Source organism: Medicago truncatula, chromosome 1, assembly GCF_003473485.1.
Source record: "Medicago truncatula cultivar Jemalong A17 chromosome 1, MtrunA17r5.0-ANR, whole genome shotgun sequence".
Taxonomy (NCBI): domain Eukaryota; kingdom Viridiplantae; phylum Streptophyta; class Magnoliopsida; order Fabales; family Fabaceae; genus Medicago; species Medicago truncatula.
This window is the reverse complement of record NC_053042.1, coordinates 45,237,416-45,289,997: the sequence shown is the minus strand read 5'-3', so window position 1 is coordinate 45,289,997 and position 52,582 is coordinate 45,237,416. Positions and strand designations below refer to the sequence as shown.

The following is a 52,582-nucleotide window of genomic DNA, read 5'->3' as shown; positions in this document are numbered from 1 at the left end:
ACAACTGATATTTTGCTTCTAGTTTCAAATCCATGCCATGAATGCATCGAACCGCGGAACCATTAACACCAAACTTCATCTTCTACCACCCGTTGATGCAGTTTGTGACCTTCCTTTAACGTCAGTGTCCTGCTCACATGAGAAAAACAGTTACTCCTAAACTGTATGGCTTTTTCAATCAGAAAAATAGAAAGGAAACTATACAAGAATAAACTCGACCGTTCAATTTATTATGATAAATAAAGACAAGTGAAAACTAAGGGCAGGGAGGATAACCCTCTTAAAAATCTAATAAAAGCAGGCATATCATTGTTCCTAATTAATTAAGATACACCAAACTAGTTTCATTCTTCCCATTTTGTTTCATTCTTTTATATTCATTTTCATCCATCTAACTAGTTTAAATTTGTGCATTGGAAGATCCATCAACAATTTAAACACAAGTACGCACATGTGTGTGCGCGCACACATGCACAATTGTACCTGTGGTATGTGCAAATAAATGTAGTTCTTTGCAGTAGTTGGATTGTGAGTTTCTGCACCTTTGCTCCAATCATAACAAACCTGTAGACAATGTGTAAAAGTTGTTTCAGAGTCAAATTATGGTAACTTAATTGAAGGCACATATCAACAGGTCCATATATAAAATAGCAAGCAAATTATTTTTATTGTTTTTAAAACATCTATTTGATATGCATAAAATTGACAGTTTAACCCTCAAGGCTCAAATATCTAATCCAAGCGACAAATTATATATAATTAACTGTCTAAACATGATGTTTCTGCGAAATTATGAAGGGTTTGAAATTACTTGGATGATCCGACTATAAAGCTAGAAACTGTGAACCCAGCAATACATATGATTTCTCTTTACTTGGTTATTTGATTATAGTAAATGAAGAAACAAAAATATAACAAAAAACTACATACAATACAAAGTAAATAACTACGGATTTTAAAACAGCAATATGAAGCATACCGCGTAAGCATATATGGAACCGTCATTATTGAATGTACCGCAAGGTATGGGTTGACTACACCTCTGCATATTCTGCAAAACACATTATAAAATGAAATAGCAGTAAATAACTTCAGAAAGATAAGCAAAGGTGAAAAGAAGACATCGATAAGAAAAGCATATAATGAACCTTGAGTCTCTGTTTACTGTTCTTATCCCAGAAATGAAAAGCACCATCAGATCCAGCAGTTGCAAAAGTGTGATGTACCTGAAGACAAAGACATGATCGATAAGATCTTCTAGAAAAGAATATTGAATCCACAACTTTCCAAATAAAAAATTTAACTAATTAATGTTGATATTTTACAGGATGAAAATTTAACGAGTTGACTGAATATATGTCATTATTTTCTCTGTGGCATCTAAAAGTAAAATTCTTGTCTTGTAATGCATCATCAAGATGGTGTACTCCAACCCTTCCTTCTATTGAGCCGACCTACAGAAAAAACAATATTTTAATGGCATAATATAAAAGCAACACACGAAACTGTTTAAATTAAAATGACGGTGTTTGAGTTTGAGTTTGAGTTTGTAATGTACAAAACAAATACAGCAAAGGATATTCAAGTTTCACTCCTGTATGGCTCTAACTCGACAAATAATGTCATCATTTAATAGTATCAGTGCAAAAGTCTTCTAGCAAATAATGCATTGATAACCCAATTCTCTAAATACTGCACTACAATGAGCTAATTAGAGTCTTCACATACAAGCTCCAATCCAAGTGTAGAATTGACCCACATCAGTACAGTGATGGAATTAAATAAAATAAAACAAAACTGTATTTGAATGTAAGTGAGGAGTGAATACATACCAAAAAACCTTGTTGATCAGGAAAAGCAGCGACACATCTTGTCTGATATTTCAGAGGTGATATTATTCTTTTGTACTCATTCTGTTGAAAATTCCACAAAAGTTACAAGAAAAACAAACAATAAAAAATCGACATTTATTGAAATCAATAACTACTCACGTAGAGAAAAAGCAGATTTCACATGATGTTGAAAAATTATAAGCAACTAATTGGAAACCGACCTATTCCGTACAAAGCTATAAGCAACAGCATTATGAAAATTTATAAGACCTGAGGATTCTGCAAGTTGAAGACAATAAGATTCCTATCAGCAGTTCCTACAACCATGAGAGGATGTCTCACATCCATTGTACAGCAGAGATCAGGGAGTTGCTGAGTATGCACTGGATTTTGCTGCCTAGTATCCCAATACCTAACAAACATAAAATAAGACCCAATACTCTTTAGACGTACGTACGGTAACTGAATGAAAAGAATGAATATGCATGCTTAATGGTTTTGTCCCAGCTTCCTGTGGCCAAAACATTCATCTCTGGTATCCATGCAATCTCTTTGATGGGACCATCATGCACGGCAACAGTCGTCGGTTGCCCTCCAGATAAAAGTGGCCACATCTTGACCTGCTTGTCACAACTTCCGGTAAAAACAGTTGTTCCATCATCCTTCCAAGCAGAGCACAAAACCTACAACCAATGCCACATTGAATTAAGTACAACAATAACAACAATGTAGATACATTGAATTACTTGTGATTATAGAAAAGCATGCATGCATGCATTAATAGTACGTACTTACAGGTTGATCATGAGAAATAGAAGCTTTGGGAGTACTACTAAGAGTATTTCCATTCTTTGAAACCTCCCAACACAGAACCTGTTAAGAAGAAATAATGATGAATGATGAATGCAAGAAACAGAAAAGATACAACTAGAATGAGAAACTGACCTGGTTGTCCCAAGAAGTAGCAATGAGGAAATTGGCTTTGGGACTGAAAGAAAGACTGGAAACAGAATCAGAAGGTGGTGAAGTAACCTCATGGGATTTGTTAGGATTGGTATTCGTGGCTCCGAAACTCGACATTGTTCTTCACTTCTTGATCAATGCAGAGAAAGAGAGAGGTTAGGGTTTGAATTGAATTGAAGTGAAGAAAGAAAGAAAGAGGTTTGTGAGAGTATTTATAGCTACGCCATATTACCAACTCTGCCTACGTTTTACGCACTTTTCACGACCGAGCTTTTACGCGGACAACCAACTCTGCCTAACTTTTAAGCACCAATTTTTTTTTCTTTCTAACAAAACTATTTTATTCAAACCCTATAGATATTACTAAATTACAACTTCTTTTTTTTTTTTTTTTTTTTTCCATTATTTGTGATTTATATATTGATAGAACTAGAAGTTAAACTTTATTTTTATTTCTAATTTTTTTTTAGTATTATCTATAATTAATTATTAATGTATTTGTAAAAATATCAATGATTTATAAATAAAATAAAAAACATGTAAAACTAATAATTAATTGGAAAAATTAATAATTGCATTGTATGAAAAATTAAAATATTTTCTTAATCAAATCAATTATGCACTACTATTTATATCTTCAAATTTAAAGCAAATGTTATGGTTGATATTTTTTTTCAAGCAAATGCAATGCAGATGGCTGAGGGACCCGGATCCTCTACTGTCACATGCGGGTCTTGTGCAATCTAGACCGTTTATTTCAATCAACTACGTTAACTGATGGATGGTTCAAATTACAAGCAGGACGCAAGACATGAGAGACGGACATGAGATGATTTGCTTTCGATAACCGAGGCATATGCAAAACCTTAAATATATAAACTAAAATCCAAGAGGTTATAAAATATTAGGGGCATAAACCTAACTCACAATTTACAATTTTTTTGATTGAAATTATGTTCGGATACCAAAATGTAACATCCTAAATAATTTTCTAGAATATTACATGAGATGTTATAGAACGACAATGGATATGTTTTACTAAATTGGTAAATCCACATTATTCAGTCGTCACTTAACATCAAAATATATAGTTGTCTTAATTAAATAAGTTCAAGATACATAAACCAGAATAAACTAAGGTTCATCATCACATATAACTAATACACGTACTAAGAATAAGAACATGATATAATACAATGGGACCTATGTGGTAACTTAACCAATCAACATGAAATTTTATAGGACATCATATATCAATGATAATCATCAACATAGGCTGCCTTCACTTTTCCTTTGGTTACATGCTTAACTTAAATAAACATTAAACTAACAGGGTGAGATCATGTCTCAGTGAGTTCATTAACTAAAACCTAAACAGTCTATTCTTGACTATTAGCTTCATTATTTTTACGTTATTTGGTTAAATATCAATGCAACGATAAATATCAGAATGTATTATCTTATCAATTTTAAACTTTTAATTTGCTCTCATTTTTTTTTTTTTTAAACTTTTAATTTCTCTGAGTGGAGTATTCTTAAGAATATCCGTCTACCGAGAAGAATCAAAACTCTTCCCATCGGGTGGAATCGAATTTTTTTGATGTATTATGCTCGCAAATTATTACTATCACTTTTCTTGATATATGATGTCTTGATTGATCACAATCACTTTTCATCGATTAAGTTCTTAAATATGATGATATAACAATAACAATGTAAGTAAATATTTATACAAGTCGTAGCAAATATTAATTTTACTACCTTGCCTTATTTCCAAGTTCTTAATCTTAGCATAATAATATTACCCTTACTATAGAAGTCAAATATTTAGCTAGTTAAAGTAATTCTTAGGATTAATACTTTAATCCATTCAAGGGTCAGGACTTCCAATAAGACCTCATAATATCTAACGTTTTTATTTTAGATAGACGAAATGACAAAACCATTATAAACTCACACACATAAAATGAAGGTACCGGGATTCGAACCCCGATCATGACGTCCAACCTAACAATTTCGGCATTTTACCAGTTGAGCTAGGACTTATGAACAATATCTAGCGTTTCTAAACGTCCCATTGTATGGTTCATAGGTATGTATCTATACATAAAGTATTGAATTAGAAGCATCACGACACTTATTCTACTCCTAACTTCAAACATGTTTTAAGGTACCAATACTGAGCCAGATTAAGGCAATTAAGTATAGCTTTCATGGAACCAAAAATCATTCGAAGTTATTTTATCTTCATAGTTCCATCATTGGTGCTTTCATTAGGTCTGATAGTGTCAACAAGTTAGTTTATAGCCTTTTTTTTTTTTTTAAATAAGTTAACTTATAGTTTTTTTTTAATAAATATGTTAGTTTATAACTTATAGTTTATAAGATTGTGTTTGATAACCGTTATTTCATCACAAACTTATAACATATTTCAGTTTAAAACATATTTTTCAAATGTTATTTGAACAACGTTCGAGTTTATAATTTATCATTTTTCCCTTCTATTTTTACCCTTGTTATTTTATTTAAAACCATTTTTATCCTTTAAAATTTATTATAATTCAAAATCAAATATGTATGTTTTAAATGCATACACATGATACATTCATTTTTGTTTTACAATAAAAGATCAATATTTATTCCTACATTTTAAATTTGTATTTTTATGATTGAAACAATTTTTTTCTTATAATAGTGACCAGACATAGTACGCTGCTACTAATGTTTCGAAAAAATTGTTTTTTACGGAACAAAAACTTGTTTATTGTAGTTCACTTTTATTGTTACATTTAATATTTTTCATCTTTTTGTTTTTTGAAGTTTAATTTTATTTTTTTATATTAAGTATAAACACTGAAGTGAATATAAATATAAAATAAAATTTTAGCAATAAAAAATTATTTCTTATCAATAATATCTAAAAGATAAATTAAATTAATAAGTTTTAATTAGTAAATTATAAATACTAATTGATATAAATTTTGTCATTAAAAAACGATATAAATTTTATTACAAAATAAAAATTAAGAATGTCCTTTTATATAATTTTACATTTATCAGATAGTTGAATCGTTAATTTTACCAAACACTTCAAAGCTTGTCAGTTATATACTATCAACCATTAACTATTTTATTTTGAAATAGTAAATTTTTATGGAAAATTATGCATTCAATGCATGGGAAATTGAAATGTTAAACTTTTTTAAGGAATAATTTTTTAATTGGGAAACCTTAAAAAGTGTTCTTAAGGCACTTGTTAACAAGACCCTTTTATTTGTAGCAAACAAGAGTCGTTGTATTCTAAGGGTGAAGGATAAATTAATTAAGCCTCTCACCCCGTATACTATTAATGATATATCTCACTGTGTACCATTAATGATATACCATTAGATCTATTAAAAGTAGTTTGAGAGTTCAGATTTATTGAAAACAAAAGAGTAACACCTACTCCCTCCGTCTCAAAATATAAGCAAAATTCACTTTTTAGGTTCATTCGTTTAATGATGTATGTGGTTCATAATATGGACCACATACATAATTAAATGAATGAACATAAAAAGGTGAATTTTGCTTATATTTTGAAACGGAGGGAGTATGCGTTGCAACACCCCTTTCCTTTTCCCCCAACAAAACTGTCTCTATAATAAGTAAGTTATGTGTAGGGTTAGCTAAGAAACACACAACTATTTACTTAAACGCAGCTATTGCCATTAAACTAACCCAAGACAATCAATATGAAAAAGTCTCCACATCTCACTTTTGGAGAACTATGAAATTTGGTTGTAAAATCTGCAAAAGTGAAAGAAAGGAATGTTGTTAATTACAAGAGGAGGATGTAAAATTGATATTTAAAAACAACGCAGCTTAAGGAAAGTTATCGGGACAACTAACAAGTACTTCCTAGGAAATGAAATAAAAGCAAGTAGTTGAAAAATTGGTGTATGACTAAAAATTTAGTCCACATACATCAACTTTTCAACTACCTATTTTGCTTATAAAGTGATCCGGAGTAGTATATATTATAGACCAATACTTAGCATCTAGATCATTAATCCATGATCACCAGAATGATTTACGGTAATCCATTGGCTTAGATAAAAAAGAAGCTATAAGCAAGAAGATTTTAGCAGCATCATTGGTTGTTTAAAGAACAATGGCACTGTTTATGTCAAATATTCAAACACAATAATCTTCAAATAGGTTCACGGTTGTTAAAAATGGCTAAAAGATTACTTACAATTTCTTTTATGTGTTCCCTTTCTTTTTCCAAAGATTGGCTTGCAAGATAAGTTCCTTAATTAGTGTTACTGATTACCTTCCAACCTGCAAGATAAATTCAATTATTTCTCGCATTCCGAATAGCCCAAATCGTAGCCTGCCAAATAAGCCAAAAAAACTTCCGTACTTTGGCATTCATCGCTCCACTACTCCAACAATCCAAATGCACAAACAAATTTGGAGGAGTAATAGATGAGAATTCTAACCATCTCATCACCAAAAACTAAACTCCTCTCGAAACTTCACAAAACAAAAAGAGATGATTCGTGGTGCATCGCACAACGGACAAGAAACAATCTCTCCTGGTGGGACAATGTTACGGCTAGTCAGATTAACTCGTGACGGAATTCGATCAAGGAGGAGTTTCCAAGAGAACGTCATGACCCTTGAAGGAGTTGCACCTTTCCACAAATAACCAAAAACCTTCTTCTCTATATCACTCCACCTTTGCTCCCCAAAAATCAATTTTTAAAGGATTCCTCTTCCCACACATCATTCTCCCCCGACCTCCACAACCAATCATCATCAACTTTCAAACTATGAAAGCCATATAGTGTCTCCTTCAATGTCGTCAACAATTCCTCTTCTCAAACAAACAAATTCAAAAACCCACAACCCATCTTTCCACAACAACATATCCCGCACACTTGCATTTTGATTATTTGTGATAGCAAAAAGTCTAGGGAATTTATCCCTCAACACTTCGTTGCCCCTTCGGCAATATTCTTTGCACCAAATAGTTAAAACTTAAAGCAGAGACCCGGCAACCAGCACCACCTATCCCCAAGTCAAATCCAAACTTTGCAGCAAACAGTTTGGTGTCGATCTAGCAACCAACCAATCTGTAAAATCTTCGACTGTAAACAATTAATCCGAACAAAACACCTCTTTCGTGGCCATTACCTTGAGGTTTTAAATAAACACTATACAACCAACTCACTCCATTTGCCACTCAATAAATATGACAGAATACAAATTAGTCACATGCTGCAGTTGATCAAATCATATCCAATTGTAACAATGGTTTAAAAAATAAAAAGTCGACAAAATGAGGCATGGGTTGATATACTCACAATAAAGGAATCATAAATGAAGCAAATGCTCGAGCAAGGAGCAACATCAAAAACATGTTCAACATCAAGTAATTGCCTTATTTGTTGGGGCTATTGGCTTTGGTCCTTGCATGTAGCATCATTCATTAACCTTTGACAATGATAATGTGGATGTCCCAATACCCAGTCTTCATGTGCTCTGCAGATTGTTATATTGAATTAAAATGATCGCATAATGCAAAAGAAGTTTCGGATGTGTTGATAATAAGAACTAAATATCTTACCAACTTTGCTTCGAATCAAGCACCATGTTTAGAGCCATTATTTCCATGCATACTGTGAGACTTATTTGTTTGATCCTTTTTCTAAATGCTATTTCTCTAGAAAAATAGCATCAAGAATTTTTCAAGACACAGTTGACAAGTTTTAATTGCATTGTTGTGAATTCGATGAGAAAACACACCAATAACAAACTTGATGTGCGGAGCAAGTGATAATCAGACAACCAAAATCAAAGTGTATGAAATAATTATAAACACAAGTCAAAAGTAGAAAACAGCAAGAGAGAAAGGAAGAGAGAACACAAGAGAATTTGTTGACCCAGTTCGGTCCAAATTGACATAGTCTGATGGAGAGAGCAGCCCTCCGTTTCACTATATGATGAGTAACGTTACAAAAGAGATATCAATGAGTTACAAGAATAAGTCTCCAGCCTAATTCTACCCAAAGTCGCAATCTCTTCCCGTAACCAAGTGACTCAATCCTAATAGTGTTTCCCAAGGTGAATCAACCTTCAAACCCCAGTGTTTGTTCCAAAGAGACAAACTCTATACAAACCCTAGTTTTGTTGTTGCCTTTCTAAACCCTTATTTCAGCCCCCTCTATCTCAAAGTTTACTCTGATACAAGGTCTATATTTATAGTAAAAGTATCGCTTAAAATTTGGAACAAATCTGCATCCAAAAATATGTTTCTGTTATTCGCTGCCAGTGCACCATCGTGCCACGTTGCAATCCCACCGTGCCACGAAAAATCCAGTGACTTGCCTCAAAACTGAAACCTCTAATCGTGCCACGATTTCTGCAGAACCTGATTTTAAGTTAACTCTCACATGCATGATTTATTTGTTCACATTGTGGCAAATAGTGCATTGTGATTGACTGCTCTTTATTCTTGAAGAATTCTGATGTTATTTTTCTAGAGATACAGCATTGCTCGTTGTAATAACCAACTAGACGGCTGATCTTTAGCTTCGATTGTTTATGGTAGGTTAGTGCATAGTAACAGAATTCGCTTGCCAACCTAGAGAACCACGAACCTGGTTCAGCGAACCGGTTCACGGTTCTTTTACACACCGATTCGCCCACAATTCGATCATAAGAGATGATTGGTGAGCTGTCAATGGGGTATTAGTATTGTTGAGAAACAAAATTATTTACCCTTTGATCATTATTATAAAAAATATTTCATCTTCAGATTCCTTGAATATTTGATTATATATATATATATATATAGTATCATAAGCAAGCTAAGCCAAATATAGAACATTGGAGTAGTTTTTTTTTTTTATGGCACATTTTTTAATTCAAGGATATTTTTGTACATCTTAAAGCAATCAACACTTTTATTTCTCTTCTCCTTTCTCTTAAACCAATCTCTCTCCACAACTTCTATTCCAAAACCAAACACCGTTAGAGTCTTAAGTTCAAAGACTATGCAGAATGAACTTGTGATAAACAAAATGGTATGTTTGAAATGAAGTACTGAAAAATCATACGACTAATCAATAATTTTTACACAGGGATTCAATGACAACTCATTGATTTGGACCCGTTACTTAGCTATTGAATATTTATGTTAATTTTTCAGTTTCAGTGAATAGAACATTTCAAAGTTCGTCAATAGTTCTATATACGTTTATAACAAAACTTAAACAAATTCTAAAATAAAATAAAATTGAGTGTGACAATCAGAAACATAATACAGGAAGCTGTCTGTACTCATCCAAAAGTTTTGGTATATCATCCATGCGCAACTGCAACAAGAGTAAATGAAGACAATCAGAAAATAAAAAATGGTATTGTAATTTGTAGAATTATAATATAAAGTTTATTCAGTGTCCCTGCCTAATAACCCTGCCTTTTATAATCCATTTAATCACAAAAAGTATACCTGTGAAACGTTTCTGACATGATAAAATCGATGCATCACATGTTCGTCAAATCCAGGTTGCTGGTCAGATGTACTCTTTTCTCTAATTAAGTTAAGAAAGGAAAACAACACAATCCAAACTATTCATCAGTTAAGTTTGAAAACAAAATGAATTTCTCACAAACTAAAAAAATGAATAAACAATGTAGTTCTTACAGATGAAGCCGGTGAATTAGACGTTGGTAATCCCGGAGCAATGGTCCAAGCTCTTTGAGTTTGATCATATTTGGTTCAGCCTTCTTCCAGTGTTCACGGAGTGCCTCAATTGCCTTGTTATCGGAAATGGAATACCATTTCAATCAAATTACTTCTATGATAACAACGTACAGAAAAGTTTGTCATAACTAAAGGAATGTTTTACTTTACCAGTGAATTTGCAGAAACATTTTGACCTGCTAATCTTGATGCTAATTCAAGAAGCTCTTTGTCTTCCAACTCATTCACAATTGGAAGCATAGAATTGGACTGTGAAACTGATAGTTGTAATCTTCGTTGCAATTCTGAGAGAGGAAACTTCTCTACTTGGTTTTCCTGGCAAAGGTGATGGCAATAAACTAATTCAAGAAACTGAGTTGGATCTATTAAATGACAGGAAGTATTATATCTCCTAATTTAACCTAAGTTTGTAATATTCTCTTCAAATTAAGAGAAGTATCGAGAAGACAAAAAAGTGCTACGAAGATAAGGCAAAACAAGTTTAACCAATACCTGGAATTGAGGTTGAAAGTTACCATTAAGTGACGCTGCATCTTTACTTTCAGAAATATTTCTAGGTGGAGATGCAGTTAACCTATTTGCAATTGGGTCATCTGGTAAAACAAGCAAAGTGAGGGGAATTAGTTTTTTGAGTGCCTCTGACTCTTGACTAGTCGGTTCTTTTAACATTTATCTTATGAGATTGAAAGGTTCCTACTTCTCAATTTTCTCCATTGTAAACAGTAATTTTTTGAAAAGACTGCTCTCTTTGATTATAAATCAAAGCACAGACTGATTAGAAAGTTCCAAGATCAGAATATTCCTTCCGGTTAAAACAACAATCCTAGTGAGTGTACTCCTACAGAAAACCAGATACATGCATATAAAGAAAATAACATAATCCACGCAGTAACAGATATTGTTTGACAGACGCTTATTAAAAAAAAATTGACAGAGAATCTTGCTTGCAAAGAAGTCACTGCTAAACAAAAAACGGTTAAAACCCCTAATTTGCAAAGTTAATCAGTGAAAAATACTTGGAAATTTTATCTGAATTTAACAATAACAACAACAACAACAACAACAAGTTTGAAGACCTTAAAAGCACAATAAATACCTTGAGGGACTAACCACCATGGCTCGCCATAAGTTGATTTGCCATCAAAGCCACCGATTAGCAGATACCGTGAACCAATAGCTGTCATGGAGTGGTATGCTCGGGCGGGAGGGGGTTCGTTGCCTACGGATAGCCTCTTCCACGTTGCTGAAACTATACGAACAGAAATACAAACAATTAGCCTACTGAACAATTTAAGTAACTGAACTTGGTATTTCTCCAATAAAAAATCATTGATTATCTTCGTGACATAATTTAACACAAAGGAAGGCTAATATATGTGATTTGTTTCAAATAATGAATATGAACTGAATACCATGTTTTGCAAACTTCCCTTTTCAGTAAAAGTTAAAGCAACATGTAACATACACAATTTTTCATTCAAAGACATGATTTTGCATCATTAGCTCATTTGTTTTTTTTTTCAAGAATAAGTTATTATCATCAAATATTAAATATTCTACATGCCTTTTCATTTACTTGAAACATAAATAATTCTTCTTGAACCTCAAAAATGTTTCAATTATTATAAGGTTCCACAAGTAAGAAAGTGTTCGTTTGTAACTTCATAGGATCAAGATTTGTGAAGTACACAAAGGTTCTTAAACTGATTATAACAACAGCCCAACAAAAAGAAAAAAAACTTTCAAATCAAGAGATAATAAATTCATGAGATGAAAGCCAGATATTTATTATTTTGCATAAATTTTAAGGTTCATCAAGCATTCTTCAAAAGTAGTACAAATAAATAAAATAAAAACATAAAATGAAGCTAATAACCCTCCTTGGATACTAGAGGTCAACTCCTATAAAAAAACCCAAAGACTTCCGATTAATGAAACCGGAATCTCTGAATTTCCAACATAGAAGAAAGAAAATAGAAACAGACACCCTTCATGTGGCTAACATGCATCATATTCATCTAATTTTCTTTTCTCCCTCAAAGCATTTTGCAGTCCCAACTATAAATAAATTAATGTGCAATGATGCCAGAGAACATTAACAAGTTGACTTTAAATGGAACAGATCAACAGTAGAAAGAAAGAATTTCATGGTTCCAAAAACAAGAATGGTATAGATAAGCATAAGCCTGCATCATACCAGACAGGTAGACTGGGAGTTCTCACCTCTGTCCAATACAACGCAATCATTGTAGTAGATATCATAACGACTCAACCATCCACCGGTCCCGTGCCCGCCAAACATCAACAACTGAAAAATCCACTCCAACATTAATAAAAGAAACAAACAAATGATATGATTCTAAGTTAAAGTGGTAAATTCTAACAATCATATGGATGTATTAACAAGTCTTGTGGGATAAGGATTAGTTTTTTTTATTACTAGCAACAAGCCTTCAACCACCTTCACATGTCTAACATGAACATAACAGCTAGCCTTTTTAGATAGTGTTTGGCTTAGATCTTTTTAGGTTTTTCTTCTCCTTAAAAGCAAAAGATAGACCAAATAAATTTTAACAAAAGACATTCGACGAGAGTATGAGCATTGTCCAAAAAATTCTCGATCGGGAATACTGTGAAGTGTTTCTAGAGTCTTCCAGTCAGTTATGCTAGCTTGGCACAACAGACAATCAGTTATCAACAGCATTTTTAGTTAGTAGGCGTAGTGATAGGATCTAATATGTATGCATAAGCCCAAATGTTCAAGGCCCACTTAGATTTAAAGTGATACACAACTCACCAATTTCCCTTTTTGCCCCTGCCTTCTCTAGAACATTCTCACCTTCACCTTCAGCAACAAAGCCACACTCGTGAACGGAATTGTAACCGGAGTACGGTGGTTCTGACGACTTTAATGGCGGTCCACCAAGACTCCTTTGAACCTTCCCTATCTTCTTGGCACTCAATAACGTATAGACTACCCCGTCAACGGAATCCTGTAGATCCGGTAGGTCGGACCAATTGATAGAAACTCGAATTCACAGAAAAGAAATAAATTGTATTATTGAATTGAAAATAGATGTATTACAGAAGATAGTCCTGTAACCCTAGAGCAGAAGCTCCTCAGAGAAGAGACATTTCTCTCTCTGCCTAAACCCTAAGGTTCTGATGAACAAAATGATCAAAGATGCCTAACTCTATCCTCTCATTCCTTTATATAACCTCTCCACTTTCTTTATCTATTGTAACTAACTCCCTCTAAGTGGGCCTTGAACATTTGGGCTTATGCATACATATTAGATCCTATCACGTAGCTGTTAGTGTTAGTTGAACTTTTGTTAATTTGATTAGCCTATTTTGCAAGTTTTCAGTAGCTATAAACACTATTGAACTCAGAAGATCAATAACACATTCAGTTTTTACATTCTACAATCAAAATTTAATTCTCTCAAATCTCTCTCTTCTCTCTAGACTCTAACATCATGCTCCATGGAAGGTTCAAGATACTGTTAGATTCACCGGATATTCGAGATATCGTAAGACTTGCTATGTTGTACCCGTCGTTGTAATTTTAAACAATTATATTTGTGGAAAAATATTCTGTAGTACTATAAATCAATTGTGTGAAGAGTAGAAACACTAATCTGAATATATAGACTAGGCTTGTTTAATAGGCCTAATATGAAAAGCTAATATTAACATAATATGCACCCACAACAATAATTACTTATTTACAAAAATATTAAAAGTTACCAAACAATTTCCAACTTCCAAATAGTTTTGAAGCCAAACTAAAAAAACACCGAACAACTTTAACTTTACTTTTGAAGGTCTTATTTCATCTTTAACTTTAGAACAGCAATTAAGTTGTAAAAAGTTGGGCTAAACACTACCTTAATACCTAGCCTGCAATACAATTTTTTTTTAAAAATGTAGATTATTTTATTACAGAATGAGGTAGAAACAGTAGAAACATCCAATTTTTACAGTAAAAGACTAAAAGCAATCTAAAATATAGCAAAACTAGAAAGATAAATAAGGATTGTGCAAATGTGTTTACATAGTGTCCAGCATTTGTAACTGAATGGCCACAACGGGGAGATGGAGCTTGACCTGGAAGCTTTAACTGAGTCCACCCGGGTGTTTCATTCTCTTCACTCCACAACACATACAAACTATAAGTACATAACCCAATTGAATAAGGAGCCACAAATATTTAAATTTAGAATAAAAAAATGTATGAAATGGTGCAAATATAACCATGTTCTAATCAAAACAGAGACAAAGGGACGCAGATTGTAGTTTGCAACCGAAAACACATATTATAGAATACACGCCATTTGTTGCCAATCCTCCAATGACTCATTGCCATACGTGTTCAACTCATAATCCTCACCCACCTATGCTTTTTCCTGCCATTTCCCATCTCCTCCATATTCTGTTTAATCTATTCTGTCCCCGCTATATCCTGTCTCCCTTTCTAATGACATGCTAAGTTGCATGAAACTGAAATGTTGGTCGGGTTTTCTACCAATGTTGTAATCTTCTAGAGAAAATATGCTCCATATCGTATGGAAGGGACATGTCAAACTGCTAATTTATGGACACACCTATGGATTCACAAGTCAAGATTTTCTCTATAAAAAGGAAGCCTTTTCCACCCCCTAAATGGACTGAAGGCTTGTTCGCAAACTAAACTGTCCCATCACCACTTGAACATATATATCTTCTGTAAGTGTGCTCAATCAATTCTACAAGTTTCAAGTGTTATTCATACTTGGATACTATTAAATGGCAACCAAACCAGGAGGTCCAAGGTTCAAACCTAGAAACTAACATAACCACTAACTTACCAAACATTTTCCTATCCAGAAAAAAAAAAAAAAAAAAAACTAAATAGTGAAAGACATTTCATACTGACAAGAGATCGCATTTAATTTTAAATTTGAATAAATTCAACAACTTTCATAAGAAGATTTAGCAACCAACATACCATAGAGGACATGGATGTGACAATAGAAAATTGCAGCCTACAACTAAATAGTAAATAATCGACATCTTACTTGATAAACATATAAATATAGCAAAAAATATCTATACATACCTTCTTCTATAAGGCCCTTCAAGGCCCACAAATCACCCATAATTGGTCCACCTCCTCCTATCAAAGTCAGGCAAGAACACTCATTTCAATTAATAACTTCGTATGAGATTGAAATCGCATCCACAACAAATAGTATACTATATGCTCCCTCCATTTATTTACATGCAAGTTAGGGAAATCAAAGCAACATGATTATTAGGATTGGGGGGTTATTCCAGTCTCCAGAGCAGGACACACCCAATGCTTACCAAAATCCCGAAGAGACTATCATAAACTAAAAATGTTGATTCAGAAGTTAACTTTATCATGACACACGTGTAGGGGAAAGTGGTTACACCTTAGAATGAACTTTGGAGTTTCAGATTGGTTTATGAAGGTCAGCCGTGCGACAGCAGAGTACTTTGAATATAGAAAGGATTGACGAAAATTCCAAGTTCAATTTTATTAGCTACATTAAAGAAAAAGGGCATATAAGTCATGCAAATTTGAAATTTCATTAATCTTCTTGCCACTAAAGTCAAACCCAAAGGAAGTGCTGAATCCTCTCCTATAATTTTTTACTCAAATCTTCTACTATATTGTAACTAAGATAATAGGGACAGAATCAAGAGATAGAAATTCTTTATTCAGAAGGACAACGTTTGAAACATTGGTATCACAAAAAAATGCCTTTCCAATAAATATATTCTGCTTTTGATTTCTTAGAAAATACCCTAAGAGCACCCGTAAATATTTGACATTTTTAATTTGGATAAAAGGACTGGTATAAACTCGTAAAAGATATCAACATACAAGCAAATCAATTCTTAAACAAGGAAAATTATGAGACTTCACCTCTTCCACCATAAACAAGCAACCGTTTTTCGACCATTGTGGCAGTATGCCCACATCTAGGCTGTGGCAATGTTGCAGAAACTGAGAGCTCAGTCCACTCAAGGGATACTATGAAAGTAAGAAGACAGCATTACCACTTGTTAGAACTGCATAAAAGGAAATTGTGTTTTCAAGAGATAAAACCCAAATCCAGAGATAGAAAAATACTTGTGTCCAAGACATAAACATCGGATAGCCACTTTTTTCCATCCCATCCACCATACCTGCACCATTAACAAACATTTTAATTTAGTCCTAATCTTATCCAGTCAATTGGTATACGCAGTCAAATCAAATGTTATAGGTCTCACATAACAATCTTCCGGTTCCCAATAGATGAAGCTGCAGCGAAATCTCGCGGCGAAGGCAAGTCACCAAAGCCAGTTAGTTCAGACCATTGCCATATATCTTTAAACAACATTGTTCATTCCAAGTGCCAACATGCCAAGAAAACATTAGTGCCAATTTCAAACATTTCACAAAATGAAAGTTATCACAAAACAATAACCCAACAAATATAATACAGAATGTCTTACCAGTATCCAAAACCCAAAAGTCCCCCAACCTGTAAAATTCAGACATTATTAGGAGAACCAAACACACACACACACACACACACACACACAACACACACATAAAATAGCAAGAGCATGTGAGTTGAGATGCATTAATCTTCACCATAAAAACTATGAAAGCAAAAATTATTTTACTTAAATCTAATATTAACAATTCATTTATGATATAGTGTATGTTTGAATTTGTGATACTGTATGGGAGACCTAAGGAAATAGCTTATGACATGTCAACCCGTAAGTAGTTTTCAGCTTATTTCCACCAGGCTCTCTAGTATAGCTTATGAAAACAGCTAATAGCTTATATGAAAGTAGTTTGAGATCGTTTTGGCCCTGTTTGGATAAACAACTTGATTAAGCACTTATCATATAAGTGCTTATGTATAATTTATTTATAGAACACAAGATAAAATAAAGTCATACTAAATTTTCATATAAAGTATAAGCTATTTTCAAAAGCTATCTTTGTGAGCTTATGGAAGTGAGCCAAAAACAACTTTTGAGCATATCATAAACTGTTTTCATAATCTCTCCCAAACAGTCTCACAAATGCTTATGCCAGTAGATAGGCTCAATTAAGACAATCCAAACATGCCATTTAGCTTTTGTTATAGAAATAGCTAATACATAAGCACTTATATGTACATTTATAGTTTAGTTGTTTACCCAAATAGGGTCTAAGTATAATCAAGATTAACTCTTTCTCAATGTATTCTAAGTGATCTACAAAACATGTAATGATAAGATAGTGAGAAATAAAAAAAATAAAAAAAACTGAAACAGTAACTAGACCTCTGACCACCAGAACGGCCACCAAAAACAAACATATGACAATCAATAGCAACAGCAACATGAAATGCTCGTGGAGTGGGACCCACATGTCCATCTGAATCACTTCCAGTACACTCCGGTTGATACCATAGCTTAGCCTCTGAAAATTTCAACATTACAAAACGAATCAAATTCCAAATTTTGACAACAACCCACAAAAGAAGAGAGAAAAGGGTCACTAACCAATATCATAGACAAGAATATCAGTGAGAAATTTTTTGTCGACAAGACCACCGAAGACGACAACCTTGGATTTTCCAATATTAACAGCGGAATGACCACTACGAGGTTGAGGAGGTGTTCCTGCGTAATCAGATGATGATGCTCCGACCCAGTAATACATTTTTGGTTTCAATTTTCCGATTCCGATCACGATATTAGATCAACGTTCTCTATTCTATTTTCTTTCAGGTTTTAACAGATTTTGTAGCGCCAGTGAAAATTAACAAAAAAAAAAAAAAAAGAAATTGTCGGTAATTTTTTTTACCACGTTGTTATTGACTTTGACTAGTAAATTTTATAGTGTTTGACTTGGAAGTTTTTTTGTTTTTTTAGGAGTGTTTGACTAAGAAGTTAAAAAACGAATTGATCCTTTTCGACTTAACTAAAAATCTTAAATTTTGAATTCAACGCCACAAACTAAATTATCAATTTTCTTGCGACTTCGACCGACAACGCCACAAACTTTGCAAGACTTAATGGATTTGAGGAAGATTTATTTGGTCTAACAAAAATATGTTTTGAATTTAGTTTGTAAATGCACTAGTGTTAAATCTCTCTTTACTCCCTTATGCTATTCATCCGATTTAAGGAACTAGTTCTACATTGACGCAAGAAAATGGTTGACACCAAAAATGAATGAAAAGAAAGGAGAGAAACGATAATATTTTTAAAAAATTTGATATCTGAGAATTAATTCTAGTGGTCTGATCTCATTAAAAATAAGCAAAATTTTGTATGCTTTAACCTTATCTTTTTATTTTTACAATCGAACTTGAAACATTAAGATAAAATGACTTAATTGAGACGAGAAATGAATGAGAATGTAAGAAGGTGGGGTCGGTTGGGTAAATGATGTCCGAACCGAAAGAAAGAAAGAGAGAAGTTTTACTTCACAGATGACCCAACAACAACCCGTCTTCTCCCTTTCTTCTTCTTCTTCCCACTCAAATCACACTCATAGCTCCTTCATATTCACCATCACCAATTTCTCTCTATTCGGCTTTTGCTGAATTCTTCTAACTAGCTGGAGTTGAAACTCTCTCTTGATGATCATGCAAAACCCCGTGCTAGATCCTCCAGATCACAGGTTATTCATTTCACTTCACACTTTCTTCAATTTTTCATTTTTACCCCTTGCTTCATACTTTACTTCTGCTCATATAGTTAAAATCTTACAATTTCTTTGAAACGATTATACGATTATAGTCGTGGTGTTGGATTTACATAAGCCAACTTTAGTTGTTGTTTGATTTAACGTTTAAATTACATAACTATTTCAAGTGTTATGCTGCTATCATGTGAGTGTTAGTGTTTTAATTACAAAATTATTTTAACTTTTAATTGCGTAACTATGCTATTATGTGAGCTATGCTTATGAATTTATATTTTACACAAGTATTTCAATTGTAATTTAAGGTTTTTTTTTTTTTCTTTTTTTTTTTTTTTGTCTTATGCCATTTTTATATGCATGTTTATGAATTTATATGCATAGCCATACATTTAAGATTTATGAATTTTGTACAATCTTACGATTAGTGTTACGATTCCATGATCTACGACTTGATGTCTCCTTAACGATTTTACCTACCTTGAAATTGATAATTGAATGGTAATTATTTAGTTTTTTCTTTCTTTCTTTCGTTAATAGGCTTATATTGGTATTAGATTTATTCTTTTTTCTTCTTCTTCTGTAATAGATCTTCAGTTGAACTGCATTAATTAAACACGTGTGTCCTTTAGGGTTACTTCGGGCATGGAAGACTCCACTGCAATGACTATTGAATTCCTACGGGCAAGGTTGCTTTCCGAAAGGTCAATCTCAAGAAGTGCTAGACAGAGAACTGATGAACTGGAAAAAAGGGTATGTTAAAGTTTACGTTTTCTAGTTAGTGGAATCAAAATTTTGTGATCTCTCTTAATATTTTTCTTTAACTTCAATTTCCCGACAAATATATCAGGTTGTGGAATTGGAAGAACAGCTTAGGACGGTGACTCTTCAGAGGAAGATGGCTGAGAAGGCCACAGCAGAAGTTCTTGCCATTTTGGAGGATCAAGGGATAAGTGATCTATCTGAAGAATTAGATTCAGGTTCCGACCTTGACAATCCTTGTGAATCTGGTAATAGTAACAAGTCTTCAAAAGAGGGTGACAGGTATATGAGCTCGAACGGGAGACAACATGGGTCAGACGAACTGTATGATTCTCGTATGGATTCTACACAAGTATCCAATAGAAGTTTGTCTTGGAAAGGACGCCATCATTCTCCCCGTTCTCTTGAAAAATACAAGATTTCTAATATGAAAAGGCAAAACAGTTTTTCATCTGCCAGTTCTTCTCCAAAGCATCACCAAGGAAAGTCATGTCGCAAGATAAGACATAGACAAAACAGGTAAGAGTATAACATTTTCCCTCTAATTTATTATGCGCATTTGGTGTGTCAGTTCAGTCTTTGACCTGTGAATTCAAGTACTAAAATGTTAACATGTTCTAACTCTACTTTGAATATTTGCTTAAGTTTATTTACGACGCTTATTAGCTTTGTTTGACTTGTTATGGACAGTAAGTAGTAGATATTTAATTAAATATTTACAATCCAATTTTAAAATATGTTTCATTGAAATTCTTTTATTTTATCATGTAAATTATACTACAAGTTAAACAAAATGATTAAATAACTTTTATTCACAATTTTTATTACACGAGTAACACAGGCACGGATAATACAATCAATCAGGGCATTTTTATTAGAGAGACCACTGATGATGATGTTCTAATAGATTCAATTTTATCTTTAATTATGTATATAAGAGACCAATGACACTCTTGAGAGTAAACAATATTTTGATTTGTGCAACAAATGAAGCGTACACCAGTATCCTTCAGTAATCAGTGTACCACACACATAAGGGCTATTGATTTTTTTTTCTTTCTTTTTCCAGCTGAAATACTATGATAATTTCTGTTTTAAGGGGAGTAGGTTTAGGGCCTCTTGAGTGTCAAGGTTATACCCCTTTTTGTTGCTATACAATAAAATCTGAATGAAAAGAAGGTTTGCCGAAACCTCTCATACACGTAGCAACCTCCGTATTGTTTGAACACATTTATTTTGATATAATATGTTTGACCTTCCTTTTGGTATATATGTTGATGACTCTGTTTCATTTTATACCTTTAAGGAAGTGTCTTTCAGAATATCATTGGTTCGATTAAAAATATGAAGCTGCATCAATATTAATAAAAATTAAGCTTGTAATGAAAAGCAATAAATTTTTATAATCTTGTAATGGAAAGCGTGAAATTTTTATAATCTGGTACAAGATATGCATAACCCCCCAAATATACATTTATTTATTGTTCTCTTTGCTCACTTATCTTCCTGATTGCTTATGAACTTAATAAATATATGGTTTGAGTTTTCTCAGGTCAATGGTGGAGGAACCCAAAGGCAAGTTTGTCAAGGATAACTGCCATGAAAATGAATTTGTTTTCTCTTCTGAAGGATATCCAAGTAGTTCAGTTGGTGGGTCTAACATTCCGAGAATAGAATCTAAGGTTCCAGAGGAGGATCAATCAGAGCCGAACCTAGGTCACAAAAATCGCCATGTAGATGGATATGGAAGAGAGGGGGACATGGAAAAGGCACTTGAACACCAAGCCCAACTTATTGACCGGTTTGAAGCAATGGAGAAGGCTCAAAGACAATGGGAAGAAAAATTTAGAGAGAATAACAGCACAACACCGGTATGCTTCTCCTGGACTTATCATATTCACTTTGTTTTTTCTTAAAACCTGTTGTTGTTTGGTTGTTGCATGCATGGCATTGGTAGGAATGTTCAAATGTGATTTTAGGCTTCATATGATTTGATGTTAAATTTCAAGAAGTTGCTCCTTTCATTAGGAAAAGCAGACAGGAGTTTTCGTATGATCTTAAATTTTACTGTTTTAGTTCAGTAGCAGATATGCGACAGTATCTTCATATATGATTTTTGCATCAATTGATTTTAGGCAAAACTTTACCAGGATCCTTTAACTTACCTAATTTAAAGTTTCAAGCAAGTTTTATTTTTCCGTGTCAAATTATTCTTTTATCTTTCAAAATGTTTACACCTTTGAACCATCTTTTATTCTTAGTCGACTTCTGTTATAAATTTGTGTACATGATCATTGAATGATATACTATAAAGAACGTTTCACCACTCAGCACCACAGTTAGACTCTCGTTGACAACCACGACGTCTCACACTTAGATAAAACTAAACAATATAGTGTTCATTTTGATCAATTAGATATTGTAAGAATCTTTATGATGTAATTTATATGTCATCTCAATGAATTGAAGATGTAATTTACATTGCAAAATGGTCAAGCAAGACTTTTGGTGACATATGTAGATGAAAAATGAAGTTTGGTCTAACATTGTTGATGATTTTAAACATACATGTCTAACTTGACAAGGAAAAAAAGAAAATTAAGGACACGTTTGAAACCTTAAGTTAAGTTAAAGGACCTTTGGTGCAGTTTTGCCTTATTTTATTATTCAAATAGATTCTCTACTGCTCTTTGTCCCATCTAGAATTACTTGAAGTCTCAACTTTGATTTGTGTCATAAATTATAAAGGATTCATGTGATCCGGGGAATCACTCGGATATGACTGAGGATAAAGAGGAAAGCAAGGATCAGATTCCATACTCTTCTAAGGTGGTCACATCAGAGGCCCAAGAGCATACATCAGAGCCCGGAGGTGTCTACTCACCTGAAGAAATATTGAAATCTGAGGCCAGGGATGTTATGTCAAAATCATATGACGACACAAGAGGTTACAACAACCAAAACCGCACAAGTTTCCGCACTTCCAATTTGCTTGGACAAGAAAAGTCACATTCACCGCTTAACGGAAACCAAAATGAGAACTCAGTAAACTGTCAGTATCAGTCTTCTGAGACGAAACATCATGGTCCACATGGCCGTGGTTACCCTGATTCCGAGCCTTCTCATTCCTTTCCAACTGATAGTCAAGATGGTCTTCACCAAAATGATGCTTCAAAAAACAAAAATGACCTCTATGCATTAGTTTTTCGGGAACAATCCCCTGAGTTCAATGGGGTACTTGAATCCCTGAAACAAGCTAGGATATCCTTGAAACAGGAGCTTAATAGGTTGCCACTGGTAGAAAGCAGTAAAGCTATTAAACCGTCTGCTTTTGTAGGTAAAAGTGAAGGTAGATTTGACATTCCTGTTGGACTTTCTGGTCTCTTCAGACTACCGACAGATTTCGCTGCTGAAGAAGCAGCTTCTAGATTTGGTATTCATGATTCAACTAGTGGATTTGGTTCAAACTTTTATCATAATAATAGTAGAGGCATACCTAGAACTTCTGATGGTCAATTTGTGACCAACCCTTATTACGGCACAACGATGAGCTTATTTGCAGACGATCAATCTCATGCGACCCAATACTTGGAAAACGGACTGATATTTGATTCTAAAAAGTCCCCTTCTGATCCTTTTTTGAACAGAGGAGGCCCACCCTATTCTGGTAAACCCGTGTATCCCTCGTTTCCCATCAATCCTTCCTATCAAGTTACATCACCGCAGATGCCGTTTGATGGTGAACTTTCAAGACCCTATTCAAGTAGAACAGTTGAGGTTCCGCTTGCTGATCGCTTCTCATTTCATGGTGACCATTTAAGATGAACCGTGTATATAGTTCCATTAGTTTGATAGCAGCTTCGCCTATAGTGTTGAAGTGATGTTGTTGTTGTCATGTATCATATATGTACCTTGCAGGTGATTCTATGTATTCTCGCTAGTTTTGTTGTGATGATATTTATTTATATGACAATAAATATCTTATATTTGTATTGACTGTGCATATTGCATGCCATACTCTCTGGCAGTGAAAACTTTCTTGTCATATATCTAGTTCTGTGTATATTTCCTATATTTGTTATTGATAGTGTGTTTATACTCACCATCACCACCATCATCAATTTCATACATATTTTCTTTTAAAAATTACTATGAGGTACTGCCAGATGATGTCATGGCAATAAATAATAAGGTTTAATTTGCATTGCCAACTTTTTCTCAGAATATGCAAAGTGATCCATTTCTTGAAATAGCTGATTCATTTATTATAATGCATTTTCTCCTTACAAAATCACTTTAGTGTTATCAACATCGCATTTTCACTATCAACTATCAAGTTGTGTGGGTTTGGGTGTTATAATATAATACTTACAAAATGCAGAAATTAAAAAATGTATAATAATTAGCATTTTTCAAATATTATAATACCCAAATCCACAAACTTATATATATTTCGAAGGGTCTTGTTAACATGTAATTTCAGGGCATTTGTTAAGAAATAAAAAGAAAAGTTTGAGTTAAAAAGTTAATTTTAAATTTTAAAAATTTATAAACATACAATTTTGAGTACAATGTTTTTAGATTCACATGTTATAGCATTTGTATGTTTTTAAACGTATTTTTTCACAACTCCGACAAACATATGATAAGATAGTGATGAATTTCATGAGTTTTGTCTAAGAGTAAAATAAAATGTAGGCATAATAAACCTTTTGTAAAAAAAAAAAAACTTTTCTTTTTATTTTTTTATTTTATGTTTATAGATATATGATGAGCTTTTATTCGTAAGCAAACATACAACAACATATATATTTTTTTAAACAAACATACAACAACATATTTAATATTGGTATTATTTTACATATTTAATGTTATCTTATTGTAGTTTACGTCGTCATCACACCTATGCAACCACTCACCATCTCTTATGTGAGTGCTCTTTTGCTTTTAAGTGGTGGAATTGGTTTTCCTCAACCTTCGATCCTTCTCTGGACCTTTCTTGTCATGTTACTTTGTTTGTTATCTATCTTTGACAGAAATTGGAGTTCACAAGTCAAATTTTGGCTTAATTGGGGATGTCATAATAATTTGAAATTTGAAAAACAGGTGCCTAATCACATTCAACCACAAAATTTACTCACTAGTGTCATCAATATATCTGCATCAAACTCTAAACCATATAAGATTTTAAAATTCAATTCTTTTTTAGGCGGCGTATCACCCTCCATCTAGTCTGAGATTAATCGGTTAATTAGATTCATTCTCTTAACATGTTGCTTTAAGTGTAATTTAGGTATTTCTATTTTTCTAATTATCATTCTATTACTTTTTTTTACTAAACCACTATATTACTCGTTTATGACTAATTTACACTTACACGTTGCTTTAAGTGTACTTTCTTTTCTAATTATCATTCTATTATTTTTTCTTTTTTTACTAAACCACTATATTATTCATTTATGATTAATTTATTATATTTACACGTTTTTTAAACAATACGTAAAGGGAAATGCTAACTTGTGTGTTAAAAAGCTAAATATTTTCAATACAAAATTTATGTTTTAGTTCTTTTCTTAAATTCTTAACTTATGCATGCATGATCCTAAAACTATAAATTTGTTCCAAGTAAATTAATTATTTATTTTTTTTGTTGATAAAAAGTATTTCTATTACTCCCTCTATCTCTTTCTATAAGATTCCTCACAAATTTTACATATATTAAGAAAGATGATTATAACTATAAGTTTATAAAAAATGATATTACTTTTACACGTTTTTTGAAGTTACTTTTACATAATTACACTTATATTTAATGATATAATTGAAGAGATAATTTTTTTTGTTATTATAACCCTAATCTATGTTGAAAAATTTATAGGCTCATAAGGTGGACTCTCTACTCCAACCAAAATTTCTTTATATGCAAGATTCTAAGATCAAATCATGGACCACTTAATTAATTAAAGGGTCAAAATTCCTTTTTTTAATAGAGATATTTTCATAAAAGAATTATCAATGCATGTAAGAATATAAAGATAATTATAGTATATATTATATATAAAGAGTTTACAAATATAGAAATTATAATCTAGAGAGAGTGAATCTTTCACTCCAAAGTAATATCACATCATGATATCATATATAGCACCTAGATTTCGTAGATCTCAAAAATCTTTATCATAAACACACCCTCAAATCTAGTAAACGCAATCCTTCTCCAACCACCAACCATGTCCATACCTTCTTCTAGGGTTTCAAATTCAATCCTCACTCTCATAATATCACAACACTCCCAATTCACCAACCCTCTTTCATAATTCACTTTCTCAATCTTCTTTTGCGAGGGTTTCTATTCTTGTATCTTCAAATTTTGGGGGGTTGCGTTTATCAATTAGGGAAAGTTTCAATTTTTCACAATGATTTCAACTGGGATTAACTTGGTGATGACTGTGATTGGTTTTGCTGTTAGTACAATGTTCATTGTTTTCGTATGCACAAGACTCATTTGTGCAAGAATTCACATGAATGCCAATAGAAGAAGATCCTTTCTCATTGCTTCTAGATCCAATCTCAGCTTGGTAGGTAAAAAAACCAAATTTTTTTTTTCATTTTTGTATAGTTTTTCACATTAAAAATGTATTTTTTATTTATTATTTATTTATGATTTGGGTATTGGGTATTTTTCTTTTATGCAGATGGAACGTGGTTGTCAAGGTCTTGAACGCATTGATGTAGCTAAATTTCCAGTTAAGAAGTACAGTGACAAGTTTTTTGCAGCTGAAGAAAATTCTCAGTATGTTCATTTATTTATTCCCTTAATTTTTGCATGATCGATGACATGAAACAGTTAGGAGTAAGTAGAAAAAATCACTGCTAATCAGTTAATTTATCGCGATATAACACTTCCTTGGCAAAATGTTATAATGTGGTTTGTTCCGGATTTGGTGGTTAAGCTAAACAAACAAAACTGCAGGGATAGGTGTTTGTAATGAAGATGTTAACATGATTTTGTTGATAATGAAATACAGTTAAGGCTTACAAGGGTTATGTAATATGACCATTTATTCTTGTGGGCTTTGATGCCATGCCTGTTCTCCTGTTCTTTAATTTTAAAATGTGTTTATCTTGCTAGAGAATTTGATATGTACTATACTTTAGGTGCATATTGGTGAAGTTAAACAACTTAATTAAGTGTTTGTCTATAATCTATTTCTATAATTGAATAATCATTGATAATAAAGTAAGGTTAAACTATTTTCATATAAGTAAGGTTAAACTATTTTCATATAAGTTGTAACTTGTAAGATGTTTTAATAAGAGCTTATTGAGATAAGCTGGAAACTACTTATGGATGTGCCATAAGTTGTTTTTGCAAGTGCTTATGTTATAAGACAAGGCTAGATAAGCTATTCCAAATGAACCCTTGATATGTGATGACTCATTGGCTTAGGACTAATATTTGTCGGTGTCGTGGTTAGGCTGTGCTATCATCTCCCGTGTATGTATACTATAGGTTGTTTTGGCCATTTTACCATAGCTAATAGCCCTCAACCCTTAAATGATTTTCCAATCCCTACATAGTCAAAATCCATTTTATTTTCTTTCTAAATATGCATACTCCATTCGTAATAACCTGCCGTACATTATGACACAAGCAGTAGGGTGATATAACAACTTATGCATACTCCATTCGTAATAACCTGCCGTGCATTATGACACAAGCAGTTGGTTGATATAACAACTTATGCAAACCTCATGGGATGTCAGGGAAATTTGTGCTTGTTATAAGTACCTTTGCCTATCTTTCTCCTAAATTAATAAAAGAAGAATGATTCCAACCTTGATTGTTATACTGGTAATTTGGAATAGCTGAAGAAGTGGTCAAGCCCCATTATTTCGTGGAATTCTTAATCCCAGTTGCAAGGATCGAACTTTGCAGAATTCGGAGGGTCTGCACCTCCCAATGTCTAAAGGCCCCTTTTCTCTGAAGATAAGCTGGCTTTCCTCTAACCCCCTATCTTTGTTTATATAATTACCATCTAATTCACTTCTAACAAGTGATTACTTGTATAATTATCATCTAATTCACATCTAACAATAGTGATAACTTATCAATACTTGTCAAATATGAAGTGTTTTTTATATGTAGTGAAGTGTTTTTTATATGTAGTTTAAGATTTCAGGAACGTAATTGTGGGTCGTGCTTTAACATTACGAACATTCAATTTTTTTGTATTTGCAGATGCACAGTTTGTCTCTCAGAGTACCAAGATGAAGATACACTGCGTATCCTCCCTCATTGCGGACACTCCTTCCATATGGCCTGCATAGACTTATGGCTGCAGCAGAATGCCACTTGTCCTGTTTGCCGAGTATCATTGCGTGAATTTTCTGAGACAACGCGATCAATGCAACCTGTATATAGCTCCCATCATGGGATGGAGTCCTTTGACACTCATCATTATCACTGTATAATGGCCGATAATGGATTATTGACAAGAACCCCTGATAACCGTGGGGTGAACCCTATTCAAGAGGATCAGTTTCCATCTGAGGGTGGTGGAGCAGTTGATATGGACAGTATCACCTCCTTAAGTCAGGGTGATTTCATTAAAGATGAAGAGAAGAAGCATGTAGAGAGCCCATCAAATTTATAGGTTTGATCGGTTCCTTTCAAATCACTAATTGAGTAAAGTTCATGTTCCAAAATTGGAGTGAAATGTATTAGCATGTCGAAAAGTGGTCATTTTCTTTTCTTTTTTTACTGTATATATAGCAAAGAAATTTTGCCCCTCGCATGGGGCTGCCCTTTGCTGTCTCCGCCTTTGTTCTTTTCTTGATCTTCAGCAATAGCTAGGACTAGAAACTCTCTATCTCTCATTTTCCTAGCTGTAATTGTTGTTGAACACTAGAATTAGTTGTGGTAGCCGGAGCTACAGCTGTCTTCCCCCTGCAGACCATTGTATTAATGCAATTCAGATTCACACATTGCCATTAATGTATCATGTCTTTTTGTCCAACATTTTGTCCATTTTTTGTGATACACTGTTGTCCTAGCAAGGTTCTTAGTGATTACTACCCTTCTTTTTTTTTCATTTGTTTTTATTTATAATTTATTCTTGTTTTTGAAGGAAAAGTCAATGATTACGGTCCTTCGTTTGTTGTGAGAATATTATATCTTGTGCACCCTAGAATCCACTTGTTTTTTTTGTCATCAAGAAACGGTAGAGTACTATTAGAAGGATTAAAAAGGTGATCCAACTCATGTAAAGTGAGCAAATACATGGTTTTATCAAATACTACAAAAAAGTAAGCAAATGCATGGGGTAAAGCAAAATAATGGTTGAGATATCTCACTTTACTTGGTAATAGAAGAGTCAAGTCAACCATTAAACACCTCCATTTTAGCATGTTTATGCCTTTTTTCTTTCATTCTTTGCTATGTAATGTCTTCTTTACTTTCATTTCCCTCCCTGATTTCCAGTTCTGTTGTCTTTTTTACTTTCATTTTCCCCCTGATTTCTCGATCTGTAATGTCATGTGTGTTCATTCAATATTTTAAAAACTGAATTGGATATCGAAGTGAAGAGACTTTTGGGTCATGATTCAATTGTATTAAATGGGTTGAACCGAGACAAAACTGTGATCGTACTGTTCAAATATTAACCGTAGGTAGTGTTGATTCATGGTTCAACGATTTGGTTTTTAACACACCAGTTTCATTGTTTGTTCGTGTATGTATACATTAAAGTGTATGACAATTTCTCTATATTATGTAGATTTTAACTCTGTTTTGTAGATTTTCACTTAACTTTAATATGTTATGGCTCTAAAGCCTCCTAGTTTTGGTGATTTTAACTCTCTAATCTATCTATTATGTTGTTGATGCTGCGTAGTTACTCTTTTTGTGATTTATATGATGTGGGATGCTTGAGTTTGAGCACAATAGAAAGGGATGACTCAAATTTCATCTCGTGTCTCCAATATCTACCATCTGACCTTATTCACCGTTAAAATATATTTACTTCTTTGCAATATGAATATTGCTAATGCTAACAATGTCTAACATGCATAAGCAAATTACTTTTGCACCATATACAAGTCTATTTTCTACCATTGGATCAATGAATCTCATCATATTTTATTTAATTTAATAGTGAAATTTATTGATCTAATGGTGGAAAGAATCTTGTGCATGGTGCAAGACTTATCTTGCATGTGCACCATAGACTTGGCATGTGCAATGAGGCCGATGATAGTTAGAAGAAATAAAAAACCTGCCACCATTTACTCAACCTAATTTAATTAAAACAAACAAGAAGTTGTGTCTTCTCAGCTAATGTACGATTTCTTTTATGTTTTTAACTATATTTCTTTTCCCTTGATCTCGATGTGGAATGTTGTTGCCCCCTTTAAAATAGTAGTAGCCTACAACCTGTAGCCAAAGCTTGGAAAAGGAACTAGAAGAGCTATGACAGTGCTTGGAAAAGGAAGACTTAGCTTAAATGCTCAAATGTATGTAGGGAAAGACTTGCTTTAATATCTACCTCAAATTAACATTGAATTTTTCTCCTTTGGAAACTAAGCCCTCCAATTTTTTTGGTAGAGTAAAAGTTTAAGGGAGTTGGATTCTGAGATCATCAAGGTCAAGGCATATTTCAAGGTTTAGAGAGCGTTTACAATTATATATATAGGGTTTTTCTATCATGTGCAAATTTGCATATGATAAGAAGTTTAAAGTAGTAACTTTGACTTGGAACTTGTGCATTTTATATTAATTATGTAGATTTTTAATAATTAATTGTTGGTTTCAATAAAAAGTTACTATTTTTAGTTGCTTTAACATGTGCAATATTGCACATGTTAGACAATCCCATATATATATACAAATCAATCACCAAAGATGTGCTCACATTAACTGCGGGAGTTGAACTCACGATCTTTCAGATGAGTCAACTTCTTATCAATTGAGTCAACCTTCATTGATATCTAGACCCTTGTTAAAAAGAAAATTGAGTGTGTTTCACATTAAAAATGGGAGGAGTGTTTAAAAGTGGGTATTTATTTAACTGTCGTAGAAAACAGAGTTTTTAACTATAGTTGATGTGCTTAATGAACAAAATACTTTATATTTACGAAGTATGTGTCGTGTTACCTTTTTTTGGGAATGGATCCTCTCACGTGACATTAAAATCTTCACCATTCATTTGAAAGGAGAGAAAAAAAGAATTTAGATAAAAGTGAGTTTTAATGATGTAGATCATGAAACATGAGAGAAAAAATTTGAGAAAATCCATAACCCATTTTTTTATCTATAAAATTATGAAAACTATAGTTAGTCCTTTAGTACTATGTAGTATGTACATATATACGTACGTATCACATTTCTGCAAACTATTTAACCTGTCAGTAATACTTGCGATCCTGTCATATGATTCATGATGAATCAATTCAACTACTGCTATCTGCCTGTCCTAAATAGCTCCCTTGGGTCCTCACTGCAACTTGTTCATCCATATTGACATTTCACCTGACCAAATTCCTATGAATCTTAAATCAATTAGAAAGTAGATTCTTCTCAAGATCACATAATTAGAAATTGAGTTTTCTTATATATTTTTGATAATATTTACAGATTTCCTTCCATTATTGTATTTCACATAATTAGTCAAGATATGAATTCTTTAATTAATTCGTTTATTTATAATAAGATACAATTATGACAGCTCTAAAACAAACAAGATTACTAGTTAAGATCACACAACAAAATACATAAGTAATTATTACATGATGTATATGTAAATCTTTGTAGAAGAAACAAACCAAACAACCAGAACTAACAAAGAAAAATTATACAACTACTTCAAAGTTTCTCCTCTTGGCTTGATTTTTGCTCTTAAAGACTCCTTCATCACAACAGTAAACTCCATCTTTCCAGAGAAATCTATCTTCTTCCCTGGTGGATAAGCACTCCATTCAAACTCTTGAACCATCCTAGCCAACATCAAATGAATATGCACAGTACCAATAGCCAAACCAGGACAAATCCTTCTCCCAACACCAAATGGCATCATTTTTACTCCTGTAACACCAGTTATATCAGCTTCCTCACCCTTAGAAAGAAACCTTTCAGGATCAAACTTTTCAGGGTTGGACCATAATTTAGGGTCCTCACCTATGCCAGCTGTATATACCTCAACATTTGCATCAATTGGTATATCATAACCTCCTAATGTGGTAGGTTCAGTAACAGCATGTGTTAGTACAAAATGTGTTGGTGGATGCTTCCTTAATAACTCTTTCACCACAGCTTGTAAATAAGGCATTTTCTCAACATCTTTTTCTTCTACTTTCTTATCTCCAACTATACTATTAATTTCTTGATAAAGTTTTGCTTGAATTTCAGGGTTGTCAATGAGTTGTGCAATTCCCCATTCAACAGCAGTAGCTGTTGTATCTGTTCCTCCATTCAGAAACTCTGAGATAAGTGAAACCAATTCTTCATTAGAAGGTGTTGATTTCTTACCTTCATGAACTTTGATATCAAAAAGTGTGTCTAAGTATGAAAATGTTGTAGCTGTTTGATCTGAACCAGGGTTTTGAAATGCTCTCCTTCTTTGTTCAATGAAAGGAACTAGGAATTCGACTTGTTCTTTGCGAACTTCCAAAGCTCTCTTTCTTTGTTTAGAGAAAAACACGCTTAGGATTGGTAAAAAGTCATCAATTCTTGGATCTAAAGTGATTAGGACATTCTTCATAACTTGATCTATTCTCTCAAGTTTTTCTTCATCCATTTCTAAACCAAAACACATAACAACAAGTATGCAAAAAACAGCAAACCTTGCATCTCTGACAACAATAACAACGCCATTGTTATTCTCAGCATTAACTTTAAGCCTATTGATGAGTTTATCCATTGCTTTGTCTCTAACACTTTTAAACTCCTTGAGTCTAGTTGAACTCAGCATGTTCTGAACCATGTTTCTTCTTAGTGATTTCCAAACAGGACCATAAACTGCAGCATTCACAGTGAACTTGTTTGCACTGAATATGTTCCTTGTTGGATTCTCAGGTGGTCTAGATGCATAGAGAGCACCCTTTTGAATGAAAGCTTCATGCACAAGTTTTGCATCTGTGATGATGATCATTGTCCTTGTTCCCATCTTGAGTGTGAAGATTGAGCCATATTTTGCTTTCATATCTTTCACATAATCTTGGAATTGTTTGCCGGAACGCGCAACTTGGAAAAGGTTGCCAACAACAGGCCATCCTTGTGGACCTGGTGGAAGGTTATGGTGTTTGGATTTGGTTTTTTGTGTGAGGAAGAAAATAAGGGCTGATAAGAGAAAGGCCAAGACTGTGAAGATGAGATGGTAGTAAGTAGAAAGAGAGGCAGAGGATGAAAAGAGAGAGGAAGTCATTTTGATTTGGAATGAGAGGGGAAAATTAAAGAAGGAATTGGTGGAGGTGATTATTATAAGAATGGAGGAGACATAGATAGATGGTTATAAGAATGGAGGGTGGTGTGAAATTTTAGGTGGGTTTAATAAAAGCACTTTCAAGTTAGCCAGCATGATTGGTTGGACTTTCAAGTGAGGCAACAATACAAGGCATGTAGATCCTTTATGGTAATGTACATACAGAGACAATTAGATTTGGAGAAACAGTTCTCTCTTCAAATCTAACGGTCTCTATAACTGCAATATTATGTTGTAGTTGTATAGGATTGAATTTTTAACGTAGGGTCACGGATTCGAGCACCTTAAATGATTAGATGAATATGGTTCAAATTCTGACTTTTGTATACGGAGAAAAATGTGGGTGAAAATGGAGAATTCACCATATATTTTCTACAAGATATTTGACGAAAATTAATTATTAAATAACAATAGATATTTCGTGTCTAAAATATGATTAATAAAATTTTATCAAATAACTCGGACAATGAGTTAAGAGTTACTAAAGAGTTTTAAAAAAGAGGTGGTTTGGACTTTAAACCGTAAAAATCACCTATTACTCTCTCTGTCCCACAATATTTATCGCATTTACTTTAAGCATATTGTGAGACATGTATTGTAATCGAGCCAAAATTTTATTCACCTACCCATGTATTATGCCAACCAATTATCTATTATGTCAAAAGGATATCTAACGGTGCTAGTGCATTCATGAGTCATTGGTGAACTTGTTTTCGCTACAAATAGCAAAGCTCTAATTGCAAAGAAAAAAAGAAAGGTGTTTTTGCCAAATTACCCATGATGACTAGTACTTCCTTCCTCTTTTAAAATATAAGTAAAATTCATTTTTTAGGTTCATTCATTTAATTATATATGTGGTTCATAATATGGATCAGATACATCATTAAATGAATGAATCTAAAAAATAAATTTTGCTTATATTTTGAAACGGATGAAGTATATTACATTTCTCTTTTTGTTAGAGAGGGATCATATTGATTTTACCGCCATAAATGTAAAGTGAAGAATAATACTCCATCCATCTAATTTTAATTGTCCATTAACATTAAAACAATAAATCATTTCTTTAAAAATGACCCACATCTCTAGAAACAATTAAAACAAGATGGAGGGACTAACCGAAGAGTGATACATATAAATTTAACAAAAGGTACAATTGTAAAATACTCTTTCCGTCCTAAATTGTATGTCGCTTTAGAAAAAAAAATTATTCTAAATAATATGTCGCTTTACAATACCAATGAAATATTTATGTTACTTTTCCTATTATATCCTTAACTATTAATTACTCTCTCTTCTTTCAATTATTTCATTTATCTTTTCCATACCATTTATTTGGGATAATTTTGTAAAACAACTCATAATTTCTCTTCGCCACGCAATATTAATTACATTTCTTAATACGTGTGAAATGACCAAAATATCTTACAATTTGAAACGGAGGGAGTAAGTGATTAAAGATGAATTGAAGCAAGAATCTTTTTAAGATAATTTTTCTTTAGATTGTGCTAATTTATGCTCCAAAAACACATATTAAAGAGAGTTGAGATCCTTTTTTTTTTTTAAGAATAAATAAATGAATATCTTCGTTACTATTATTTTGGTGCATAAATATTCAACTAATATCTACAATATTTTTACTTTTAAAAAAGTTGAATGTACAGATTTTAAGATGTTACAAGATCATACACAAATTTTTAGATTTATTATTCTTTTTTTTTTTGTCTTGTAGCCTAGTGGCTAGAGCTCACACAATTAAATGTGGAGAAGTAGAGAGATCGGGGTTCGAACCCGGGCCCCTGCATAAATTATACAATGTTCCTATCAACTGAGTTAAGCTCACAGGAACACCTTGTTATTACTCTTTCTACCAATATATTCCTTATTAATATTACCGATTTGTTTTGGTATATGAAAAATTAACACTAAATGTATCACTAATTCTTTTTTAATTTACTACAATAAAAGTCACACATATTTAAAACAACTTTATTAATTCAACAACTTTTCTTAATACTTATTACATCCATTCCTAATTATAAGATACTTTTGAGAAGAAAAAAAATTGTCCCTTTTTATAAGATTTATTTGGTATTTCTAAGTACATTAATTATTTTTTTACCAACATACCCTTATTTATTTTGCATCTTTTTCTTCAATTAACAATAAATATTATGTTGAAAACATAAATTAACTCTCTCTTAAAGATAAAATTGTAAAAACAATAGTAGTAACTATATACAAATTTAATACTACAAACAACTTTTTTAATCTCAGCAATTTTTGCATAAAGCTCCTATATTTAGGGACGGGTGTAATCTTTGCAAAGTATTCTTATAAAAAAGGCTGAAGGAAGTATTGAGTTTCATAACATATAACTTAACCCTTAGTATTTGTCATTTTCTTTTACAAATGTGGCACATATTGTGAAATGGCAAGAGTATACTTTTCACAAGATTTTGGATATTAAAGAAAAGTGAATCCTTAAAAAAAGAAAGTGAATCGCCTTGTACTTTTATTTTAAGAAGTTACTGAAAAAATTGGGTTTGAGTCGGGGAATGGTAAAGTGTGTGAGAGGGTTGTGATAATGACATTTAATTAATGGACCCAACCACTATGGTTGAACATTGACATGACGTGGTTCAATGGAGGTGATGGCTAATTTATGGCTAACTAGAATAAACACATGGAGCGGCTGACGGTTAAAAGAAGGTAAAAGCATTTAATGCAAGAGTTACTTTACTTGTAATAAGAGATTACTCTTAATCTACTCGTGAACTTAACTCAATTGATATGGATAATCCATAATAGTAATATATTTCCTCTTGTCTGAAATGTAAAAAAAAAAAATGAGTGTTGTTAACAAATGTCCTAATAATATTGTTTAAAAAAGCTAACAAAAGATATTTTAACTTTAAAATATAAATTAAACAAATATAAAAGCCATAATTATATAATTTTTAATGTAAAACTTACTATTTTTATAAAAGAAATGATATTTGTACAACGTGTGACAACTTTTGAACAACCATCTCTTATATTTGGATTGTGTTCATATCCTATCTCTTTTTTTCCCTCTCTATCACTATTATTTTTAACTAATAAGAAAAGATAAATAAAAAATTGTCTCAAAAGTTATCAAAAAATAGTTGTACAAATATCATTAGACTGTCCTAATTTATTGTCCCTTTGAAATTTAAAATCTACGACACCTCCTTTATTGTGTGTTACCTCTCGTCAAGAAATCAATGGAGTCACATTAATCACCAAGTCCTTACAGTTTGAGTACGATTATACACATGGTTCATATTCCACCGTTTAATTAATTATAAGACTGAATTTGCATATTTGTCTTCTCTTAATATAAATTTATCTTTTCCGTTAAAAATATGAAATTCTTCTCTTATATGTAAGGGTCGGGGTTCGAATCCCGAACACCTCAGTTATTCACATTTAAGGTGAATTTCTCTAGCCGCCAGACTACTTGACAAAAAAATAAGATTATTTTTAAAGTTTCACGTGTATTAATGTCTACTTTACAGAATTATTCAAATTTATAACTAGAAAACAGAAATTGATTTTTTTTCTCCTATTATATCATCAATTGTAGTAACTATATAAAAATAACACACAAACTTTTTTCAAATTTTTTTACAAAAACATTTCTTAATACCAATGAAATATGCAGAGGTCTTATAATAAAGGACATAGGGTAGTACCTTTGTGATATTGGAAACCGACATATTCATATATTGCCGTTTACAATAATCACTCCTCCTAACCTCCAACTGTTACGACCCTCTATTATTAATTTATATGAGATTTGGTAACTTTGACTAACAAAAACAAGAAGGTTTAAATTAGCAAAATTAAATTTGCTTTGTAACCAAAAAAAAATTAGCAAAATTGCATATTTTTATTTTAACAAAAAAACTAATATTCATTAATGTAAACCAATTTAAAGTAGTGGATAGTTTAATAAATTTCATTTTATTTTATTTTTCAATAAAAAAAATCCAACAATTGTTTCCTAATTTTTTGGAAAAATTAATAAATTGTCCTCAAGCTATTTGTTATAAAATAAAAAGTGGGTCTAAGTTAGTAAATTAATGCGGTTAACATATATATTTTAATGAAAATTACTAAAGTAACCATCAAGTTATTAGTTTTAAATATTAAAGATGAATGATATTTTTATCGAAATGAAAAGGTACACTTTCGCTAACTTGGACATTCATATTTTTTTTTTTGAGGGAATGGATATTCATATTTTTTGTTGGTCTAAGTTAACAAACTCATATATATATATATGAGTTTTTTTTTTTTTTGGAAAATATACGAGTTTTTCAAATTATGCAAATTTACACATGTTAAAAAATTCAAAAAGGTAAGTATGCATTGGAACTTGTGCATTTAATATTAAATATACATATTTTAAATAAATATTTGTTTTTTTTCATTAAAAAAAGTTTCCACTTTTAGTTGCACATGTTAGATAAAACCTTGTATATGTATTAGTAAATATTACTCGCTCCGTCTCAAATTAGAAGTCATTTTGGAAAAAAAGTTGTGCAAATTATAAATCGTTTTACAATACCAGTGAAACATTAATGTTACTTTTTCTATTATACTTTTAACTATTTATTACTATTTTTTCTTTCAATTCTTTAATTTATCTTTCACGTACAATCTATTTAAGGACAGTTTTATAAAATAACTCCTATTATCCCTATCTCACACCAAATCAATTATATTTCTTAACACATGTGAAATGTCCAAAATGTCATATAATTTGGGACGGAGGAAGTATGCAAATTCAATCTTATAATTAAACGGTGTTATATGAACCATGTGTATAATCGTAATCAAAATGTTAAGACTTGGTGATTAATGTGACTCCATTGATTTCTTGACAAGAGGTACCACACAATAAAGGATGTGTCATAGACTTTAAATTTCAAATGGACGATGAATTATGACCGTCTAATTATATTTGTATAACCATTTTGACACAATTTTTTATTTATCTCTTCTTATTAGTAAAAAATAATAGTGTTAGAGAGAGAGAGAGAAAAAAAAAATAGATAGGATAGAAACACAATGTGAATATAAGAGAGAGTTGTTCAAAAGTTATCAAACGTTGTAAAAATATCATTTCTTTTATGAAAAATGGAACAAATTCTCTTAGAGCATTGCTTAACTATATGAAAATAGTAAGTATTACTTATTTTCTCATAAATTACATCTATCATAAGTATTCCTATTTTAGTTATGTCGGACATTAAGCATGGATACTTCTTTGGGTCTGAACTAAAACTTTGGTTCCCCGAATCATATGATCTAGCCCCTTTCACTAGATTAAATTCCTAGATTGGTCTGTAGACCATGTTACATATTTCAACTAGATTATGTTTATAGTCACTTGTCGGATTATCTGGCAGACTCGAAACAACATGATCTTCAATGATAGTAAATAAATTATTTGACAATGGCTTAACAAAATTCACTTGGATTCCTCCTCATGAAGACAATAAATTTAATGTGGATGTCAGCTCTTTCAACAATCTTGAAAGATCGGGCTTGGGCGGCATCTTGCGCAACATCAATGGTGACTGGTTACTTGGATTCTCCAACTTTATTGAGATCTCTACTTCCTTGTATGCCAAACTTCATGCAATTTTAAATAGTTTCAAGATTGCTCAAGTTAAAGGATTCAAAAATATTATCATCGAATCAAATTTCATTCTAGTTGTTGATTTGACTTCTCGTAAAACTTCTCAACTCCATGCTTGTGTTACGCTCATCCAAATAATTTGCCATTTTTGCATGGGGTAATGAAACATCCATTTTCCGCATATTCTTAAAGAGGTAAATGAATGTGTCGTTTGACTTGTGAAGACTAAAACTTCCTCCAATGATACCTTGAAGATTTAAAATAGATAGTGTATATGGCCGGTGTTGATGGCGTTTGATCTCCACAGTCTTAGTTCCTTTTCTTGTTTCCTTGTTTTTTTGTGTCTTTTATTTTCCATTTCATAAAAAATAAAATGGTGTATACTAATGATTTTAAATGACGAAAACACTTTTAGACAAATGCTACATTACTTATTTATTTTCGAAATAAATTCGCTTTGCCACGGCTGGTCTAAGGGCCATACAGCCAAGGCTTTATACCTTCAATTATTTTTTGAATATGTATGTTTAGGTCTACATAATAAAAAAATTCAAATCCAAAAAGTAATCTGTCTCACAAGTGGAACAATACACAAATTTACGTAATTAAAATAGGGTTAGGCTAATGAGCACGTTCGAGACATTTTTTAAATATTTTAAAATAAGCAATTACTCCATCTATTTTAAAATAATTGTCACTTTAATATTATTTTTTTCTGCCCTAAAATAATTGTTATTTAAAATACCATGCAACATGTATGTAATAGTAGTATTTTAATTTATTTTTCTAAAAAAAGGTTAGATAAATTCTTATACTTTTGTATTCTGAACAACATTTCAGGTCACTATACAAAGTAAAGTAAATCAATTGTCTTTTCAAATAAAAAAACAATTCTATTTGTTCACCTTATGGATTTCATACTAAATGCCTACAATTAATATCTTTGTATTAGTAATCTTCTGTTAAAACGGCATTTAATTAAGTGCTTTGATATATATGTCACTCTACATGAATACTTTATTTACGGGTGAACGTCCCTCTCCATAATTAAAGTCACTAAATTTGGTGCAACAAAGTTTAGGCAGAAACACAACTTTGGGACCAAGAAATTAAATATAATAGTAACATGCAGCATCACTAGATACTTAATTTTTTCCCCTTTAAGTACCCTTCTTTGCCTTTCAACACTACCAGTTTGTGATTTCTTTAAAGGGTGTGTCAAACACATTGTAGAATAAATGAATAATCCTCAATCTCCCCTACAAAAAAGAGAGCTTCACATTTGGTAAAAATTTATTAAGCCTTTAACAAACCATCGTGCATTTTGTAGTGACCTAAATTTAACATCATTTTTTAGGGGAGGCTGTTCAATGCAAGGAGACAGCTATATGCATAACTTATACTTGGAAATAAAAGTTGCCTAGCAAATATTCTTTAGCTCAAACTATTAAATAATGGAACAAGAAGAGATAAAGTGAATATTCTTGAACTATTGAAAAATAGAATAATCTGAATGCAATTGGAAAGGAGTGTCTATACAAGAGGAACTCAAAGAGATATAGTAGACTAATCCAACCTAATTAGATTGGTTATAATAACAAACTAACCAATTAGGGAAGGCTAACTGAAAATTAAAATACTTCTTTTTGTTGACTATATTACAAACTTTTCACTTCTTGCAATATAGTTAACCAAGTGGAACGTTATCTATAAATAATTTGATCATGTTGCTAACAAATTCTCCCTTTCCATACCGATTTCTAACTACTAACTCTTGCTTATAATAATATTATAAATATTTTTTTTGAAGACATAAAAATAGAATATATTAACATCGGTGGTGATCCACTTCAGGAGTTAAAAAAATATGCGAAATAAAGAAAAGACACATCATTTTTTATTGCAAAAGATGAAAAAGAAATACAAATGATTGTCATTTGTATTCGTACAAAAAATATTGATGAAACTATGCATGGCTTGCTCAAAAAAAGAAGGAAAAAGAAAACTATGTACGGGTTGCATTTTGCATTGCAAGTCGCACGACCTCCGTTGTTATCTTTGCGTTTGGTTATGCAGTAACAAAAATTAATTTTGAATTAATTAATTATGTAAAATTGATTTTGTTTAACAGCGAGTTGATAGTAAAATAATTTATAGGTTTTTTTTACGTATGCTTAGTTTAATTCTAAGTTTTGATACGATCACTGTTTAAATTAAATATTTTTATTTAACAAAAATATGTTCAAACAAGACGAAATTAACTGATCGTATATATTTCTTTTGTCCTACGAATATAAGTTTGTTTAGTTATTTATACATCATTGTTCCAGAATATAAATTGTTCTAGCCAAACAAATTTGTTTCATTTTATATATAGTTTTATAACATGTACGATTTTTTTATATTTATTTTTAATTATCTATCACTCTTATTTTCAATTATTGTAATTAATCTTTCTTTTTTTTAGAGAGACATTGTAATTGATCTTTTGTATACCATTATAACTTTGTGAAGTACATAACGACCAAAGGTACATGTTCCTTTATGATAATGTTTGTTAAGTTTACGACGACCATAGGTACATGTTCCTTTTAAATTTTCCCTCACACCTGTTCATTCCATTTTTCATACAATAAAATTCAAGTTTACCGTAAATATAACAATGTATGTTAGGCCAGACGTCATGATCGGGGTTTGAACTTCGATATCTAAACTTTGTGTGCGTAAGTTTATGATGGCTTTGTCATCCCGTCTATCTACTAAAAAAAAAATCAAGTTTACAGTAAACATAACACAATATAACAAATGTTATTTTCGTCCGTAGTTGGAAAATGTAGGGGTATACTTTCAATTGTTGGGTTACAACTAAAAGTTCCTCACAGAAGAATTACAACTAGAAATAGAATGTTCGCCTTTGTAGGCCCGTAACAATAGTTTATTTTTAAGAATTGTTAAACATACCCCTATAATCGGTATTATACGCCTGCACCCATGCATATAAAAAGGTTAGTTTTGATCCACAGTCAAAGTAAAAAATTTACATCTCATTGTACGGAAAAAAATTTACATCTCAACTAATCAGAAACTATGATTTGTACGACTTTTAAGGTAGATGTGATTAAATTAAGGAAAACATCTTTAACAATTAAACCATTATGATTGATTACCAATAGGGTTAATTTCTTTGGGTTAGATATTTTTCTCGAGAAATAGAAATTATTTATTTTATGGACCATTTAAACCCAACCATGATTTTATTTATAATATTTAAACCTATTCCCATTATCCTTTTCATGCTTGAACCATTTTCATTTCGTAGTCCCTAATCCAAAGAAGCATGATATTGGATCCATTTTGTGGATTAATTTCATCGTTGCTGAAACTTGAACGTTCAGGTTCATCTTCATGTGGGTTTGAACTTTGAAGAACCTAGCTACCAAATCCCAGAAATTTATGTGTTTTTTTAGGGGAAGAAATTTATGTGTTTGAATAAGATAATTAAATTGATATTATTTTAATACAAATTAATGTTTTTGAGGAAGTTTTAACACAAATTAATAAAAATGATATTTGATTTGAAAAATAATTTGGATATCAGTAAATCAAAATATTAATCTGTCTGGAAAATTAAAAGAGAAAAAGAAAAAAATAACGACCACAGTGGGAGTCGAACCCACGACCTTTTGATCCGAAGTCAAACGCGCTAATCCACTGCGCTATGCGGTCTTTTCGTTGTTGGAACTTGTCCGTTTTAACTATTGAATATTCCAATATACTACGAAACGCCTCTCCATAAACACTAGTATGTTATTTTCTTCTTTTTTGTGCTTTGAGTCTATCTATTATAATAAGAAAATACTATGATATCATTAGCAAAATATGAAAGAGAGTTATTTATTTTTATTAAATTCTATAGATACAAACATGAAATTCTTTTAGAAGAAATGAATATTGATTGGATGAAGTAATTGGAATCCTATATATATATTTCAGTAACGAAGTTGTTTATGTTTTTACAAGTGTTGTGTTTTCAAGCTAATAGTGATATTTTTTGTCATAGATTGGTGATTATACGGTAAAATTTACACACTTTTTTGAATGCAGTAGAAACATAAGAAGGGAGAATACCAATTCCCTATAAATTTGGTATGTGTTTTAATCAATAAAAAATGTGTTGTGAAAATTATGTTAAAGAGTTGTATTGTGTTGTTGTGTTAGTATTATTCCTATCATGTGATTCCGCTAAGTGGCAAATGTAGTGGAGAACTGCTCAGAGGTTTTTATTTGTATTTTTGTAATATTTTTTCAGATGTTGTTCTACTAAGATAAATACTTTTTTCAAATAAAAGTTATTTAAAAGTAAAAGGGAGAATCAATTAATATTATTCATTTACTCTCACAGTTGCAATGACTACTCCTCAAACATAAAACACACGGTGTCTAAAAAAAAATACACAACAAATAACAATAACAATCAAGTATTATTTCACTAAGTGGGGCAGTTACATGAGTTAAATTATGTATAATGTTCTATGATAAACCATATTTGAATTCAACTCATTAACATCTAAATCTTTTCTAACAATATCTCTTATATTTTTTATAGATTTTCCTCTACCTCTCTTGCTCTGACAAACCTCTATTTAATCTACTTTTCGTACTACATCATCTACATATCTTCTCTCTACATTCTCAAACCACATAAACCTATTTTCTACCATCTTTTCTAATATAAGTGCTACCCAGGAGCGGATCTAGACATGATGGTTTGGTATGACAAAACTATAAAAGAAAAATATTAGTGTACATTTGATTTTAATACGAAATATATATTAGTAATACGAAAGATAAACAGAAAAAGCACGACAACGAAGTGGCTTACTCAAGTTTGTTACATCTCTATGTCTCAGGTTTGAATCTCATCCATCACACTTTTGATGATTTTCTTCTTAAAAAAAGTTTAAAACAATGTCAATGGAAGTTGAACCATAGACATGACTATAGATAAAGCTCTACCACTAGACCACACATTTATTTGTGAAACATTGTCCAATTATGTGATATATATATTATCTTTTCGGTTTACTATATTAATAAAATAAAAAAGGCTTAATTGCACTTTTGGCCCCTAACTAATTAAAATACAAAACAACCCCCCATGTATTGGCAGTTTTGGCCCCCAAAGTGGAAAGATAGGGGGTCAAAACTGCCAAAGATCCAATACATAGGGGGCTGTTTTGCATTTTAATTAGTTAGGGGGCCAAAATCGCAACTTTTGGAAAAATAGGGGGCCAAAAGTGCAATTAAATTATGGGCTGCAATCTGGTGTGGCAGCCACCACACTATGCCTAACACTAGATCTGCCCCTAGTGCTACCCCAACACTCTCTCTAATAGCGTCATTCCTAATCATATCCCGTCCATTCTTACTACTCATCCAACGCAACATTCTCACCTAAACCACCCTTACTTAATTCTCGTGTTAGTTCTTAACCGTCCAACACTTTGTATAAAATTATTACATGCATAAAATTGGGTGTAAGAATATTTCTCTATCTGCAGCTAATCCCACTTGTCTACTAAGATTTGCTATGATGAGATTCGGTCTTATTTGCATTGACATTGGACCCACGAAAAGGGAGAGGAATGAAGAACGGTTGGAAATTGATTCTCAAAACGAGATTATCCAATGATGTGAATCCATAAAGAGGCCTCAAAGGCTCAAACCTTTGATTTATCTTTAAATAATCAACAATCATCGTGCAAATCCATCATATAGTCTTCCATTTCCCCATCATGACCCCCCACCCACCCTTACCAAATGTCCGTATAATTGTGATAAACAAACCATGTTGTCCAGCTAGCCTTTTGTGTACCTTTCCCATTTAGGCAAGAACAAACACCACTTTCCCATGTAAGACCGCAAAAGGAACACTTTCCATTTTCTCTTTTGCATTTTCAAGCTTTTGATTATGCATGCCTAACACTTCAGAAAATTTATTATGCATACAAAAATAGGTCAATTTCCCCATAAAAAAAAATAAAAAAAATAGGTGAATCTATTGTGAACTACTTCTTTACGTGGTTCATCATCCATATTATATTTTAAAGTCATTAGATTAATTAGTATATGCATATTTAGATTCATTGGTTAAGGGCCTTGTTGGGAGCTTGGTGCGGGGAGGATGAGAAAACAAAAAGAAATATATCACCCATTATTTGAATGAGGGGTTCTTTTGTAGAATGACAATTAAAAACTTCTGATAGATATATTTTTAATTTATAGAGAGCGCTATAACAACATATGGTGGATTTAAAAAATGTATCTGCTCTTCAAATTAAGAGAATTTTGCATTGTGCAAAAAAATAAACTCTTCAAAGTTTTTCCCTACCAAATCTCTTCATTCTTCCCACTTCCTCCATCATATTTTTCAAAGTCATCTCTTGTCTTTTCCTCGTAAACTCCAAAACATGCCATAAAAAAACTATATTATATCACTTTGTTATATATATTTCTAAAACATCTTAACAAATATCTATTTGGCAGCAATTTTTTTTATATCATTAAGGAGGAAACTTGAGGATGAGCAATCTAGTTATCTAGCCACGTGACATAGTCATGAGTCACATGTTGGTGTAGCCAAAACAAGTTGTATTTTGCTTATAATATATTGCTTGGCTACGTCAATGTGCATGGCAGCAATTAAAGGGACTTGGCCTACAAACACTGCAACAACACAAGTTGGTCAACAAACGTCTGAACTAAGCAATCAGTTATGACAATGATTCAGAGACTCCCATCTCTTTTCCTTCCTTTCTTTCTTATTTTTGTTTTGTTGGAAAGAAGAAGAAGAAAAAAAAAAAAAGTGAATGGACTTGTTGTATAGAGATAGATTTGAGGTGATAGATCCCGAGAACAATCCTCGGATCATCCCAAATTGAATTCTATATATAATCCTCCTTTCTATGCACACATCGATCTAATTTCATAATCCCAATTATATAGTTTACCATAATAGATTGTTTGAGTTATATGCTTCTAAGTATTATATAGTATATTATATTTTCACGTGTGAATTTTGTAGATATAATTTGAATTTGACCATGTTGCCTACTTAATTATGTGATACTCTATGTAGAGATTAAAATATCATTCAATATTTGTACCAAAATTCTCTTAATTTTCATATTGACTGTTTTAGAAATTCTTATTTTTCAATGTAGACAATACAAATATTCATCTTGAGTACTCAATTATTGTTTAAATGTGGTAGAAAAATAACGTAAATTAAATTTTTCAATGTAGACAATACAAATATTCATCTTGAATTCGAAGGAGCAACAATGAGTCAATGTTTGAGTATAATAAGATTTGAAGATATCAGATCAGATCTCCGTATAAAACCTTAAGACAGTAAGAGTCGCCTATCCAACATTTAGTTCATTATAGTCAATGCGAAACTAATCGCTAACACTTACAAACCCAAAAAATAATTTCTTTAAAATAAAAACCACTACCTTTTTACTAGCTAGGGTCTTGCAAGAACGATCTAAATATGACATAGTTGGAAACTGAAACAAGCTTTTGGGTGGGTCATCATCAGGTCATTTGATTACAAGTCGGGGCCTTTTGAAAATGAGTAATGATATTTGTACATGCATTTTATTATAACTTTGATGACAATTTTGTGTTTTTTTTCTTCTTATTGGTCAAAAACAATGGAGGGAGAAAAATGAAAAAAGAGGATAAGAACATCATATGAATATAAAAGATAAAGTTATCCAAAAATTATCACAAAATAATAGTATAAATATCATTTCTCTTTAAAAATATACCAAGTCTTCCTAATTATAGATTCAGATGATAGTTGTTTGCTTTTATTTTAATTTTGGTCATGTTGCTAGTTATGTTTACAAAATTACGCTCTTCATCAAGTTTGATCCCACTAGATTTTTTTGAGTTATGATACATAAACATCCTTAGGTGGCAATACACCCCTTGACACTCACACAAAAATCTGACATGTGGCCATATGGACCCCGTACAAGTACACTTTCTCTTTCTTCTTCTCTTCTCTCTTCCTAATACATAGGGTGTACAAGGGTGTATGCAATTAAAAGGTGTTTATGTAACATTTTCCATTTTTTTTGGTAAATGTTTGTAATGAAGTAGCAATTGTTCTAACTTCTAACCTTTTGTCATCTTCTTGAGTTTTGGCCTAATCCTCAAAGATATTAATCAATATTTTTTTTTGGTACAATTAATCAATATTTTTATTAGGGATTACAAATGATATGAGGTAATTTGATGTGTCGAGTAATTGAGATATCAAATTTGTCTTATGAAAAAACTTGCATGCTACATCTAAAAAAAAATAATGCTCATATATATGTTTACAGTTTACCTAGCTACCATTTAAAATCAAAGCCAAGTAAACATGCCATTGCCATGTAAGAGCTAAGCTAATATCCTCAGCAAAGATTCTACACACACCGTTGAATAGTAAGGAAAGCAATAAAAAAAGGTTAAGCCTCAAATACTGTACATACGTCACTCGACCAATGCAGTAGTATAGTGCAGTATATATGCAGGCATATAAAATTGCATCGTGTGATGCTCTGCCACTTGTCCCTCTTCCATTAGTGGACGTAACATTAAATATGCTTCCATCCTAACTCAATCACTTGATATATCTTAACAAAACTTAACAAGAATTTTCTGTATTTTGCACTAAGATTTTACATATACCAGCCAAGTTCTACAGTGGTACATCTTGCATGTAGATGCACTTGTATTATATCAAAATGAAAATTGGGGTTTGTCTGTTATTCTCCTGAAATGGTCAAAGGGTAAATCAGGGTTTGTCTTTTATGCCCTTAAAAGGGTCAAAAGGTGGACTTTATTTTTTTTAGTAAAAAAGTGAATTTTATAATAATAAAAAATGAGGAAAATTTAATGTTTTACTAAAATTTAGGTAAGTTTTTTGAGAAGCATATGTAAAAGTTGTTCAAAATAAACTTAAAGGCGTTATTTAAAATTAATTTAGATAAGTTCTCTTTATCTTCATGATGAATTATTGAAAAGTTTAAAGGAGTGTGAGGAGCAACAATCCATCAATGATCTCAAGCCACCAAAAGAGAGGCACGACATCCCCATCCAAAATTTGAAGTGATTAGGTATTCTCGTCCTTGAACTCAACACGGAGTTAGTGATCTAATTAGTGCTTGCTTTATATTTGTCATGTGAAACAAATAAGGTTACTGACTGAACTTCTACTAATGTTGCACAATACATATATACAATTTGCTAGTAGTTTTTATGATAATTAGAAACTTAATAATAATATAATTAGCAGCAAAAATAGCAACAGTATTTCAGGAAATAAAACAGTAAATAATACTAGTATTTTATATATCTATCTCCTTGCCTAGGTTTGAAAGGATGTAATTTATGCTTTTCCCTTACAAAGTACTTGAGTCTTTTCTACTACTTAAAAATCATGTCCTTTCCTCTCTCATAATACATTACCTAGCTATAGCTACATAGATGAGTGAGTCTAACTTTTAAGACTAGCGGTAGACTCGGATCCTGTCTCCTTTCATTTCAGTTTCATACCAAAAAAATTAAATTAAATAAAAAATCTCATTTCTTCATATAACCATCCAATCCTTCTTCTCTCTCTCTCTGTGAGCAGTAAAGAAGATGAGTGACCTATATGGGTTACCGGAGGATCTCCGGCGGTTGATAACATCATCAAGAAACACTACACATCTACCAGCAGAACCACCATGTTTGTATGGTGGTGCTGCTACTTTTCCTCCACCAAATTATTCCTATGACCCTATGATGGTTGGTGATGTTTTCTACCCTCGTAGTAACTTCACTCACCACCACTATGACTATTCCTCCACTGTTAACCCTACAACTACCACTATAGCTGCTGCTTCAAATTCAGATCATGCTACTGCTTCTACTGCATTCTGTGTAGGTTTAGAAACTTCTGATAAAGGATGGCTTGGTAACTTTGATTCTTGTAACAACAGATGGCCCAGACAAGAGACTCTTTCTCTTCTAGAAATCAGATCTCGTCTTGATTCTAAGTTCAGAGAGAATAATCAGAAAGCACCCTTGTGGAATGAAATTTCTAGGTATATGTTAGTGTCTTAACTCTCTTAATTAATTACTGGTTTACCAAGCTTTTTATTTCACTTTTTTTTTTTAGAATAATTTCCTTTTGTGATTGAAAATGACAGGTTTTTTTTTTCCATGATAATTTCCTTTTTGTCTTAAGTGTTATAGCTAACTGAAGATCCATGTGGTTTTTTATTATGATATATTTCTAGTTTTGTCTAAGAATTTTCACTGACTTGAGTAGTGACTATACTCTTGCACTGGTTTTTTCCATGATACTAAATCATTCATTGCAGGTGCAAATTAAGGATTTCTCACACTGAAAGCCTGTCTTTGTTTTGTATATATAGTCCTATTAACCTAATTTGCTCAGCTACCTAGCTAGGGCTATTGGAGTTTTGTTAATTCAAATGCATATATTTGATGTTTCTGACATCATTAATGAAGAGATCAGAATGTTTTCATTATTTTAATCATTTCAGTACAAAATACTTACATTAATTATTCAGCCTATCACTTGATTTGATTTTTTGTTTGAAAATATCATGTGGTCTTGGTCTTCATTAATTAGTACAACTTTTTACCCCAAGGTTTCAATTATAATCTCATATTTCCTATTCCTAGTATTTCTTATATCCCACAAATCTCTGCATTGGAGGAGAGCAAAGGGTTTTGTAAGAGATTTGTTGACAATTTTAAATTGTTGTTGCGGTTGTATTTTTTTATAATATTGTAGAGAATTATAATAAATTTGTTTCATTTTAAATAGCTAAATTTACTTAAACAACTCAAATATGCACAAAGCTATAATAAATGTGGTTGATATAATATCGATGATTGCAGTAGTGTTCTGATATTAATGACATAAAAAATCATTATGTTTAAAAATAATTTTTTTTAAAATTGCAATTAAATTTGTTGATGCATTTTTTTTGCTACAAATTTTGTGGATGTATATGTGTATAACATATAATATAATAGCTTTGTGATCTACTTGTTTAGGATAATGGCTGAGGAATTTGGGTACCAAAGAAGTGGAAAGAAATGCAAAGAAAAGTTTGAGAATTTGTACAAGTATTACAAGAAGACCAAGGAAGGTAAAGCTAGTAGACAAGATGGTAAGCACTATAGATTTTTCAGACAGCTTGAAGCAATATGTGGAGAACCAAACACAAATTCTCACGCCTCAACTTTAGACAAAATTACCCCTAATGCTTCCTTTGTTGCTACTCAAACTCCAACCTTCACAATTAACCAAGAAAATACTAATGGTGTTGATCACAATTTGATCCATAACCACAAGTACTCACAAAGCCTAAGTTTCTCGAACTCGTCTGAATTTGAGACATCCTCATCTGAAAATAACGATGAGGATCTCTCAACTATTGCACACACTATGAAATCGTCGAAGGAGAAAGGGCAAAGTGGTCATAGGAGGGCAAGGAAAAGTTGGAGAGGTAAAGTTGAGGAGATTGTAGATTCTCACATGAAAAATATTATTGAGACTCAAGATGCTTGGATGGAGAGAATGTTGAGTGTTGTTGAACAAAGAGAACAAGAGATGGCATCAAAGGAAGAAGAAAGGAAGAGAAAAGAGTCAATGAGGTTTGATCAAGAAATACATGAACTTTGGGCTAAAGAAAAAGCATGGGTTGAAGCAAGAGATTCTGCATTGTTAGAAGTTGTAAGAAAACATATTGGGATACAACTTGAAGCACCAAATAAGAGTAAGAGCCAAGAAGCAAATGATACAACAAATTATGAATACCCTTTTGAAAGTGTGGATAATATTCATAGATGGACAGAAATGGAGATTTCAAATTTGATACAACTAAGGAGTGGTTTTGAACATCAAGTAAGAGAAAAGGGATATTTGGATGACGGTGTTTGGGATGAAATAGGTGAAAGAATGGTTTATATGGGATTTAATAGGAATGGAGCTGAGTGCAAGAAAATATGGGATGATATTAGTATGTCTCTAAGAAGGACAGTGGACTGTGGAGTCAAAAACACAAGGCCTTGGTGTTTGGGACTTAAGGTGACAGATGATGACGACCTTTGACACAATTCATGTAACACATGCACATGAATCAGAGTTTTTTGGTTCTGAGCATGAAAAAGGGTCATTGACTTGCAAGTTTGGTTCATTGAAAATCACAAGGTGTGTAAGACTCTAGCTAGACCATGTCTTTTATAAGTTTAAATAGGTTGTATGTGTACGTAGGACTAATGCTTGAGTGTAAGCTCATTGACATTTGTTGTTTAATTTTATTGACATCAAATGCATATGCTTGAGTTCTATAATGAATCATATTTATGAACTTTGTAGGTTTTGATGTTTTATTTCTTTATTATATATGTTTGTAAAATACTATAAGTATATTATTTATATGTTTGGATTAAGGATGAGTTTAGTAAAATTATGAGCCATTATAATTTTAATAAAAATTACACTTTATACCTTCAGCAAAATTTACACGGTTTCATCGTAATTTCATAAAATTCATTGTGATTTTAACCATGCACATCTTATGTGATCATGTGCTTGATTTTAACTTTGCAATTTCACATTGTTGTCAAATTCAAGGATATATATGAGAAAATAAAATTGAAAATGAAAGAAATAAATAATTGGTTCAATTACAATTTTACTCCCCCTATTTTTATCCATTTATGAAATTGGTTTCCCCTTTTTAAAATTACTTAGTTTTGGATTCTCTCCTTTAAATCTATGGACTCAGATTTTTTCTGATGTGGTATATTTTAAATATAAAAGAGATGTCATAATTGAGTTATTTTAAAATTGAGAAACCAATTTTGTGAACACATGAAAATAATGGGCTAAAACCAACTCTAAAAAATATAAAGGAGGACCAAAACTAAGTCTAAAACATAATTGCTAAATACCAAATCATTTATAATTTGCCTTAGGATTACTATTCGTAAATATTGGGCTCGTTTCTTACTATTCGTAAAAAAGGATTGCTTGATTTTTAAGGTGGATTTTGAGAAAACTTATGTCTCCTTAAGTTGGAGGTTCTTGGGGTACATGCTTAGGAGTTTTGAGTTTTGTGCTCGATGGAGGGATTGGAGGAGAGCATGTGTTTTCTTGGAGTATGTTGGTGTTGGTAAATGGGTGTCCAACGGAACAAGTGCAAATTAGTAAGGGGTTGAAACAGGGGGATCTTTTAGCCCCGTATCTATTTCTATTGATTGTGGAAGGTATGGGAGCGTTGATGAAAAAGGCAGTTGGACTAGGCTATTTAAGGGGATCCAGAC

The 52,582-nt window shown here is 32.1% G+C and overlaps 6 protein-coding genes and 1 non-coding gene across 11 annotated transcripts in view; 3 read left to right on the top strand and 4 right to left on the bottom strand.

Moving 5' to 3' along the window:
• LOC25485822 (protein RAE1) overlaps window positions 1–2,953 on the bottom strand; it is a 3,162-nt gene extending 209 nt beyond the window's left edge. Inside the window, exons 1-10 of one of the 3 annotated variants that reach the window (XM_013613938.3) lie at window positions 2,778–2,953; window positions 2,628–2,705; window positions 2,322–2,515; window positions 2,103–2,244; window positions 1,833–1,913; window positions 1,326–1,454; window positions 1,149–1,226; window positions 980–1,051; window positions 484–564; window positions 1–129 (exon numbers count right to left, since the gene is read on the bottom strand). The exon at window positions 1–129 is cut by the window's left edge and continues 209 nt beyond it. In XM_013613938.3, coding sequence (XP_013469392.1) covers window positions 76–129; window positions 484–564; window positions 980–1,051; window positions 1,149–1,226; window positions 1,326–1,454; window positions 1,833–1,913; window positions 2,103–2,244; window positions 2,322–2,515; window positions 2,628–2,705; window positions 2,778–2,912 — 1,044 coding nt within the window. In that variant the 5' untranslated portion in view covers window positions 2,913–2,953 and the 3' untranslated portion in view covers window positions 1–75. The remainder of the gene's footprint in view (window positions 130–483; window positions 565–979; window positions 1,052–1,148; window positions 1,227–1,325; window positions 1,455–1,832; window positions 1,914–2,102; window positions 2,245–2,321; window positions 2,516–2,627; window positions 2,706–2,777) is intronic. The other 2 variants (XM_039829138.1, XM_039829118.1) reach the window with 2 other exon arrangements.
• Window positions 2,954–9,866: 6,913 nt separating this feature from the next.
• LOC25485821 (protein GLUTELIN PRECURSOR ACCUMULATION 3) lies at window positions 9,867–18,353 on the bottom strand. Of its 2 annotated transcripts, XM_013613937.3 has the most exons (15): window positions 18,112–18,352; window positions 17,890–18,028; window positions 17,062–17,090; window positions 16,837–16,933; window positions 16,694–16,749; window positions 16,487–16,594; window positions 15,653–15,709; window positions 14,609–14,700; window positions 12,775–12,859; window positions 11,648–11,800; window positions 11,044–11,144; window positions 10,702–10,866; window positions 10,492–10,604; window positions 10,297–10,378; window positions 9,867–10,159 (listed from the first exon to the last, which is right to left on the bottom strand). In XM_013613937.3, the coding sequence occupies exons 1-15, from the start codon at window positions 18,269–18,271 to the stop codon at window positions 10,094–10,096; spliced, it is 1,503 nt and encodes a 500-aa protein (XP_013469391.1). In that variant the 5' UTR covers window positions 18,272–18,352; the 3' UTR covers window positions 9,867–10,093. The 2 variants fall into 2 exon arrangements, with proteins under 2 accessions (XP_013469391.1, XP_024640642.1); XM_024784874.2 differs by lacking the exon at window positions 9,867–10,159 and having other exon boundaries at window positions 10,297–10,415; window positions 18,112–18,353.
• A 611-nt stretch (window positions 18,354–18,964) lies between these two features.
• On the top strand, window positions 18,965–24,101 carry LOC25485820 (uncharacterized). 2 transcript variants are annotated; one of them, XM_013613933.3, is made up of 5 exons: window positions 18,965–19,237; window positions 19,848–20,011; window positions 20,109–20,539; window positions 21,573–21,891; window positions 22,769–24,101. In XM_013613933.3, exons 2-5 carry the CDS (start codon window positions 19,904–19,906, stop codon window positions 23,843–23,845), a joined length of 1,935 nt encoding a protein of 644 aa, XP_013469387.1. In that variant the 5' UTR covers window positions 18,965–19,237; window positions 19,848–19,903; the 3' UTR covers window positions 23,846–24,101. The 2 variants fall into 2 exon arrangements, with proteins under 2 accessions (XP_013469387.1, XP_013469388.1); XM_013613934.3 differs by having other exon boundaries at window positions 18,966–19,237; window positions 19,891–20,011.
• Window positions 24,102–26,088: 1,987 nt separating this feature from the next.
• On the top strand, window positions 26,089–29,092 carry LOC25485819 (RING-H2 finger protein ATL8). Its single transcript, XM_013613932.3, has 3 exons — window positions 26,089–26,598; window positions 26,716–26,813; window positions 28,263–29,092. The coding sequence occupies exons 1-3, from the start codon at window positions 26,437–26,439 to the stop codon at window positions 28,675–28,677; spliced, it is 675 nt and encodes a 224-aa protein (XP_013469386.1). The 5' UTR covers window positions 26,089–26,436; the 3' UTR covers window positions 28,678–29,092.
• Window positions 29,093–31,696: 2,604 nt separating this feature from the next.
• LOC25485818 (cytochrome P450 77A3) lies at window positions 31,697–33,601 on the bottom strand. Its single transcript, XM_013613931.3, has one exon. The coding sequence runs from the start codon at window positions 33,439–33,441 to the stop codon at window positions 31,879–31,881; it is 1,563 nt and encodes a 520-aa protein (XP_013469385.1). The 5' UTR covers window positions 33,442–33,601; the 3' UTR covers window positions 31,697–31,878.
• Window positions 33,602–42,824: 9,223 nt separating this feature from the next.
• Window positions 42,825–42,898, bottom strand: TRNAR-UCG (transfer RNA arginine (anticodon UCG)). Its single transcript has one exon. It is a non-coding gene; the product is annotated as a tRNA-Arg (tRNA).
• Window positions 42,899–48,656: 5,758 nt separating this feature from the next.
• LOC25485816 (trihelix transcription factor PTL) lies at window positions 48,657–51,624 on the top strand. The gene is made up of 2 exons (XM_013613930.3): window positions 48,657–49,320; window positions 50,306–51,624. The coding sequence occupies exons 1-2, from the start codon at window positions 48,875–48,877 to the stop codon at window positions 51,363–51,365; spliced, it is 1,506 nt and encodes a 501-aa protein (XP_013469384.1). The 5' UTR covers window positions 48,657–48,874; the 3' UTR covers window positions 51,366–51,624.
• Window positions 51,625–52,582: the final 958 nt, after the last annotated feature.

Coding starts and splice junctions, on each gene's coding strand:
- LOC25485818 (XM_013613931.3), bottom strand. CDS start 33,441: ATGACTTCCTCTCTCTTTTCATCCTCTGCCTCTCTTTCTACTTACTAC.
- LOC25485816 (XM_013613930.3), top strand. CDS start 48,875: ATGAGTGACCTATATGGGTTACCGGAGGATCTCCGGCGGTTGATAACA. Junction 49,321..50,305: donor TTGTGGAATGAAATTTCTAG/GTATATGTTAGT, acceptor CTACTTGTTTAG/GATAATGGCTGAGGAATTTG.
- LOC25485820 (XM_013613934.3), top strand. CDS start 19,197: ATGATCATGCAAAACCCCGTGCTAGATCCTCCAGATCACAG. Junction 19,238..19,890: donor CTAGATCCTCCAGATCACAG/GTTATTCATTTC, acceptor TGTGTCCTTTAG/GGTTACTTCGGGCATGGAAG. Junction 20,012..20,108: donor CTGATGAACTGGAAAAAAGG/GTATGTTAAAGT, acceptor CAAATATATCAG/GTTGTGGAATTGGAAGAACA.
- LOC25485819 (XM_013613932.3), top strand. CDS start 26,437: ATGATTTCAACTGGGATTAACTTGGTGATGACTGTGATTGGTTTTGCT. Junction 26,599..26,715: donor CTAGATCCAATCTCAGCTTG/GTAGGTAAAAAA, acceptor TCTTTTATGCAG/ATGGAACGTGGTTGTCAAGG. Junction 26,814..28,262: donor GCAGCTGAAGAAAATTCTCA/GTATGTTCATTT, acceptor TTGTATTTGCAG/ATGCACAGTTTGTCTCTCAG.
- LOC25485821 (XM_013613937.3), bottom strand. CDS start 18,271: ATGTATTACTGGGTCGGAGCATCATCATCTGATTACGCAGGAACACCT. Junction 16,934..17,061: donor CTTTTGGGTTTTGGATACTG/GTAAGACATTCT, acceptor TGTTGTTTAAAG/ATATATGGCAATGGTCTGAA. Junction 10,379..10,491: donor CTAATTCACCGGCTTCATCT/GTAAGAACTACA, acceptor TAACTTAATTAG/AGAAAAGAGTACATCTGACC.